This window comes from Leptosomus discolor, chromosome 5 (assembly GCF_034619465.1).
Source record: "Leptosomus discolor isolate bLepDis1 chromosome 5, bLepDis1.hap2, whole genome shotgun sequence".
Taxonomy (NCBI): Eukaryota; Metazoa; Chordata; class Aves; order Leptosomiformes; family Leptosomidae; genus Leptosomus; species Leptosomus discolor.
Window position 1 is genome coordinate 56,471,715 of NC_141395.1, and position 71,551 is coordinate 56,543,265.

Below are 71,551 nucleotides of genomic sequence, written 5' to 3' on the forward strand. Positions count from 1 at the left end.
CCTCCCTTCCGTCCAGGCGGAGGGAGCCGCGAGGCTCCCCGCGGACGCCGGGCCGACCTGCCCTCCCCCCCCCGCGGCGTGTCCCGGCAGGAGCGGGCGGCCCCGCCCGGCCCCGCTCCGCCGCCCCGTCGGTGGGGAACCGCGCCTTCCCGGGAAGCGCGCCCCGACGGCGGGAGGCGCAGCCCGGCAGGGTCCGGCCCGCCGCCGGTGCGCCTTGGGGCTCCAGAGGGGGCCCGGGGCGGCTCGGGACAGCTCGTCCGCCGCTGCCCACCCCCCCGCGCCCCGTGCTGTGCGCCCCGCCCGCAATCACGGACCCCTACTCCGCCAACCCCCGCCCCCGCGCTTGCCACGTCCCTGCGCGGCGGGGCCAATGGGCGGGCGGCGCCAGGTGTGTACTACCTGCACCACGTGGGGCGGGGGGTGGGCAGGTAGGGCCGCGGCCCCGCGCAGAAAAGCCCGCAGCCATTGCGCGCTTCCCAGGGGTGCAGCCGGCGTGGGAGCGGCCGCCGCCCGCCCCGGGAAGAAGCGGGGTGGGAAAGTGGGGGTAGCTGTGCGCCTCCCCCGCGCCGAGTCCTTGGGGAGTGAAGCTGCAGGTGGGGGCTCTGCCGTTTGGGTCTTGCTTGGAAGCGCCTCGGGCAGGGAAAGTTTCTGGCCTCTTCGCCTCTTCCCCCTCCCCCCCTTTCTTTCCCCCTGGTTTTTTTTTGTTGTTGTTGTTGTTGGGGGTTTTTCCCCCTCCCTTTTTTTAATCTTTTCCGCTGGCCCGGTGGCACTATGACGGCGTCTCCCGACTACCTGGTGATCCTCTTCGTAACCACGGCGGGCACCAACGGGGCAAGGCTGGGCTCGGATGAGCGAGAGTTGCTCCAGCTTCTGTGGAAAGTGGTCGACCTGAGGAGTAAGGAGGTATTTTCCCCCGAGGGGGGAGCGCCCCGACCTGCTGCTCCCCTTGGCCCCTGCTGTGCTGGGTACTGGCGGGGCGGCGCCAGCGCTGGGCTGTTGGTGGGTGCCCCAGGCTGGAGTAGGCTCTGGTGGAGGGCAGGGGCTGGTGGTGCAGGTGGGACCTCCAGCCCGGGGAGCTGACTCGCCCCTCCTCTGCTTTCTCTGGAGCTGGGGCACCTGCACGACGTGTTGGTCCGGCCTGACCGCCCGGAGCTGACGGCAGAGTGCCAGGAGATCACCCAGGTGGATGTGGAGAGCCTGGCACTGGCTCCACCGCTGGAGCAAGCATTGAGACAGGTGACACCCCGTAACCGGCTGCTGGGTGCCGGTTTCCTTTAGGGGCTCCCCTGTGGGGTAGAAGTGGTGTTATAATCCATTTATCCCCTCCACCACCACTACTGGGGGCAGTGGAGCCTGGCACAAGGGCACCACAGATGTGTGGGCCAGGCAGCCTGATCCATGGTGGGCTTTGTGGGGATTTCTCCCTTGCCTTTTGCTCATTCACCTTGGGAGGGGCTGAACCCCAAGAGAGCAAGGTCAGTGTCGGGTATGCCTCTACCCTGGTCTCCTGCCGTGCTGGACCCTGAGTCTCAGATGAGAGTGAGTCTCAATCAGTGTTGGAAGGGGCCATGTTTAGGTGCCTCCTGAAAAGGCTGGGTGGTGGCAGGCCCTGTTAAGACTTGCAGTGGTTCATCAGTCCTGGGAAGGAGACAGTACTGAGGCTTCTAGATAAACAGGGAGGTGTGTGTGATTCTCACTGAGGGTAGGGCTGAAAGCCCATCTCCTTTCCAACATGCTTGAGTGCCCTGTCTGGAAGGCTCTTCTGCCCCAGCACTTCCTCAGTTGTCTGCAACCAGCTCTACATCTCGCAATGCTCTTGAAAATGCTCCTGGAAAAGGGTGGGTTTTTTTCTGTGATGTGGACTCTGTGTGTGGCCACATCTTATTAGAGTGGGGGGAAAGGGGCAATTTCCTTGTGAAGGTAATTATTATGAAAGTTTTCGTGTGCTTATGTAGTAAGAAACAAATCTACAGAAGTGAAAGACGAGGCTCATACAAAAAGGAGGTTCAGACTCGTGTTCCTGCTGCCTAGGGATAACGTCTTACCAACTGATGACACTGACTAGTGCAGCCACTCTGATCTCATTTACATTTATGTGTTTTGTTGTTCCTGCTTTCAGTTTAATCAGTCCGTGAGCAATGAGCTGAGCATTGGTGTAGGTACTTCGTTCTGTTTCTGTACTGATGGACAGTTGCACATTAGGCAGGTTCTGCATCCTGAAGCTTCCAAAAAGGTATGTAGTTACAGCTTAAGTTTGACTTTGTGTGCTTTATATGATTTCTTGCAAAACTGATCAACTTCTCTTTAGTATGAGGGTCCCTCCACACAACTATAGTACAAACATCGCTTGTGTTAATATGCTTACCAGACTAAAGAGCCTGTCCATGTGGAAGGAATAGATAGTGCCCTCTGCTTATGTAGCCCTGCAATGTCTTTTTAAGCTAAATCAGAAGTGTTTGGGAAAGGAGCAATGCATTGTAGCTCCTACAGCTGTAGGAGGTACAGTGGGTTAACAAATGGGAATTTGAAAGTGTTGCCAAACAGTTAACCACCTTTGATTGTAAACTGTCTTTTGAAATTTTACATTCACGTTTAGCTTCAGCAACTTTCAATCTTTCTGTATGCAGCTGATTCTCCGAGGGTGGTGCTTGTATTTGTAAAGAGCAGAAGAGTAGTTTGAGGCAGGATGAGTGATGACTAGTTCCATAGTCTAGTCTTCTGTAACTTCAGTTGCCAAATCGCTAACAGTGTTATGAGGTCCTGCCTACTTTTCATTAGTGATGGGGTTGCAGCAATACGCCGAGTCACTAGTCCCGAAATAACTGCTTTAATATTAACATCTCATTTGGTGGTTTGCTATGAACATGCATTGCTTATAAGTGGGCTCCTCTGTTCCTCTCCTTGCAACTGATCTCTGTGCCTTTTGCTGCTGCATCTTTGAGGGTACACTGCCGCAAGTCTGTGCAGTTACAAACCTGATGTTTGGTTTTAATACTTGTTGGCGCTCTTAGCGTTCGTACCTTTGAAGGTTTAGAAGAGAAACAGTGAGCATACTTCATAGTGAAGGGGCAGTCCTACATATATGTAACTTGTCTTGGGGCACAATGTGAGAAAATGTGGAAACAGGTTTTTGACAGACTTTCTTCTCACTTGTAACAGCTATGTGCTTTATACAGTTAAACTTTGCGTGCAGTTAGATTATGTGGATAAATAATCGTAAGAGTTGCCCCTTCTTTTGTTTGGTGTCAAGGTAGACATCCTTTTCCTATATGATCACAGGGTCACTGATAGGAATCAAATCTTCATCAAAATCTTCTGTTGCCATTTGGTTAAGAATTATTAATTTGAAATCTGCTCTGTACTGCCTATAGGTTAAGTAAACCAGATGCCTGTAAGACCTGTAATAGTTCTTTGGTGAATACCCTAATCCTGAGGTTGAGGTGGGGGATCAATAAAATCCAGATAGGCAGAAATCATTAGGCTTTTGAGAATATATTTATTTCTTTTAAGATACTGAGTCTGAACCAGTCTAGCAGCTTATGGTATTCAGAGAATTAATTGGCATCAACTGTTCCAGCGGAATGTCAGTGAAGTACAGAACTCGATCCCTCATTGGGGAAGAAAAACTGACACACTAAAACTAGAGCAGGAAATCTTGGCAAGCGCACCTGCATTTCCTTAAGTTTGTCTTTAGAGAGTACTGTTTGCCTAATGCACCTGTCTGTATGTTAAGATAATCTCTGATGTTCTCAAAGCAGAACTTGTTTTAGAGCCTAAACTTCTTTGGGCTCCCTAAATATGCTTTCTCGTGTCTTGTTGTTCTGTTATAATGCCAGGATGGTAACTAGTCATTAAATCACTTACTTTTGGTCAAGAGAAGCATTGCAGATCACAAACAGCCAGGTGAAAGACAGAGTATTGTGCTTGTGGGGAAGCTCTGGGGAGAAGAGCGAACTGAAGCAGTAGGGGTTTGTGTTGGTTTAAACAGCTTCCTCCAAGTCTTCTCCATGTCTTTTTCCTTCCCACCCCCCCAAAAAATTAAAAGCATGAGGTGGATGTAGTGGTGGGGCAAAAATAGTTTTATTGACTTCCAGTGGGCTACATAACTTGCTCCTGGCTTCATATGCTGCAATTAAAGCAGTTACCACACACAGACCAACAACCTCTGCACTGTCTCAAACCCTCATGTGCACACAGGTGGGGTGGTTGGTGGTGGTGGTGTGTTTTTTGTTTTAAGGGAATAAGTATTCGAAGTGTGATTATTCTCTGACAACTCAGCCATGTCTATAAACCAAAATGTCTTTTGCTAGTCTTGCAAAATATGCTTGGCTCTATAAACTGAACTGAGTGCCCTCTGGCTTTTTACAGTTACAGTTGGAGTCAGGAATCGATGATAAATGTTGCAATAGCAGGCATTTGCTATTATATCCAAATATATTTGATTTGAGGCATTATTAGTAATAGCAAATGTTTCTCTGGCAGTGGAAAAGCACATTTCTCTTTTTAAACCATGTAGGGAGGAAGCTGCTTAAGCAAAAAAGTTTATAAATGTACTTATGTGGCTAAGAGCTGTGTGAGTTTCTCTGTAGCAAAGGCTGTTTGTGTTTCCTACCCATTATAAGGAAATTATCAGAAAGTTTGGTATCTAAAGACAAAGTAGATTAAGCTCACACTAGCTGACAGTTGTTACTTTGTCCTTTTACAGAATATCTTACTGCCTGAATGCTTCTACTCCTTTTTTGACTTGCGGAAAGAGTTCAAGAAGTGTTGCCCTGGCTCACCTGACCTTAGCAAACTCGATGTTGTGACCATGACAGACTGTATCCTTTTGACAGTGATGGTGTCTACTGCTCTTACAGCTTTGGCTGAATTTTAGGACAGAAATGTGTGAGTAATGCTTGCAACACATGTTAGGGGTGGTGTAACTTTAATGAGTGACTCGGAGCTGTACTGAGCTTTCTCACAAAGATAAAGATAAAAATAAAAGCATATGAGAATGCATGCTCCTGTGGGGGAAAAATCCTGTATTTCTTCTTGATTTCTGTACACTTTCTTTACTACCTTTATAGTTTTGTCTGTTTACGCTATACTGTGAAGTTTAACTGGTACGTTTGTTCAAATTGCTGATATGAATCTTAATATTGGAGTACTGAGGTTGCTTGTTGAATCAGGCTTTTACTTTATTTTTCGGTAAGAGTGAATGTTGGGAGACCATCTTAATTTTTAGGAGGGGGAATGGTTATTCTTGATGTGAACTTGTAGTGGATTTTTGATTCAAGAGTGAATGGAGGGCAGGGGTGTTGCTGGCACATGTGGTATTCAGTCTCCTGGAAGTTGGACATGTTACACCTAGCCAGGCTGGGCTGGCAATAAGATGCAGTCAGTAACATGTTTCCATTTTGAATGACAGGGATGTCTAAAATTACTGTCTGAATAGTCTTAAGTGGTCTGTAACCTAGTCCTGTCTGGCTCTGTACTAGTCTTCACTCCGTCATGTACAATTACCAGAGCTGAAACTAGGGCTGTGAATGATTTGGCTGTGCCTTCTTCCTTGCTTCCCTGCCAGTCTCCCCTCTTGCTGCAGGCTCCAGTCCTAATCTCAAATGTACTCTCAGACATGGCAAACACTGACTTCCCTACTGACTTTTTGAAGTGATGACTACAAAAGCTAGCTAGCAAGAAGGGATAATGGAATCTGAGAGGGCTTTTTAAAATGTTTTCTTACTGGTTTTTGTTGTTGGGTTTAGTAACTTTTTTCCACTGACTAGCTTATTGTGTCCATAGAGTGCTCTCCATTAAGGGCTGATATCTTTCAGACTCAGAAGTCTGTGACTTCTGAGTTATTTTGGCCTTTCACTGCAGGACTGGTATTTCATGGGCTTTGTACCTGTGAGGGGTATAAAATAGCTATGTATGTCTGGATTTTTTTTGTTTAACCATAAGGTTGAATACTGAAGGCTGTCTGCTCTGCTTTGCCGTCTGTGAATTAAGATAATCTCCCTTAGTGAAGGGGCAGAGATCTCTCCTCCCCCTACTCTGAAGCAAAGCTGTACATTTAGTCTAAGAGTGTGAGTGTTTATGGAGTAAAAGTGAAATAAATGCTTGAGTTGTATGGTCTAGAAGCTGGATAGTGGAGACTTCTTCAAGTTATGGTCAGAAACTTAGTACGTTGTTTAGGGATGCTTTGACATGAGCTGAAGCAGTTAATTAAAGGGAATGAGCTAATTCAGCTGTTTTGGAGAGATGCCTTTGCTTTCTCCTTGTCTGAATGTCTGGTGTATGTCTTGCCACTGTGGAAATAGTCATACAACTGTAGCCGCCTGGAGCGTCACTGGTCAGCTAAGGCACAGTGACAGACTGTGTGCTCCCTGCCTGCTGGGAGGGGAGCAGACCACCCTGTGTTACCAGACTGTCAGGAAGCCTCTAAAAAGTCAGGACCATCTGAGGGTGGTTTTGGCAGTTGCCAATAGTATTTCCTCCAAGTTCCTAGAGGCTCAATCAGTCTATCCAAATGCCCTCAGCTTGAGTCAGAGTTCTGGATATGTTACACTTGCTAAGATATATAAACCTAAAGAACTTCATTGTGGATTTTCTTGTGAGTGCTGATGCTCTTATTTGTAAACTTGCTATGTTTATGCAACATGGCTGAAATTAACTGTCTCTGCCCTCTATTGCTTCAGAGTGTTGGGGGTGGAAGATGCAGAGACCAAAAAGGTCAAATAATTTTTGTCTATCATATTTGTCAATAAAAGGAAATTTTCTTTCTCCTGACCTTGTTGAAATGTACCAGCTAATCTCCTCAGTGTCAGAAGCTGTGTAATTTAATTGCATTCAGGAGTCTGGACATGCATGTAATGCTTGGGATGGAAAAAAAAAAATGTTGAAGCAGGTGCTAAGTCTACCGACTAGTTCAAACAGTTTTGTGCAGATTTCTTTTTTTTTTTCCTTCTTTGTGTGACAGCTGCTTTCCTCCTGAGACAGTTATATAGCAAAGAAAAAAAAGTCTAGATGAAAAGTAACTTGGGTTTGAAGTGGATGTGCTGGGGTAGGGGACACAAAAACAAATGGAATAGGTTGAAATGAAGCTGCAGATTAATGCACAGAATCTGACCAAGCTCTTCTTATTTTAGAAAGTGCAGATCTTCTACCCCATAGCTAAAGGGGGGCTGCATGAGGGGAATCTTCCATGGTTTATGCCATACAAACTATACTGGGCTGGGTTCATTAGCATTTGGTGGGGATAGAAGGTTTTGGTTTAGAGGTAGGATACTGACTAGAGATGCAGAAGACCTGTGTTTACAAACTGGTAGGAGCCAGAGTAGAATGATTTTTGGGCACATCCCTTCATTTACCTACATCTCCATTTACCTGCATGTAAGATGGTTGTCATTGGTGAGAGGAAACTTGTATGATATGAAAGAGTTAGGGGAAAGCTGGGAATTATTGTACAGACATTTAAATTATTGGGAGTCTTCAAAAAGCTTTTATTTTGATGGGTAATATTTGATTAACAACAAGTAACAGGCAAATGGAGAATGTACCCTATTGCTCCCAACAGTCAGGGGAGATAACTTCCTTCTGCACAGTCATTCAAGGTATATATTCCAGTGTATAATGCACTGGATAGTTGGTGCTTGGCTATGTATTTCTTACAGACAAGGCAAAAGATTGAAAAAGAAAGCATATTGAAAAAGAGCATAGAGATACTAAACTGAATAATCGGCTGAGTTATTCTTCTTTTAGAAAGTACTTCTGGGACTCACTCTTTCAGCAAACTACTTGAAATTGTGTACAGCAATGAAATCATTCCAAATCCAAGAGCTCTGGTGAAAGCTTTGCATCTGTTCCTCCCCCTTCCCAAGAAATTATACATTTCATGTACAAACAGCCACTGATTTATCTTAATTCAGGATAAGGAAATGTTTAAAATGCCATGAAATTTGAGGGACTGAGGAAGAACTGGGACTAGTTGTTCTAACTGTTATCTCTGAGTGCTACTGCTGACTACCATACAGTCTCAAAACAGTTTTTGGTATAGGAACAGTCTTCTGGCAGACTTTCTTTAGTCAGTATTGTGTGTGAGAGTAGCGATGGCAGGACAATTATGAGAAATTTCAAGTAACAAAAAGAACTTGAGAGAAGTGATCATGTTCCCGCGGAGAAAGGAACCCAGGTCTGTCGATTTTTAAAACATGTGTAATTATACAAAAGGAGCAGGGTTGTTCTTGCACCCTCTGTACCTCCCATACTTGCTACACTTCTTGATTTGCAAAGCTTGCTGAGCCAGTTTTCACCGCTGTGAGTGCCTTCAGGGTGGAGTGAACAAAGCTTGCATGACTGTTCCTATTCGTCTGCAGAAGACTCATCCTTTGCCTCAAGATTGGGTGTGCAGAAGCCATTAAATGGCAAATAGCTCTTGCTTCCTCCAGTTCGTGGTTTCCTCCACTCACTTCTGAACTCGCTTTGAGGATAACTCCTTACTAGGAGTATCTGCTGGATGTTGTTAGTAGAAACAAAGGCATACTTCAGAACAGTCCGCTTAATGTTCTGCATACAATCTGGATACTGAAACTTGTTGGTTTTGACCCGGGTGTCTTGAAAACAATGACGTGGAGCACAGTTTGAACCAATAGTACTTAACTGCAATAAAGAGCCCATTATTGCGTATTACCAGAGAATCTGGCATATTGCTATTTGTATTTCCTGTGATAGTACCCAGGCACTGAGTAATACCAGATTACCTTTATGCAAAGTAGGATTTAAAAGATGCAATCTTCTGCCTGAAGAGACTTAAAAACAGAACAAAGGGGGAAGAGGATCAGTGCAGAACACAATTGCTGTACTAGTTCATGTCATGTCATCTCAGAGCTTAGTTGTTCAGTATTTCTTTTCCCATAGTTAAGAAAGGAGTTGAGATTGAGAAATGGAAGAAGTGGTGGGAAGGAAGAAGACTTGGAGAGCACTGGCAGTGGGTGAAGCTGTGGTGATGAATCTCAGGACATTATTTAGAAATTTCTGCCATGTTATATAGGCAACCCTGAGGTAGAATGTGCTGTGTCCCCCTGCCCCCTTTACTAACTTGCTGAGAGTTGCAGGAGGTGGTACCGCAGCTGTGCAGCAAGAGTATAAAAAGTTCCTTGTTTCCCATCCCGCCTTGTTATTTGGGAGTGTCTTTTGCCCATTACTTCATTTAGAATATATGCGTGCCTGCTATTGCACATAGTAGCTTTAGACAGCCAAGTCTGTTTTCTAACACATCTTTAAATGGGCACTTGGATTTATCCATTGCAATCAACTCTTTCCAATTGCCCAGGAGAGGCAGCCTTTAAATATCACTGTACACAAACACGTGTAGTCTCCTATCCCTTCACAAAACAAGGGGTGGGGTTTATGAAGACTATTCCATTAACAGCTTTTTCCCAAGCGTCTGTAACTTCTGATGCCTCTGTTCGCAGGAGTTCATCTGTATGCAGACTTGTTCATTAGTTTTAACTAAGTTAATATTATTATTACTGTGTTCCTTACATGTGCACAAAACTATCAATTTTCTTCTCCACTCTTGCCTAAAAGCCTTGCTTCTAGCTATTCAGAGGTGAAGGTGTGAGTGGTTTCTCACTCCTGCTAATGTTGATGGCTTTCTTCCTCCCCTCCTATTGTGTTTATATTAATCTAGAGTTCCTTGGCACAACTGACTCTCTGTGTCTGAACGCCTGGTACCAACTTCTGTTGGCACTAGGACGTTACTAGGAACTGTATCTTCTGTTGATCCATATTTTCAATGAAAATGTTTTCTGAAGAAAATGAATGGGGGTGGGAAAGTTGCTTGTCTTCCTTGTGTGATGGCCTTGCTTCAAATTCACAGCCCCTTCACACTGCTGCATTGCCCTCTCTGGCAGCTGATTGCTTGCACGGATCTCTGGCTCTGCAAAAAGGGAGTATTGAAGTGTCTCTTCAGTTTTGACAGCACAGTATGATAGCGAAGTGCATGTGTGTGCACATGGATAGGCCTGTCCTCTGCAGTATTAACTGTTGAAACTCCTGCCCAATTTTCTTGACTTTGACAGAGGAAAGATAACATTTCCCAAATCTTGATTAAAAAATGGTCAGGCAAGACCAGGGTTCCAGTACATGCATCTTCAGCAGCCTCTGGTTCCCTGGATGGGCAGCAAAGCTTGCACAAGCACAGCATGGAGCTGTTAGATGCTGCAGGGGGAAAGGTGTCAGGAAAAGGAGCAGCACTCCTCTGCTCTGAAACATGAGGTGCCCAGCAACATCTGTGTGGTGCTGATTGGGCACCCTTTCTGCAAGAGAGTCTATTTGTGGATTATTTTTCTTTTCAACCCTCCTTCCCCAGGGGGCAGGGGAGGAGATGAGCTTGAGTGTACAGTTTAGGGAGAGATACTGCAATGAAGAAGCTTCTTCTTGTCATAAATACTGATAGTCTCTTAAACTGTGCTTTGGAGTTGTTGCATGTGGCTTGTTCAGGATTTTTAGCTTGATTTTTAAGAAAACCATTTAATGTTCTCACTGCTTTACTCCAAAGAAGGTATTGGGAGGGAGGGTAATGGCAAAGGCTAGCAAACTGTATTTAGTCAAGCAGTTGGAGGGGAGGGATCACTGATTTAAGTTTTCTGTTTTTAACACTATGATAATTCTTTTCAACTTCAGATGTTCTTGTAAGACTAAGCACCATCCTCTTGCCTTCCATACTCCAATGCACTCTTGAAACCAAAACAAAGCCTCAAAATCAAATTAGCCTCAAAGTGTATAGTGTTTGCACAGCAGCTTTGCTTTCCTTGCTGTGGAAGAAGAGTTCATTAATTCAGTTGAAATTCTTTTTCATTTTGCAACAAGATAAGTTAAACTTCAAAAACAATTAAAAAAGACATCTGTTTTGTAAGAGTGACTTGCAGTCATCCCACAAATAATAGGGAAGACTGTATCTCACAATGAAATTTGTGCTGCCTCCCCTGTTGCTGAGATGGTATGACAAAGCCGGTATGTGGTGTCTGTTTTTAACAGAAGCTGTTCTTCTGTTCCCTGCCCTTCATCTGCCAACTCAGTGTGCTCAGTTCTAGGTGGAGAAAGCTTTTATTTTTTTACTTTTAAGAGGAACCTTGCTATTTTGGACTGAGAAGCAACTTTTGAGCACCAAAATGCAGACTCTTGAGCATTTGAAATGTGTCTAATGTAGTTTTTTGGAGGATGCAGGCAAATAATTGGTGTGTTTGACTGTTTCAAATGTCTTGTGTTACTGTACTGGCATGCCAGGATGGGTCTTGTTTAATAAACTTTCACTTTTGCTCCAAAGTCTTGATGCAAAGTGATAAGAGAAGTCAAAAAAGCAAGTCCTATTCCCAGACTGCTTTATATTTCACTTCTTGTTCTGTTCTTGTCTTTTTTTTTTACCTTACACTCATCTAAGGAGATGTGAGTGGAAAAGACCTCTTTTAAAAATTTGCCTTATAAATGATGGAGTAGAATTGCAAGCAGTCTTGTAGCTTGATGTTAGTGAGGGCCAAATATGACAGGAAGTGGGAGAGACACCATAGTAAACTCTGTTTAAAGTTGAGTGAAAAAAGATGGTATGTGCAACTTAAATCAGACTGCCTTTATGAAGGTGGCGTTTTTATCTGGCATTCTACAGCCTGTCTTTCCAGGACAGAACACTTCCGGCTCTCTGTGGGCAGGAGAGCTTATGCTTGCTGTAATCTTCCAAAATCCTTCAGATCAGCAAAGATACGGGTTGTGGGACTCTGTTTTGTCTCTTGGTTATCCGCAATGGTGCACTCTTATCGGATTCTCAAAATGCTTCTGTGTAACAGCACAAAATTCAAGTTGTAACTTCTAATAGGCAAGGTTTAGACAAGGTGCCATTTGTGAATTTTGTCAAAGTGGTAAAGTATTTATTCTAGTTTAGAATTTACTTGTTCAGAAAGTATGTGGTGTATCCTATTTCTGGAGCTTCTAGTTGATGTTTGCTTCTCCTTCTTCCCCAAATCTTCCCCTAGGAGTTAAAGAAGATGTTAATTAAAGAGGACAGGACTCCAGTCTCTTCCACATGCAAAAGTGTATCTGTCTGTCAAACATACATAATTTATGAATATATTAAATATATATGCCCTTATTATGGGGTCTCATGTCTCCAGACACTTTCTGGAGTGACCTCACAGTCCCGCAGGTGGCAGTAGTTAAAGGCCAAGGCAGAACAGCTAATGTATGCCAGCAGGAAAATGGATTAAATCTTCCTCTGAGAAGTAACTTACTATCAAGCATAATATGAAAGCTTGTTGCTCTAGCAGGAAGCCAATTAGAAATCTGTATGGTGGTGATTGACTTAACTCCAGCACGAAGATTTAAATCTTGACAAGAACAGTCCAGTGTTTCCCTATGGAGCCTCTCAAGTTGAAGATATGGGGAATATTATTTTAACACTAATATCTGAACCATACAGTAAGTGATTGTGATGAGTGACTTTTCTCTGTTGCTTGTTTGTTTCTCCTGTCTGTCCTGTATGCTGAGGAAAAAGAAAATAACTTGTGCTGTATTTCATAGATCATAGATTTTCAGATCCAGAAAGAGTGAGCTACAAGTTTGAAAGTGGGCCTTGGTAAGTACCTTCTCCCTCTTCTTGCTGTACCCCTCACCTTTTTTTTTTGAAGATACTGCTTGGATAAGCTGTACTTCTCTATATTCCTAATTTGCAAGTAGCTGTTACTGTTATTTTTATTTATCTTGCCGCTGCTGTGGGAATCCATTAGATGCTTTCAGTGTGAAAGGGAATGGATATTCTATGATCAGATGGAAGCCAGTTGTCTACCTAGGCTTCGGTATTGCCTGTTAGCTGCTGGTAGTTCTGGGTTCTGCTAATAAGTGCTTTTAATGGGTGTTAAGTGTGCTGTGCTATTAACAAAAACGTAAGCAGTTTTGCAGAAGTAACCCTGTTACTAACTCTTCCTGCAATTTGCTTCACAGTGACTGAATACACATAGTGATTTCTCTTTTTCTTTTTTATAGGGAAGAAACATTTCAGTAAAGATACTGTGCCAAAGATACTATGCTACCAGTAAATTGCTTTAAGCTATGATGATTGTAGTCTATCCAAATAGGTTTTAAACATAAAGCTTTATCTACTTTTGACTGTTTTGTTGTTTGTTTTTTTTTATGTAATCATGCTTTTCTATGTACAAATACAGATTTTCCTCAGTGGTTTACTGGATACTTCCTCTGCAGTATCACAAGAGACTGGTGTTAAACTGACCTTATTTATATTCCTGTCTTGCATGCATATGTATTTCGCCCTTTCAGATTGGGGAGCTGTCACAATAGTAGATGATGCTGGCACTTCTGAGCCAAAAGAAGCAAGAAAAGAATGCAACAATATTGTCAGAAAGTATCCAGTGAGATTAGCTCAGGGGTTATGTCTTAGCATTGTTCTAAACTTCTTCCCTTTCACTAAAAAAAAAATAAATCCTGGGATGAGGTGGAAGATTCCCATTTTATTTGTGATAGTGAGAAGTACAGAATTAGGAGGTGAGGGGGAACATTTTGGGACAGACACCTACAGAAGGGCCACCTGAGAAATTAAAATATGAGCGGGAAACATGACCCTTCTATACCAAGGCGTGCCACAGCCCTTTTGTAGGAGGGAGTCCTCCACTGCTGAATAATACTTCATCTGCTTAGTCACATAGTCCCTTCTGTGCAAAAGCTGGTACTTGCACTAGCCAGAAAGGCAGCCTTGGGTAGCAGTGAGTGTTTTGTTGTACATGGCACTTTTAGCAAGTAAGAGAACAAAAGAGGCTGTGGTAATGACCAATTAAACCTGGCTTTCTGTGGCTGAGCTATTCCTATGCTAAGCAGCCAATGTAGCCTTTAGCTATATTAGTCTCTAGTAGCACAGTGATGGCCTGAACAAGCTAAGGCTAAACTCCTTGGGCAGGAGTCCTACGTGTGCCCAGTATAGCCCTGAACAGATTTGGTCTTGGCTTGTGACTGGCTCTTGCACGTTGTCACAGTACAAATAACAAGCACTAACCTCAGTTACATAAAACTGCTTTGCTTCAATTTCCACCTAGCTAAGATCAGAATAGCAAGTGCTTCATTTTATACCAGTAGCCCTGTTCAGACAATGGAGGAGCACAAACCATTGGTATGTCAGGAGCAGGGAGTAAATTGGGAATGTGGTCAAAGACATGAGATCTCAAGGAACAAATGTAGTAAAGCAGGAAAGGGGGACTGGGAGAGGGGCAGCTTAACAGAGCAGACATTCTCTGAGGAGAGACACGTGCAGTGGCTTTGGATGGTCTGCATCCAGCAGACATGGAGCAGGGACAGAAGCCTGTCCCTGGAGCACAAGAGACAAGCAGGGAGGGTGGTGTGTGGCAGATAGTAGAGGCAGATGTCTCTGCATTACTCCCTCTCTGTGCTTGCAGCAGCAAGATGGAACTTGTGGACGACAATGCTGTTATCCGAGCAAGAGGATTGCCATGGCAGTCGTCTGACCAGGACATAGCAAGATTCTTCAAAGGCCTAAATATCGCCAAGTTAGTAGCTAAGAGTTTACTTTTACATTTGTAGTCCTTCATCTGCATCAGTCATGGATTTTTTTTTTTTCTCTCTTGATATAAATCTTTCAGGGGAGGTGCTGCACTCTGTCTCAATGCCCAAGGTAGGAGGAATGGGGAGGCTCTTGTGAGGTTCGTAAGCGAAGAGCATAGAGACCTAGCGCTACAAAGGCACAAGCATCACATGGGAAATCGGTACATTGAGGTGCGTGATGTGTGACGCTGCCCTTGAAATCCTCTTCTTAACAGTAGTGTGCCCATCACATGTTCTCTTTTCTTCCTTAGGTATACAAGGCAACAGGTGAAGACTTCCTTAAAATTGCAGGAGGTAATTTTTAGGGGGTAAGAAGGGAGGGTTTGTTCCATCATTATCTGTAACTTTTGGCTGTAACCTGCTCCTGTTGGATATGGCCTTTCATTTTCTTTCTTTGAACAAGTAGTTGGCTGGTGTGTTGATTACTATGTACACTGCTAGCAGCAGTTCAAGTTGTTCTGTGATTTATCTGTCCATCTTACTCTTCCACATTCTTGCCATTTTCAAGCAGCCTGTCAAATAAGGATTTGATCAGACAAGGTGATCTTGTATATGAACTTAATTTGTTAGGTCATCTTAACTGAAGGGACCTAAATGTTATTGACTGCTGAAAAGCAAAACCAGAGTAGTTTTTCAAAACAGTATGACTGCTGTTGCTGTGGAGACTTGTATGTAAAAGCAAATAGATACCACAGTGTAAGTAACAAGGGATTTATGGAACTGATTTTCTTTAAATCAAATCTTTGCCTCAAACTAAAGGGGGAATTTAGGGGGAAATGCTTATTTAAGGGGAGTAATGAAATATGTGCAGCCTTGAATTAAAAGGCTGCAAAAGTTGCTTTACAAACTCTCCTGTGGTCTCTTTTTCCTCCCCTTTATGACTGCAAGCATATAGAATTTGAGTTAAGATCCAATAAGCTGTTATGTATCTACAATACTACCTTAAGGTCCTTGTTGGTTTCTGACAGATTTGTTTGGGGGATTGTAAATGACTAATTAGTTGTATGAGCTTGAGGTTTTAGAGTGGGAGAGGCTATTAAGCTGTCAAATAGCTAATTGATAGGCTTAGTAATAGTTATACCATTCAAAATAAAGACATTGCATGCTGCCATTGGGGAAAAATGGTGTGTGTCTGGTACAACCAAACTTCTTTGCAGAGTGAGCTGGCTGTAAGTGAAAGGACCATATTAAGGTATGAAGTTGGTTCGCAGCTAGCTTTGGTTAGGGTAATGTTATAAGTATGAGCATCAGTGGTCTTCCAGAGATACTGAAAGTAGAATTGGCAGACTTTGACAGTTTTATCAGGATAGGATGAAATTCCTGAGCTGTTTTCAACATGCCCTTCTAACTTTCCCAGCACAATGGTCTGGGTACTTGGTTACTGTATACTATGGCTTCAGAGCATGCCAAAGGTCTTCATAAGTTAGAAAGGCGAAGTGCATGGTAGCACAGGTACTACTCATACAAGAGTTACAGACTATACTTTCCTTGGGCTCTGAACACTGTAAGTATTTTCTGTTTTCCTTTTCAATAAGGATGAATCTCTTCCAAATGATGGAGTAACATTAATAGACTTTGGGAAGTGTCCTATACAATATTCCTAGTTTATCAAAGAGGCACATCGTTCCTGACTTTGGAGGCAAATACTGTTCTACCAGCTCAAAAACTGTCTTGAGCAGGAGGTAGCTATGCCAGCTGTGCTTGGGATTTTTTGTGGCTGTCTAGGCTGAATTGCTTCTGTATTTCTTTTTTGTTAAAGGCACTTCCAATGAGGTTGCACAGTTCTTGTCAAAAGAAAACCAAGTGATTGTCAGGATGCGAGGTCTTCCTTTCAACGTAACAACAGAAGAAGTGCTGACGTTCTTTGGCCAACACTGCCCTGTAACAGGAGGAAAGGAGGGAGTCCTGTTTGTCACATACCCTGACAGCAGGCCAACAGGGGATGCCTTTGTGTTGTTTGCTTGTGAGGAATATGCACAAAATGCACTGAAAAAGCATAAGGACTTGTTGGGGAAGAGGTACATTGAACTCTTCAGGAGCACTGCAGCAGAAGTTCAGCAGGTGGGTGTAAACATTACAAATACTGGCTTCTTGTAGTCCAAACTCCTGCATTGGCATACAGCAGTGAAAGCAAATACTGCTTGGCTGTCACTTGGAAGCTGCTTTTCTCTCACTCTTAACTCTTCCTGGAAAGAGAACTGTCTGAATTTCCGTGAGGCTCTGCTCCGTCTAAATGTAAGATCTTATGGTATATGGATGTTCTCAATCATATATATATATATATATATATAAAAATAAAATCTAAATCTCCAAACCTTTGGGATTTTGGCTTCCAATAGCCTTGCAAACAGCAATTATAGCAGGAAGTTTATCTGGGTCTAGTGCTTTACACTACAGATACAGAATTTGTCCAAGTCCAATGGTGGTCTATTCAGGAGGAGCATTAGCAACAAATCTTTATCCAAAAGACTTATCTTTAGTCACTGGCATAGAAAAACAGTGCCTTTTGATGTAGTTTTTGTCTCCAGAGAGATGTGTCTGAAGGGTCTTACAAATTGCCTCTAAGGGCAGGTCTTGGCTATTTTCTGCCAGCACTGACTACCTAGCAGAGGGTGATAGGACTTTGTGAAACTGAGCCTGAAGAATGCCCCTTCTTGGGGCATTAACATGGCTTGATGGACCATTAGTGGCAGTTATGCTGTCAGGGAAAGGAAGTAGGGCTGTGAGGATTGTTTATGTGTGCTTCCAAAGATTTATAGAGCTTCAGTTGAAGTCACTGACTTCTAAACATGATTCTAAAAGGTATCATCTGTGATGCAAATTATGGCTAACCAACAGTCATGCCATTGTAACCAAGCAATGGTGCAGCCCTGTTGCCCCAAATATGTAGAGATTTCGGTGCCTTATTTGAAGAGTGACACTAATGATGAGGGTGACACATAGCTGCAGACTCACTCTTGTCACTGTGTTTTTTCTTAAGTGCTCTCATATGTTTGCTTAGCAAAACCTTCTGATAGCTGTATAAATGAATCTGAATCTTGCTCAGAGAAAGTTAAAGGGTAGTGATTGAATAGTCAGTGAACCCTTGACTGGGCAGGGTTTCTACTGTTAAAATTAGTAGTAAGAAATACCAAAGCATGACTGTTGCAGGTACTGTGAGTTGGTAATACCACCTATGTTACTTAATGGATGATTCCATCTCAAGTCGGGGCTGTTTAGTAGTGAAATACACTTCTAGTTCCCAGACTCTCCTAAAGTTTTGCAGGGGAGGTATTTTGCACAGAAGTGTCACCATGCCGCTGTAGATGGTAGAATGCTTTGGGATATTTTCTGAATAAAAATACTGTTGAAGTACAGGTTTCATGTTCTAAGACGTCTTCTGAGAGTTGCATAACAGTTCAAGTAAATTCTCCAAAACAAAATGATGTTTTTCAAGAAAAATATGCAAAATTACTTTACTAAGACTTACTTTAAAACATCTGAATTCTAAGCACTGCTGTTGTGGTTTAAGCCTAGAGTCTAGCTCGGTTGTTTCTTAAAATACTGGCCAGAGTGAAAACAGATGGCATTGATGTCACATTCAGTTCCTCTGGGTTGAAGAATGAGTAAGGAGGCTTTCTGTAACACCTGTTTTTCTGTTTTGCACAGGTGCTGAACAGGTACTCTTCCACACCTCTCGTTCCTCTGCCGACACCTCCTATTCTTCCAGTATTACCTCAACAATTTGTGCCTCCCACTAATGTCAGAGATTGTATACGTTTGCGTGGTCTTCCCTATGCTGCTACTATAGAGGACATCCTGGAGTTCTTGGGGGAGTTTTCTGCAGATATTCGGACCCATGGAGTTCACATGGTACTAAATCACCAGGTTGGTAGCCACCACGCTTCTGGCCACTCTGTGCCAGCTGCCTGTAGATGTGAACACAGCCCTTCTGATGATATCAGTAGGGAAGTACCTTTGGGAGTGACACTAAGGGCATTAATTGGCCTCTAGCTCTCCTCTAAAAGTGTAGTGGTGATAGATGTGTTTGCTTATTTGAACCCTGCTATGCTAGCTGCTGCGTTTGCTGTAGAGCGGTTCCTGTTACTGAGACCCATGTGCCTAAAGCTAAGTCATAGTCTTGGAGGCGTTGGTGCCCCCAGAGCAGCAGTGACCTTGCACTGCAGGAGGCTTGAACTGAAGTGTCCTGCTCAACGACGTGCATAATTGCTCCTGTACCAGGTGGGGAGTATCTTCAAAACAAAGTGTGGCCAATGTTAGCTCTCAAAGGAGTGGTTTGCCCCTGCCTTGCTGAACAGTGTGCCTCAGGTATATTTGAGGACAAATGTGACTGTGGCCTTTTAGAGACAGGATTTCCTATGGCATGTCAGCAGCTGAAGCTTTGGGTTTCCTGAGCTGTGTGTTACTTTCTTTTAACAGTCACAGCTAAGCACCGAGATTAACAGCTCATTGACATGTATAGTCACATCTTTGTCATTGTTTTCTGGAAGCAGTTTCTACCAAAACTTTTTAGACAAAGGATTGTGCATTGTGATCTTTATCTGCATGGTCTTGTGACTTTAGGGGGAGGAGATAGCAGCTCCTCTGACTCTATGGAGATGCCCTGAGTGGTTCCATTGCTTACACTGATTATTGTGGTATAAAAATTGTTCTTCTAAAATTGTTTTGGTTGACACTAAGCCTAAGCTGAAACTACAAAATACTTCCTTATCCTGCAGTAGGGCTTCTGTGTTCCAGGGGTGTGGGGAGAGAGAAGGGACTATAGTTATTCCAGTAGCTCTATATCCAAAGACATTCCTGTGTCCGTGGGGACTTGACCTAGCCAAGGCTGAAAAACTAAGGGATATGTGCAGGGCTGGGAGAGATAAGAAGAGATGCAGGTGTTAAAGCACAAGTGATGGTTTACAATAGTATCAGCCCTTGCCAGCAGTAATGAAAGAACCTGGAGGAAGAAGCTGGTGTGCGTATATAGTCCTGAGGGCTGTCTGCCACCATGCCCAAAGCTGTCAGATTTATTTTTTTCCCCAGATACTGTCTTTGCCTGACTGCTAGATTTTTATCTTTCTGCATGTTCCCACTGTTCCTGGTTTCAAGCCTCTAATCATGAACAAATGTGTAAAGGGTGGTGATAAAGTTGTTCTTCCCTCTTAAACTAGAAGAACTGGCCCAGAACTTAAGTTAGAGCTGGCTTCAGATCTCTACCTTTAATTTTGGTTACTTCAAGTCAGCAGCTGCATGTGGCTAAAATGACTCCTCCCAGTGGCATATCCCACTCATTTGCAGCTGTGTATAGTGATGGCTTTTTTCCTCTTCACAAGCTCATACCAAGCCTTAGGCTAGTACCCTTCTAAAACATCCCAGCCCATATTGGCCTTAACAAAATAAAATTTAAAATCATTTAACATTTGGCACTTGACTGTATTTATCCTTGAATTTTAAAAATCGCAGATAATAAATGTGGATTAGATCTTCCAATTCTGCATTCTTACTAAATTGGTAAAAGCAAGTCTTAAAGCACCTAAGTACCCCTGAATTGTAGTCTCCCCCATAGGTGTCCTTATTTTTTTTTAAACATAGAAGAAACATGGCTCGAGTTACGTTGTAACTTCGTTGAAACAGGTAAATACAATCAAGTTAGCACAAGTAGGAGGAACTTTTCTGAGGAGACCTTAAACATGCTGAGGGGTGCTTGGGTTCACTGCCTGTACTTGGCTCTTGCAATGAATTTATCTGTGGCTGAAGAGACTGCTTTTAACAGCACAGATTATTGTTGTGCTGCTGCTTCATGGGAACTCCAGAAACATTTCTTCTTGTATGCCTTGTTTGTAGGGACGTCCGTCGGGAGATGCTTTTATTCAGATGAAATCTGCAGACCGAGCATTTCTGGCTGCACAGAAGTGTCATAAGAAGACTATGAAGGACAGATATGTTGAAGTCTTTCAATGTTCTGCTGAGGAGATGAACTTTGTATTAATGGGGGGCACTTTAAATCGAAATGGCTTGTCCCCACCACCATGTAAGTTACCATGTAAGTTTTGCATGGGTCTTGCCAATACTCTACGCTATGTGCGGGTAGGTGTTGGAGCTGCTTTGTTGACTCTGATTCTGGTTCTTAGAAAGGAGTGTCAGATGAGGATATTAAAATAAGGTCTCATCTTAAATCAGCAGCAGCTTGCAATCATTATTTTTCCCCTTGGTTGTGAATTACTGTGACTGAAGAACTACTTGAAAATTACTCTTGCTTTTCCAGTAGCAAGCTTCCCCTCCCTGAAACTTAACTTGGCCAGGGTGAGCTGTGACTCAAAAGTAATTTGTAAGCCTTGCCTAGACCTTGAAGAACTGTTTTCCATTTAAACTGATTTGTATTTACATTTTTGATCATGGTGAGCATGTCAAGTAAAAGCCCTTCCCCTTTTGCTTCCAAATGTTAATTTATGAAACCATTGGTAATGCTCCCCTTTGGGACTTAACCACAAGTGTTCTGCCTATTGACCAACTACTGACTGGACTCTTCCTTTGCTTTGTTGTCTGTACAGAATTGAGGTTGCCTGTGTGGGAGTAAAATACACATAACTTTGGCCTCAGAATTGCAGAAACTATTTCATGTAAAATTGTGCTCCTCAGAGCTACTAGGATGAACATGGACTTCTAGACAAATGTTTTGGGGAAATGCTTTAAGAGCTTAAGGGCTAACTTACTAAGTGCCATGTAAATCTGAGCCTATGGGAAAAATAATACTTTGCTTCCAAGATCATAAATGGCAAGGTAGGCAAGCAGGAGCTTTCTGTCTTTATGCATATATTATTGTTGGTGGCTTTTCTAAGAGATGCCCTTTAAATCCTAGTCTGAACAGTCTAGAGCTGCTAATATGGCAGCAAACTTCTTGAGTGCGGTTCCTCTTGAGTGTGAGCAGACGTTCAGGTAATCCTTAGGAGATAAGCTTTTTGGATGACTAGCTTTTTTTTTTTTGCAATGCCAGTATCCTTCTGAGTAGGGATCTGCAGTATGTAGTCCTATGTGTGACAACTGTTCCAGACAGGGGTTGGAAGCTTCTCCTGAGAGATCCTAGGACAGATTCTTGGGCAGAGTCCCAAACTTTGGAGCTCTTAAGAGACAGTGTTCCCATTTCCAACAACAAATGCCAGTGATGTATTCCTTAGATAAGCCCTTTTGGCTCTCACAGTCCGCATCTCACAGTGAGATGCTGACTATCACTTTAAAGTAAGGCTCTATTTTTGCTATGCAGGGTTATATAAAGCTTTTATATGTTCACTTTTATGGCACTGAGGAGGGGAAGAAGGAAGAAAAGGAAAAGAGTGGCAAAGGAGGAGGGTGAAGTTTAGGGCTTTGTATCTTGTTGAAACACCACTAAGTATGCTACCTTTTTTTTTGAGAGCTCAGTGTTCGTTAACACCTGAGGCTGCAAGCCATGACTTTTCTCACTCTGCTGTTGGTTAATTTAAGATAGCTGTTTGGGGGATAGGGAGTGTCAGGATAAAAAGGTGCCCTCTACTCTGGGGAAGGTTAGGCAGATCTTTAGCACAAAAGTTTCCTTCCTACAGTGGAGAAGTCTCACACTTATTGATTGGAGACGTCATTAAAATCTAAGTCTGGACAAGGAAAACTGGCCTTCCCTTCAGAAAGAGATCTGATTTCCAGAGCAAGAGGTGGCTTTTTGTGTATTACTGACTTGCTTTACTGGTGAGGGTGGGGGGATGTGGACATAACACCTGTAAGTCAAGCTCACATTGGTGGCTCAGATGTATTCTTTTTGTGATGAGCAAGAGAATGAGAAGCTTGTGAAGGCTCTTTACTTCAGAGTTCTTCAGCTAATGAAGACCATATATATATGCTGGAATTCAAAATGTCCTCATCTATTTTCTGTTTGCTTTAGGCCTTTCACCCCCTTCCTACTCCTTTCCGGCTCCTGCTGCAGTTGTGCCAACAGAAGCTGCTCTGTATCAGCCATCCATGCTTCTGAACCCACGAACACTCCAGCCCTCCACGGCGTACTACCCTGCTGGGGCTCAGCTCTTCATGAACTACACAGCATACTACCCCAGGTAAAGCAGAGGAGAAACCAAGCAGGAACAAAGAAGTCTTTTTGCAGCAAATGCACAAAGCTCACAAAAGAACATTGTCTGCTGTGCTAAAGGCTTGTGCTACCAAGAACAGCTTGTTCACTATCTTGTTCAGGGAAACAATTTCAGGATATCTAGGGATTTCCCAAGTTTTAGAATATTTCAGGTAGTGATGATTATTTTTTTTAGAACTAAGTCACACAGTTACAGTGGGACTTTTTGTGGGTTTTGTCGGGTTTTTTTTCCACCTAACATACTTGTTAGTTTGCATTGTTGTGCCCTCAGTGGGAATTGGTGCGTGCAGTACTCCTTCCCATCTTCATAAAGAAGACCTCGGCTCCTCTCTAGAATGGGTGGAACGGGGTCTGCCCTAACAACTTGTGAAATTATGCCTCTTTGTTTTTGTAATAAAGTAACTTTTTGACCTTTATGGTGAAAACTCTGTTTACTTATTTATAAAAGTAATGCAGTGGAGCATATATGTATTGAATGCGTATGTAAAGCATATAGATGCATATATTCTTCCTGACTTCATAAACACCTCTCACAAAGGCCTTTTGGCTCTTCTGGATATATTGGCTATCTTCTACAGACCAAACTCTTGGTATCATTTACCCTTTGCAGTCATGAGGCCTTGGAAAGAGCCATATTCCTGATAAGCCTTAAACTATTCTTCATCTGTCAGGAAACAGAAATCGTCTTTTGTTAAATTCTGACTAGTGCTTTTTATCTCTGGAGAAGTGTCCAAATAGTTACTTATGAAGTTGTTGAGCAATATGGACTCTCTAGTACTTGTAAGATAACAAAGGTTTTCTTAATACTTTACACTAAACCAGTATGTCCGTGAGCTGCCTGTTTGTGGTTTTTCCATTAAAATGTTTTCTTCACTTACGAGTTAATTTCTATAATGCCTTCAATATTTGTCCTATGGCTCTGATAATGTTACTGAACTCAGCTTCTTTAATGTAAGATCAAGAAAAATAAAATTCCCAACTTGCACTGGCAATACAAAACAAATTTCTTGATAATAGTTCTATATGTCATGATAACACAGTATCAGTAATAGTTTGTAGTGACTTTGACATGTTGTACCTAAAGTAATAATAGACTGACCACTGCAGGCTAAGTGTCAGGCCCTACAGAGAGATCTCGCTGAATGGCATGCCACAAGTCCCATCACTGGCTGCTTGGGCTGTGGGCATGTGTTGGTTACAGACTGATCAATCCCAAGTCCCAAAATGATCCTTTTTATGTTCTTGTCTAACTGACAGTTGTATACTATTCTTACAAAACCATTCCTGTGGAACTTCTGTGCCAGTTACAAGTACATCCCTTTTTAAAAAAAAGTAAAATTTCTGGCGTCAACTTGGCTTCTTGCCACATTGAGATCTGGTGTTTGGATATTATTGCTTTCCTATCCAGAATAAATGTTTGATCTACAGACAAATTGTATATACTTTGATAGAAGTAGTGAACCTTTGTAGCTGGTATTTTGGTGGGTTTCTTTCTAAAAAAAAAGCTTTATTGCTTTTCAGACAAGTTCCCATACTTTGTAAGGGATGCAATAAGTAATTGGGTCCCTTTCAAGTAGCGATTGGAACTCTCATAAATGGAGTTTTCTGGTTCTGAAATCTAATTCCAAAAAATGTTAAGTATGTGCAGCAGGAAAGAATGGGGTATCATCTGTACTAAGTGGTGCCTTTAAATGCGTGTACATGGAAAAGCAGTACAGAGCTGGTGGCTAATGGTCAGACAATGGTTCATAAATCTCACTAGTGAATACTTATGGAAATAAGGAAAGCTTCTTTGACCAGTTGCCAAAAGGTTCTACCCCTTGTGTTTTGCAAGGTCAAGTTCTTTATAATAGCTAATTCTGTTCTCCACACAGTAATCAACCTAGATAGTGAGGGGGAGGGGGGCATTGCTTTGGTCTTCAGTGTCTATCAGAAATCTCTCAAACTCTGAGATTCTTCTTAGTGCTCTTATATCTTTAGTAGTGAAACCCAATGGTCTAAAGAAATGGATGCCTTCTATGCCATTTAAATAGCTTTAGTGAACTCCTAATGAAAAGGAAGGAAAGCAAGTTATTTGGGATCTGTCAGTCTCTGATAGCTCTGTTCAGCTTGTAATTATATCTGGCAACATGTTCTGACAGCAAATCGGTGGTCTCTGTCTCTGCCTAGTCCCCAGCTTTTGAAAAAAAGAACAATAGGATTCATGGGAGGGAGGAGTTTCTTTCCTTATCTAATCCTGGATAGATAGGTGTACTAGTTGCTGTACATATGTTGAAAGTGGCAACTGCTAACATGTTCTGTAGAAACTTTTACCATGTGCAAACTTCAAAGTTACTGCTACAGGATATGTAGCTTTAAAACAAAGTTAAATCTTATTGTATATATTCAGTTCTAATGCTATTTTGATCAGTAGTGATAAAGGCAATGCCTCTAAAACCTCGAAAGTTTCTGTCAACATCCATAATTGTAGGAACACACTTAACCTTTGTTCTTTTTTCAACAGTATTTTGAATAGTGAAGTGGAAAGAGGAGCTTCTTTCTTAGTGGGTAGTATGCTGGTGGGACTTGTAGCCAAAAAATTATGTGGAAGCTGAAAACTGATGTGGGTTCAAACAAACTGGATAAATTCAAGGGCAGGAAATTCATTGTGAGTTTATGAATACACAGAAACCACATCTGGCTCAGGAAATCCTTGAAACTCAGAATAACTGGAAGAGTGTTCTTATGCTCTGTGTCTTATGGTAAATTCTTGTGCTGTTGAACCAAGGTGGGTAGGTGAACTTGTTTGTTTGCATCTTTGAAGTAGTGCTTGTCTTGAGAGATATAGGTATCACTTGTGAGCGTGAGTCTTTACAATGTGTTTGTAGTTGTATTCAACTGCGCTAGTCTAATAGTGGCTAAGTTTGGGTTATCTCCCTGTTGCGTCAGTGTACATACAGCTCTCTATTGGAGTAATTTGAATTAAAAGGGTTTTTTTATGTGGTAGTTAAAGGGATGATTCTGACACTTGTTGCACAAGGAAATACAGGGTAATTTGTCAGTGTCCTAATCTGTCTGTATCTGCCTCTTCCTGCTATGGATTAGGTATGTTTTTTTCTCATTATACTCTAATCAACTTGTAAATGTATTTATATATATTATATACAGATGCAACATATATATAACACTAATATATATGTAGGCATACGTGCATTGAAAGTGTGTGTGTATAAAAATGGCTAAGGTTAGAAAAAAGCCTCACTTGTTCTGTGATGGATCGTATCCTCCATAATGACCATCATGGAGAACAAGTGAGGCTTTTTTCTAACCTTGGTCATTGCTTAGATCCATGTTGAAGCACAATTAAGTTACAGCAAGTTTAAACTGGCAAAACTAGGAACAAGTGGCCTGGATTAGGAGTGATACCATTCAGAGCTCCTGCCAGCAGCTTTATTTGCATATCTGTGTGTCTGGCTAACCAGCATCACTTCAGAGCTGGCTTAGGAAACAACCATATGTGTATTTAGCCTGGGAGATCTCTCACAGATGGAGAACAGCAGCAGCCAGAAACAAAACCTCTTCATCAGCTGAGTTGTACTCATAGCATCATAGCAACACTCTGGACCACAGCTCTTAGCCTACAGTATTCTTTTTCTCTTTTTTGTTTTATTTTTATTATATGTCAGCTTGAATTGCTTGAGATCCCATCTGCAGTGAACGGGCTCACTGCGCGTAAAAACCTACTGGTGGCTTTTAGTTGCTGTCCAGCAAATGGAGTCCATATATTTACATCAAGTGGCAGAATTTGAGACTCTTCATTACCTATCCTTGCTTATGGAAAGCTGGTCTCAATCATGGATTTGTCAGAATAACCTCAGCTCTTTAGTTAATGGCACAAACTTGTCACCAGAATGATTGTCTTTGGGGGAAGACTTAATGATTCACTTCTCAAAGTGAAGGTAGCTTGCCAAGGATTAGAACAGCAGGGATTTCCTTTAACTTATACTGTATTTCATTGGAGAAGGAGTGTGTTAGCAGGGAAGACTAATTGTTGCATGCCTCCATAGTCTGTCGTTGTATCTTTATTTGTAGGTTTTAATTAGTAAAACTACCACAGTTTCTGAAAAGCAGCAGAATGGTAATGCTCTGATCCATAGGCATCTGGGTATCAGGGCAGTGAAATTATTTGAATTAACCACCCCCCATGTTTCTTCAAAGCTGATAAGCCTGTAAAAATGTTGCTGGCAGCGGTGTCCAAGATTTACTCAACCCACCATACAAAATGCCACCATGGAAGCTGGTGGAGGTTCTTCTACTTACAGATCCCAGTTCCTTTTGTTAGCTTAATTTACTGAATGAGTTGATCAGTTAGCAGCTCTTGCTGTCACCTTCTCACTTTTCCTCTGCTATCTAGTAAAATATTTGGATTAGCATGAGGGATTAATTGATATTACAACACTGTGCAAACTAGCTGCAGAGATGAGTTTGAGTACAGTTTTTCCCTTTGCTTATTGACAAGACAGTTCAGTGGTGGGAGAGAAGATCCTCCTGTTGCACCTCAAAGCATGTGTCATCCATGCAGGTGGCTTTCTTAAATGTTTGTGGTGATGACTGGGTGATCTTGGGTATTCAGGGTGCAAAGATATGTTGCTGGATGCTTCTCTTCACTCTGCAGCAGCCCTCTACAGGGGTGTGTTGCAAGTCCCAACGCTACTCAGGGCAGATCATTGCAGTCTGCTGTGGCAGGAAGTGCTTCTGGCTTCTTGTCCTCCTACCTTTAACTTGCACAGATGGGAAGCTGATTGCAGCAGGCAGACTGGTTAGATACGCATTGAGTGGGCAGGAGGTTATCTGGTTAAGTGTGGGGATGGTACCTGTACTGAAGGAGCTCTTGGTGTTTCTAGAGGTAGAGTTGGGTTGATGTTGGAATAAGGCTCCCTAGAGCTGAAAATTTTTTTTTACAAAAAAAAAAGCCTTCCCTGTTGAGAACATGGTCTGTGATGTTTGTCTGTGATTAAACAACAGTCATGGGGACCTAAATGTTTCTATTTGATTAACAGATGACCTGATGATTTAACACTCATACTTCTGCTACTTGTCAAGTTATATGGCCTTTCTTTAAATATAGATAAACGTTCCACTCTTGGAAAAGGAAAGTTATTCTGGTTATGTAAATACTTTTTCTAGTAGCAGGTAGGTCTTGTTCATTTTTGTGAACAAAGTACCATGTTAAAACTTTCAACTTTAGTAATTATACCACAAAACTTACTAGCTTTGCTTCAAACTTTATATGAACCACTTCTAAAAGCTTTATACCGAAGCTGCATTTCCTTCTACCTTTGGGCTGCTTTCCAGCAATGAACATTATAGGCATTATGCTGCAAGCTTGTGTATATGTGCACATTATACCCATGACCTGTCCCGGCCCAAGGAGTAGTTGAAAATCCCTGTTGGTCTCTGGAAGAAAAAATCTGCTGTTCATTGAATGCCGGGGTGATCTGTCAGATTTCCTTGAAGTTTTCTGAACGCTGATTTGTGATGTGCACAGTCTGCTTTTTGCTGTTTCTCCTGCTGGCTTCAGTCAGAGAATCTGGCTTTGGGGTGCTGCAGAGCTCCTCAGGGTCTGCTGGGCTTCCTAGAGCTGCCAAAGGGGGAGGCTAATTTAATCTTGAAACACTAATGGATGAGTCTGACAAGCTGTTCTTCCCTGCCCTCTCCCATGACTTTCCCTACTAGCATTCCTCTGAGTAGTACAGTGAGCGATATGTAGTAAGAATAACCTGCAATACAGGACCTGTCCTACAGTCCTGAAATTAATAGAAGCTGTCAATCAGTAGCCTGATAAAAGGTTATCTTCAGTATCTGTTGTCACAGAGCAGAAAAAAGTTAATACTTAAATACTTTTCTTCAGGAATACAAAGTCATAGGAAAAATAAGGATAGAAAATCTGCAGGGAAGGAGCTGAAACATGTAGATGGTGTCTATGTGCAAATAACGCTGGGTATGTCTGTGGTTCTCTTGACTGACCTGCAGGATGCTTGGCAGAGATCTGAAAACCTGCTTGGTTATGTATGCTGACTGCTCCCAACTCACACCCATGTTTAATGTAAACCACGCCTTCCTTCTGGATATTGGTATCTGTTAAGTAAATGTATAATGACACAAAAAAAAAAAAATTGGAAATTAAACAGGAGGGACAGTGATCCTCAATGTTTCTATGTAATATTTTAGTGATGAATGTTTGGGATCCCTTGAGGTGCATAGATGCTGTTTGAATGCCATCATCAACCTTTAGAACATGTGAAAACTTGTTCTTGTATCTAATACTGATTTCTGAAACTTAATTGTGTTTTATTTTGAGAGTCTTAGGAGAATACCACAATCTCAGAAGTATTGATTGGAAAAAAAAATCCAATCTGGCTGTTGATTAGATCCAAGAAGGATCAGTTCATGAGGAAAAAAGTCTTGCACTGGGAAAAGCTTCGTATCATGTTTGATTTCAAGAACTAAATTGATATAAAAAGAGGTAAGGTCTTGCACTGCATCACTATATAGTGATATGCAACTACTACAGGCGGCTGTAGAAATCCTCTCTGACCCAATGTAAAGCATGCAAGTAAGTGTTCCTGGGGTTTAACTAGAGAAGATAGGCTGGAACAGCTATTTGCCTTGTATCCCTTCCTGGACACTGTTCATTACCTGAGTACTCTCTCTACTGCTTTTCCATCTGGAGACATGACCACTCTAAGTCACTTGCTGCTGCTCCTCTAGGAGGCTGTCACCCCTCAGTTTGGGGGAATGCAGAAATAGTTGGGGGCAGTCCATTTGTTATCTTGTATTAGGGAATTAGAGCAGGTAACGCCCTTAGCCTAACCTGTTGCTGAAGCTGTCTGTTACCTTTATCTCCAAGGTGGTGTAGTGAATTAGCAAGTGTTTGTAGCATCTTGGTGCAAAGCCAGCAGGCTTAGCCTGAATAGCTGGAGTTTTAAACAGAGGTGTCTGACTTTCTTAGAACAGATAAGGACCCTGTAGAAGTAATAACAAAAATAGAGGAGTACAGGGGGAAGAGGACTGAAGAGGAAGCACTTTTGCCCTACTGAACACTGCCCTGCAAAAGCTGAGGGGGAGGTATGGAGGCACAGCAGCAGGGTCAAGTGGCCAGGATGGTGGGAAAGCTGTTCTCTAGGACACCCAGCTAAAGCTCTTACGGCCCAGCACCGCAAGTTCTTGTGGCCTGTCTCTCAACAAGGGCCAGGGAGGAGAGGAACTTCAGTTTAGCAGTGATACCTTCCAAAGACAAGGGCTGTAGCCTTGCTTAAAAATGAAAGCTAGATTGCCCAAAGTGTTTCTCGTGTGTGTCTGTTTTCTGGCTGTTTCTTGTTTGTTTGTTTGTTTTTTCCAACGGTGACAAAAGCTAACTCTACCTTGCCTTCCTAAATTAGTTTACTTTAGAAAGCTGCATTATGGTCTGGTTTGGGGGTTAGGCTTTTTATCCCCCCCTAATAAGAATCAACTCTGCAAAGAAAACTGGGAAACGGTCTCTTTCCTTGCTCTTCAGATGAGTTTTGAAAGTAATGGAGTTGTTTTCATAAGGATTCTAGAAAAAATTTAAACTATTCTATAGCTTAAGCTCTCTTATGGCTTTGTTTTCATCTCTGATGGACAAATTACCCTCTTCAAGTAGCTTCAGCTGGCTGGCCAAAAGGATTAATGTTAAGGACACTTTCCACAAAGCTATGCAGCTGCAAATAGCCTGGGGGGTGCATCTTGTTCAATGAAACAGAATATTTTTTTAATTAAATATTATATATGTGTGTCTAGCAGTAGCTAGAAACTCATATGGATTACCTGATATTTAGCAAAAAGAGGATATTTGCTGGAAATGTCGAATCAAAACAAAACAAGAGTCTGTTAACTAGCTAAGATTTTGTGGCAATTTGAATAAGGCTGTGGAAGACCTGACAAGGAATATTGGAGCTTCTAACATTTTGGGTGTTAGAGAAGAGTACTTTTTTATTACACCTGAATAAATTGTATTATTTATTGAGGCATTAATATTGCTTTAAAGCAAGACAAGCACGTCCCCCTGTGGCACTAACCTTTAACCTGTGGCAGTTGGCATTGACCACTAAAGATGCTGTGTCTAAAGAGTCCATGAAATATAAGTAAATAAAAGCAAATACTGCCTTGCTAGTGTTGCTGGTAGCTGTGGAGAGCTCCTTCCTGAGATGTATTTGGCAGGTAGCTAATGGAGAGCACTGACCTGGAGCTTGCATCCAAACAGTGGATGGGGATATCTGCCATGGATTCATCTCCTTACTCTTTAGCTACATTTAAAACTTTGGGGTTGTAGACAGCATGATGTCAATAAGGTCCAAAGCTGAATGGTGCACTTGGAGGACACTTATGTTCAGCCTCCTTAGTGTCATACGGTGACCCTTGGATCCTCTGTTTGAGAAGTTGAGGAGTACGTGGGTGTATTGACTGTGGTAGTATTTTATTAGAGATTAGCAAGGTTATTAATATTGTGGAAAAGTCAGGCAGGGAACCATTAGTGGGAAATCATTTATTGTGTTAAACTTCTAATGAAGATGCTACTCCAGCATAAAATCTTAACTTCCCATAGCTGTTTTTCTGATAATAGGTTCAAAATGTCTATCAATGATTGCAAGTGTCATCTTTGGCATTGGATCATCTCTGGTATCTAGTGGAGCCACCAGTGAATAATTATTTACAGAGGTACCCAGGAGCACAATATTGTGGGCATAAACAAGAATTATAAGAAGCTCCTGTAGGGGAAAAAAAACAGCTCTCCTTTGAGATATCTATTCACTGAAGAAGTAGTAGTGTTAGACCTCAGTCAATTGCATTTGCTTAGTGAAACCCCATGAAGACTTCTGTGTGAAGGGAAACCATAAACATCAGTATGTTGTGTCCAGGAATGGCTTGTCTGCTGGATTCGCTTGTTCCTGCTGTGGCGGAGCTATCCCCTTCCATACTGTGCTATGTGAGGATGACCCAGGGCTTTGCAAATAATGGGAACTGGGGAAGGGCAAGACTGAAAACAGTGTTGAGAACACATGCTTGGAGGCAAATGCACCTACTGGACATAAAAGTTGTAGAGGAACTCAAGAAGATGAGCTTTAATTTAGAAAGATTGAGTATAGACTAACACTGTAGGCCTCGTGGGGAGGGAACACTCCTCCACAAGGCAGCTTGGGACAGCGGCCTTTGGTCTAAACTTAGTCTTCATGAATATCATTTTAGCTAGGGATTTAAACACAGGTGTAAGCAAGCAAAGGAAAGACTGGTAGTCTCCGGCAGAAACTTTCCCATGGTATTTTTATAGCCATGAGTCGGAGAACAGAAGCGGAGGCAGTCTGGGAACTGCCTTTCTAATGTGGTTTGCGGAGGTGATCCTAGGGCTAAGGAATAGCATAAAAATGGTGATGGAAATGGTAGGTGCTTGAAGCCATGCTCAGGAGATAAAACAAAATTATCAAGGTGGCTTTGAGCAAGAAGTAGGGGCTTTGGGGGGCATTCATTTGCCGCATTTACTTTTACCTTAAAATTGTACAAACAGAAGCCAGTGGCATCCCTCAGTATTAGGACAAATTCAGGGGTAAATGGCCTGTGCAGATCTACCTAGTAGTAAACTTGTCAACTTTTCCTGTAGAGGCTTTGAGAGTATGTGTGGCTCTGTCTGTACAGGCAGTGTGTTTGAAGTCCAGAGACGCTCTTTTGAGACCAGCCAGTTGTGACTGCCAGAGTCTGGAGACAGTTGTCTTCAATGAGATACCGTATGTACCCATGTGTTGCGCTGTTAGGGGAGGCTGATTACCCCAGTGTAGTTTCTGTTGTTGAATTGCACTTGATGCCATGGTGATAGGAGCATTACAAATGTCTAATTATGTAGCAGGAACTTTGCTAGCCGCCCAGGGCTTTAAGAAGGGTTAAGGTCACACAGCCAGCTGCTGGTTCTCTTCTGTGCTAGTTTGGCTTCTGACTGCTTCTGTCTTAACTTGTGTTTGTAGTATGCAGCAGAGGATGGACTTGTACACACAAATGATCCGCCCAGGACAGTGTCCAAAGAATGGATTTGCATTTAAAGGTCCCAGCAGTTAGACATCCTTAGACAAGGTAAGGATAGGATAATGAACCCCAGGAGATGGGTTTTGGGGTATCATAGTGTTTGCTTCAGATAATCACCATACTCAACTTTTCATTTGCTGCCCTGGGAACATGGCTACTTTTTGTGATGTCCAGAATGTCATACTGTAGTATATAAGACCTTGACTACTAAAGCTAACATTTAAAGGATTTCTAACTATTCTGGTCTCATTATGGGCTGCTGCTTTGCATACTTCCCAGGACTCCAAATGCATGCTACTTCAAGCTTTAATATCAGTATTGAGAGCCTCCAGAAAGCTCTGAGGAGCAAACTGCAGAAATGGTGTTACTTTCCTAGCAATGCACTAGGCTATAGTGTTGGTTAGGCAGAATGAGCTACTTTCTTAAGTAACTGCAGAATCTGATTTCTAAACCGTGTGCTGATGTAAAATTGCAGCAATAAAGTAGACTGTGTTTGTGTAACTGGCAGCTACTCTCTTGCTTTTGTGAGCTTTCTGATCAGTCCACTTCAGCCTTTCAAGCTTGGTTTACGTGATCCTTTTGTATAGGAACAGTCAAAGGGTGAAGTCACCCAGAAAGCATTTGTGCAGAAAAATGCAAGTTGAACTGAAAAGCAGTGTATTGATGACTGTACTATGTGCTTTACCATGTGCAGTAATGTCAGAGGAAGATGTAGAAATATATTTATGAAAAATGTTTCTGTAATCTCTAGTCTTTTAAAAATACTTAGCTGAAGAAGAGATTTCTGTTATGCCCTTTTCTTTCCTCTATTCCTTCCTTCACTTTCCCTTCTGAAAAACAACCCAAAAAAAATGCCCTCTTTAATTCTTCCTCTTCTCTGACAGAAAAGCAACTTAGCCCAGTTTTTTTTTCTGGGCAAAATCTTCACCTGCAGCATCACCTCACTGTCATCTGCTCTAAGAGTCCTGCTAAGTGAAGTACAGCACGTCTAAAACCAAAAGTGACCATCTCTGCTAGTTGGCCAACGAGCTGACTTTTGGCTGGGTTGATAAAGCTAAACCCCATCCCTATAACAGGCTGAGGTTATAGTGAAGTGCTCAGTAGCATCTTGGCTTAAACTAGACTACATGGTTTCCCATCCATCCGCAGCTGCTTGTCTATGGTGAGCATTGCCACGCAGTGACTGAGGTTGGGGAAGCTGATCCAACTGGAAGAACCCATGGGCTTTGTCTTTCAGTCTGATTTCACCCAATCCAGTTTATAGCTTAGCTGTGCTAGTACCTGTGTCAGCTCAGAGATGGGAAGGTAGAGGCGAGCAAAGCAGGCACTGAGGGGTAGTTATGGCATTGATATGTTGGAGTTGATTGTAAAACTTCACCTTGAAAGCCAGAAGGTTGTGTGATACTGAATAAGTTCTGGCATACTCAGTGAAATACTGTTCTAACAGAAAATGTCATTGAAATCACCTGTGTGTAAGGTGAAAACTAAAGCCTTTGATCCTTCAGTAAAGATTTGATATTTTGGAAAATGAGAAATTAAGATTTTCTGTTATCATGGTGCTCAGTGACCTGCACAACTCTTTCATGCAGATTCCTCCACCTTTTCTGATGTTTTGAACAAACACAGGCGAGCCTAGAAGGAGGTTTTGATTTCCCAGTTTTACTACTCCTCAAGCCAGTTGTGCTCAAGAAAAATCATCAGAACTCTGAAAATCAGCAAATGGACCTCTAACTGTTGTAAAGTTAATGCACAATTTTCAGACACGCACACACAGACCACTAAGCCCTTCACTGAAATCACAGGTGCTGAAATCGCACAAGTCCTCGAGGGTTTCTTCTTGATGAAGAAAGTATTAAGCTGCTCTTAACACAGAAATAGTTTAGCCTCAACCTACAAAGTCTGATCTACTACATTCTTTGGGAATAGCAAAAAAAAGTCTTTTTTTACCTAATTTTGCACACAGTTTAAAGTTGTTCTTTTTTAATAAAAATGTATTTTAAGACCACTAATTGTCCATTTGACATTTTTATTAAAAACTTGTTTTCTTGTAAATATCTATGCAAAAGAAACTTCTATAAACTTCTATAAACTTTATATACAGGTGTATTTTACACAGTGCAAAAATAATTAGGAATGTAAAATGGATTATCTGAGGAAAAAATGCTGTAACTCTAAAAAATTTAAGTGTGGGATGTAAATGCTTTTATCTTATATGCTCTCCATGTGTACTCAGGTACTTAAATTTTAAATGGCTTACGGGAGTAGGCATTTTCAAATGCTGATCATGCTGCTTAGTCAGAAAATGAGAAAGCAGTTCGCCTCTTTCCTGTGATACTATTTTTATTTTTCAACTTCCTCCTCTACCCACCCTGCCTGCTCTTTAACAATCTCATATTTGAGAGAAGGAATTGTGATTTGTTGTAAGACCCAGCACCTTGTCTGCTTTAAGGCACGGTCAGGCAGGGACAGTTGTTTTGAGTTTGGCCTCTCTGAACTACAGTGAGTATACTTCAACCGTAACCCAGCACCACAACTGTCACTCTTAAAGAAATTGGCTGATGTACGTGCTCTTACTTAAATAACTGCTGTCTTTTAGCAGTCTCTGCTTTCCCTGCCTGCCTTGGGACTGGACTTCAGGTGGGAGTTAGAGCACAGCATCTTTCTATGACAATTATTTGTGCTGGAGAAAGCGGGGTGGAGGAAAAGAAACACTGAAATAAATTTGTGAGGCTAAAAGTTGCAAATGGGATAGTTTCTAACTTGCAGCAAAGAAGAATTGTATCTGGCCCATTTTAAGAACAGATCAGCTTGTGATCTGCAGTTCTGTAATATTTATTTTGAATGTGCCAGAGAACCCATCTTACAAGTGAGAAAGTTACTGCCAAACAAGATAAGGTTTTTGGCAAAAAGACCTGTCTCATTATTTTAAAAACACACAAATCCACAGAAATGCTCTTTGTTATACTTCTGGAGGTTGACGTGGGAAAACATTTATCCTACACACTATTCCTTGCTCATCCAGCTGCTTCTGGAAAGTGCAGCTGGGCTGCTACCCTCCCAAAGGTAATTCCCCTCCCTGAGACAGACACTCAGAGCTGTGTTAGTTACTGTGAGATCAAATCCACAACAGTGCCTTGGTATTTCTGAAAGTAGGTACAAGAGAAGAAGAAAAACAAAACAAAACAAAAAAAACTAAAGGGGGGGGCTGGGGTGGCAAAGTAGAACAGCTCTTCCAGACAAGGCAAGTGATAATGAAAATGAGGCTATCTAATTAAAAAAAAAAAAGTCCCCCTTTCATTTTTTTTCCATTATTTATTTGCTCTTCTCTTTCCTGTGTGCCACCCTCCTGTGATTACTACAGCCATAGTAATCTAAACTTTTATTTTCTTCTGGCAAACTTTACATTGTTACAGTCTGAAGTATTTGACAGGGTGTTCTTTTAAATTGCTGTTCTGTAAACATGAGTATATTAAACAGGATTAAAATTCATGCAAAATATTTTTACATGGTATTTCCAACTTTTCTTTCTGAGAAGATGGTTCTGCCTTTAATTTTGGAGCACAATTATAAATTAATAGTTATGCAGAGAGAAAATTAGCCTATATTAGCCACTTGGGGAGTGATGGTGGAATAGAGTCTTTGCATATTAACTGCACAGGAACATCCCAACTGTGCAAATACAGAAACAGATTGAGTGGATGGGAAGCAGTAGGGCAGAAAAGGTTTGGAAAAATCACAAGCTGAATGCAACAATAACTAAATGCTTTTTGAAAACAAAGGCAAACCTCATGTTGGGTTGCACAAATGTTATTTGGGATGCCCTTGAAGTTTTCAAAGTCTTCTATGCAGTGCTGGTAAAGCTTTAGCAAAATGTTATGGCCAAAATTGGCACAAAAATTGCAGAAAGATGTGGACCAATGGCAGAGTGAACAGACAGGATGTGAAAACAGCTCCCAAGGGCCTGCTGAAGGCATTGGGATTGCTTAGTTTGGTGCAAAGGAGGCTGAGGAGAAGTATGAAAACAGTATATTAAAAAATATGGCTGTGAAGAGAGAAGGAATAAACTCTTCCCATTGTGGATGGGACCAGGAGAGAGGGATGGAGTTACAGACAGGGCTTAAGGGAGGTGTCAGAACAAAACTTCTCATACCAGTGGTAATTAAGTACTGATCTGGACTGCCTGGGGAGGCTGCTCAGTCTCCCCTGCTCGGTCTCCCCGGTATTTTGGGACTAGTTGGCCAAGCACCCATCAGAGATAGCACTGGTATAGCTGATCCTGCTGTTGGGCGCAGAGTGGACAAGATGTCCTCTTTGGGTCCACAGCAACCTTGTTTTCTATGATAACACCACTTTTTTTTCTTAGGACCCTGGCCTTGGATTTTGTGGAGTCAGATGCACATCCTAATATATGTGATCTGAGTTGGGTTTTGTGTTATTTTTCACAAGCTCTCTCATGTTTCGGATTCTTTGGTTTCTATTTATTAAGTTCAGAATGGAATCCTTTGTATTATTTTTCAATAAATCTGTCTGTTTTAATTGATTGCAACATTAAATTTCACTTAACCTAAAGCTGAGTAGTATACCATTCCCCCACTATAGTGATTCTGTGTTTTAGAAATCAAACAAACTAGAAATGAGGCGATTCCTACAAAAGGGGAAAATGTGCATTTATTTGGTTTTCTTTTTGCAAGATTAATTGGGAAATCTCACAGCTTTGATATCTCTGACTATCTCAGTTACCTCAGTTAGGCAGGTTCTCAGCTAGAGACAATTTTATTTATTTAAGCAGGAAACCCTGAGACTCTATCAGTAAAGGTGAAAATCCAGTTCCACAATGTAACTTTCTCTGAGGTTAAGATTATTGGTTGAACTTGAGATGTGAATCTGTCACTCATGTATTCAGATATGTAAGTAATATGTATTATGAAAGTAATAACTGGAATTAAGCTGAAAAAAAGGTTGTGAAAATATATATTATACTTTCATAAAGACTGTACTTCAAATTATTGTGTTACATGGAGGAAATTCACTTTCTGACCTACAATCTTAGTAAAATCTGGTTTTAAATCTAATGGTTTTATATGTTTTAAAAAAAATAATATCTAAACTGTAGAAGCATATTATACCCTCCATGAACCTGGATAACCTGGGGGATTACAAACCTGGTTACCCTGATGATGAAAGTATGTCCAGTATTCACACTGCTGTATCTTCATTGTTTCTCTCTCTTTTTTTTTTTTTTTTTTTTAAATTAGGTCTCAGTAATCATGTTGTCTTGTACTTTAAAATTCTCAAAAATCTAAGACTGAATAATTATGTACTTTATGTAGTTTTTATAAGACCTTAATAATAAGGATTTTTTAAAATAAGCTTTTGTCTCACACTGAAGTACTTTCTGTGGTCAGTATGCCAGCCTGCATAGCATGATGTTACACTGTGTAACTAGAAACATTGCAATCTTTTTCTTGGTTTAAAACCATTTAAAATGTAATAACACTTCTATCATAATTTGTTTACTATGAAAATAATGCCCCACATGTAGGGTAGACGTTTTTTAAGCCTAAAGGAGTTTCTAAAAATTCCTCCCTTAAATTTTTATCTTTCTGTTTGCACTTTCCCAAGATGAGGGATAATCTCACTGTAACATCTCGCAATGGCAAAAGCTGTGAGCGGCTGTTGGGAAAGGCTGGTTTCTACACTCCCCAGGGGCAGCTATAGCGATCTCGGTGCTCTCTTATTTTGCCAGGTCTGAAATTTGTCATCCCAAATTTCCTACCATGCACCCTGAGCTGTCAAAACCAAACAATTTCTAAACTATCAAATACTTTAAATCTTTAATTATATTTTAATCTGTGGAGTTTGATTTTTTTTTTCTTTTCAAAGATTGCAAGCTGAAAATAAATATACATTGGTTAAAGTAACTTGCATACGAATACCCCAAGTCTGAACACAAAGTGGTTTTAACCCATAATTAGTAACTTGCCAACCAAAGCCGTGTCTGTTCTGGTGTCTGAATTGCAGCAGGACCGTTCTCTAAGGAGACGTCGTTTTTTGGGATGTGTTCATGCACTGCTGACAGACTGGAATGGTGGAACTTCGGGATCTTACAAGTGGCAAGATCCTAAAAGCAATGCTGTAGAAAGCAGCACGTTGCAATGAAAAATGCAATGCCTGCACTGCCTTTTTTTTTTTTTTTTTTTTTTAAATAGTTCAACACTTTCAGCAAGGGACCTTGTTAAAACGCAGAGCTGGTAGAAACTGGCCAAAATAATGACAAGAGAGAAGATGCTAACCCCCACCGTAACGAAGTGCTCCAGCGTGGGTTGAGGTTGAGGATGCCCTTTCCCCTTCTGCAGCCCCCTTCCCCGAGGATGTGCTTTCTGCCTCTTTTCATGCTCCAAACTATCTCTGTCCTGTCCTACTCTTTCTCCAAGGTCACCTCCTTGGCCTCTCTGGAGCTGGGGAGAGGGCAGAGTTGGGCTGTGCCCCTCGCAGGGGGAGAAGGGCTGGCCGGGGGGCAGTGCTGGAGGGGTGGGAAGGGGGCGAAAGGCACAGTGCGGAGACCCAAAGCGCTGGGCGTCCCACGTGACTGCCACAGCGCTGCCCCAGAAGAGAGGGCAGCGAGGGGCAGGCACGGTCTGCTCCCCAACATTCCCCATTCAGCCCCTGTCCTGCTCTGCTCCCACACCTCAGGGAAGGAGCCCATGTTTTTGCTGGGCTTGCTGCCACCTCAGAGCATCCAGTTATTTCAGTGTGTTCTCAGACGGGCGCATTCAGCTCGTGGATCCACACGGACTACTTTTTTGTTGTTGTTTAATCATTAGTCACTTGAATGGAGATGTAAACAGCCGCTCTTGCCTGCATCCTTGCCCACAAAGAGAGCCAAGTGATCCTTTTACACGCCACAGGTCAAAGATAGGCTATTTAGCAAACAAGCCTGGGCAGTTGGAGCGAGCGCAAACAAGATGAGCTTGCTTTCGTCCACCTTCGCCACCTCTGCCCTGCTTGGTTTGACACGCTGATGGAAGGTCATGCTGTGCTACATTGGAAACAAATGAAAAAAACTTGTTTTCATGGTGTAAATGGAGTGTGGTGATAAAAAATGTCCTTATGTGTCTCTTGCATGTCACATGGCAGTTACTTGGCTTAGTACCTACATCCCCCCAGGGGATCTGTAATCCTGCTTTGCTATAGGAGCTCCTGCAATGAGACACTCCAGTAAAAGAGTTGGTGCAAACCCTGCTGAAAGGACACACAGCCAAAGCACTGGCTGCAGAACTGAGCTGGGAAACAGCTAAAAAAAATTGTTAAATACCAACCCCACCACTTCAATTACTTCTGTGAAAGATGTGGCTGCACATGTCAGCCTGGCTGAGCTCAAGGGAAAGGACTGATTTGGTGGCTTTAGATGAGCAAGGAGCCCACAGGAACTCCTGTGAACCATACCCTGACTGGCTCTGCTTGCCTATGAGATGCCTGAAACACAGAAATATCATACCCAAAGAAGGTCCTGAAGACCAAAACTTTGGGGTTTTTTTCAACTTTATCACTCCAGTTAATGAAAGATACCACCTCTGCCTACAAGGTATGCCCCCATTCATATCCTGGGGCCATGATTTCATAGTATGAGAGCAACCCCATCTAAAAATCCCTTCTTCCTCCCTGAATGTGCTTGCACCCAGCCCTGTGCCACCGCATACTGCCTTAGATCCTGGGCACAGCTCAAGGTCCAAGGGTACTCTTGGGCACAGTGAAGCAATGGAGATCTTTAACCACTGGAACAATTCCCTGTACTGATCACAGTTTGGAGCTGGATCAACAATGGTGGCCACGCAGCCAAGGGGAGCCCCAGTGCAGAGCCAGGAATGAGCACCAGGGAGTCGAAGTAGCACCACTGTCAACACTGGGCTGTCACGAGATCATCACAGGTTCCTGAGCAATGAAACAGGCTGAAAAGACCCAGGTGAAACGTAGGGAAGGCTAGCTGGGCGCACGGTGCTTTCCTCTCACCCTGATGGTAGCACTAGCACATGAAACATTAATTCAACCAAGTCTTCCCACTGTCATGGTTTAACCCCAGCCAGCAGCTAAGCACCATGCAGCTGCTCACACCTACCCCCTGGTAGGGTGGGGAGGAGAACTGAAAACATGTAAAACTTGTGGGTTGAGGTAAGAACATTTAATAATTGAAACAAAATAATAATATAATAATAATAACAATAATAATTATAATGAAAAGGGAGATAACAAAAACAGAGTGAAATAAAACACAAGAAAGACAAGTGATGCATAGTGCAATAGCTCACCACCTGCTGACTGATGCTTAGCCTGTCCCTGAGCAGCGATCTGCACCTCCTGACCAACTCTCCCCCAGTTTACATACTGGGTATGATGCCCTATGGTATGGAATATCCCTTCAGCTAGTTCTGCTCATCTGTCCTGGCTGTGTCCGCTCCCAGTTTCTTGTGCACCTCCAGCCTTCTCACTGGAAGGGCATGAGAAGCTGAAAAATCCTTGACTTAGTATAAATACTAATTAACAAATAAAAACATCAGTGTGTTATCAACATTATTCTCATGCTAAATTCAAAACACAGCACTGTACCACTTACTAGGAAGAAAATTAACTCTATCCCAGCTGAAACCAGGACACCCACGATGGGCGAATGGGTGGCAAAAGAGTATCCCACCCAGTCTTGTTGCACTGCAGAAGAGAAACCAGACACAGGAGTGGTTTGGACCACAAAGCCTGTGAGCCTTGTCTACCCCAGCAATCGACAACTCTTCTCATACTGATTTTTGAGCCTGATTGGTGACAGAAGAGCAATCCCGGGCTCACTACACTCCTGGAGCTCTGGGGTGGGAATGCTGAGGCCCTGCTGTGAATCACTGCTGGAGTCTGGGGGGTCAGGCAGGGGCTGAGGCTGTGCCAGCCCCGCTGCAGCCAGATCCCCAGTTGGGAGGGAGGGGATGCCTCTCGCACAGCTGCAGTTGCATTTAGCCATGAAAGCCCTCCATGGTAGCACAGGAATGAAATAAGAACGCATAGAAATGAGTGCAGAGAAAATTAAAGATGGCCTAGATTAATCAGCAAGCCTGGTTTGCTTTTTAGAGAGCTGTTACACATTGCTGCCTGTAGAGAGAATCTATCCTTCACTGTAAAAAGAAACATCAGCAGCAAAAATGGGATTTTGTGAGCTTGCTCTGAGATCTCTAACATCGAACACCTTGTCCTGTGTCCACCCATGCAGATGGGCAGTTGCATGGGTTGCTGCAATCTGGGGGCTGCTGATTCTGGCCATGCTGCCTGTGTGTCCCTCTGCCTGCTCCTCTGGCTGCCAGGAACCAAGGGATCACCCCTGGCACTGCTTTGCTTCCAGTCTCAGCCCCTGCATCAAAGCTGGTGTGAGGTTATAGAGGAAGGTGCCTGCTCCGCAAGCTCCCCAGCAGTGCCAGCTTTAGGCAGGCAGCAGCAGGGTCTGGCACATGCACCCCACCTGAAATGGCACAGCAGCACTTTGCCTCCATTTGTTAGGAGACTGGTGTGTAACTTGGCGTGCAAGATACACGCCAAACGGAGAACAAAGAAGCCCATTTATTAAGAAGTTTCAGCCCGTGCAAATCTGCCCGCAGGTGGAGAGGGAAGGGATGTTACATGGAATAAATGTCGTGTAAGTGATCATATGCAAGCACGAAGTTATGGAGAGACAGCACTTCTAGAGCACCCCGCTGCTCGGGAGCTGTTCCTGGTTAAAAGACCCTTGTCACTACTCTAATACAAATCGTAGATGAGCTATGTTTACTAACCAACATCTCAGATGGAAAAATATGGTTACAACCAGATGGACAAAGCTAGTAAGATAGAGCTGATAGATGGGTTTTAACACTTGATTCTTTTTCAGACAGCAACTGCAAAAATAGTGTGATGGAATCACACATTCATTTTTTCTCTCTGACTTCAGATAAAAAAAGCATCCTGTGTTGGAGGAGACTGCACCCAAAGTTTCAAACCCAGCCTGGTCTCAAAGTCTCAGGCAGTCTGGGTCTCCTTTCCATGTCTGGTCACCAACTGTGGTTGCTCTGCAGGTTCAATAATGCCCTCACCAGTGCCTGCTGAAGGCTTCTGACTGTGCGGGTACCCTGGGGTGCAGCTGTGCAACCCCGGGAGCTACAAGGGCCCATGGTCAGCATATTTGAGGTCATTACTCGGATCTTCATTCTTTGTGACAAGGGGAAAACAGTGTTTGGAAGAGCTGGGGGGCTCTGGCATGGCTACCCCATCTCCATGGGCAGCAGCCTGCAGGGCAGAGCCGAGTCACCCACCCAGCACTGAGTGGCAAGTGGAAAAAACTACTTGGAAACAAGCTCTTGGCCACAACAGGTTTGGAAGTAAAAGCTGCTTCTGGCCCACTGTGCAGGTGATTTTTCTCCCCCTCCCAACTTGTTAGAAAACCTGTGAGCTGTGACCAGTTTTCTGGATGCTACAGGCAAGTAATTCTCCTGTTGAAACATTCTGGCTGCAGTGTGGCGAGACCTGGTGTCGCCTCTGCCAGCTGAGGCCATGGCCACAGAGCATGCTTTCCAGCCCAGGAAGATGGAGGCTGGTAGGTGGAAATAAAAAAAGGCAGCATCTTCCAAATCTGTCTCTATATGTGCTCTGGGATAAATGTATAGCGGCTGAACCAACTGGAGGGAAGGAAATTTCTGGTGTAATTAAATGAACAGACTGAGGAACCAGGTGCTTGAATAAAGAACAAAGAAGAGCTGCTACTTGTCCAGGAGAGAACTTTGGTACTGGGGGCTGGTTTGTGGATGGGCCACTTTCTCCTGCTCCTGCTCTTGGGGAAAGCACTGTATTGTCCCTTGGCACGTAGGTGACTTGGACTGACACCAGTGGTGATCATACACTTGCACAGGAGGGGAAACCGAGCTCCCCTTGATGGCAGACACTGGCTCTCCCCGCAGTGCACACCAGGATCACCTGACAAATCCCGTACGAGTAATGCACAACATGCTTTGGGTACTGACAGATTTACAGAAAGCTGCTTAAGGTGGAAGGCAGCTGCACGGTGGCTGTACGAGGCACTTGCACATCCTTATTTCTCTGTGTTCAACTCAACCGAACTAATAAGACGAAAGGCAATTTAAAAGCGCCTTGCAGATTACCTTGTCCAAGAGCTTCTTAAAAGCTCACACAAGGAAAGTGTATTTGAGGTAAAAATATGGCATCAGTCATGACAGTATATAATAGCTATAACGTTCAACCCAGGAGGAATCAGCTTTGTTAAGCGTATCACTTTACAACTACTGGCACCTGGGAATAGTGTCTGTGTTTCTGGGTCGGTCTTTCAGATCCCAGTTTGTCAGATTAGAAGGGACTGAACCTCTTCTACCTAAAATGTTAACAGCCCTCCGTATTGTGCACTGTAGTAAATCTAAAGGCCAGCAACGGTGCAACAATAATCATGTGGGCAGCTGGTGAGGGAGTTGATGCATGTGATTTAATCCATCCCGAAATCGGTCTCAGGCACCCAATTTCAATGCAATTTATGTGCTATGGAAGTGTTTCTGCCACTGAATTATTTCTGTTGGTTCAAGCCTGATGGTGGGCACAGCCCCCCCACCCCATCCTACAGATCTTCCCCCAGTCCCACTCTCTGGAGGTTCCAGGTGAGCAGAGTCTGAGCAAGCCCTGAGCTCAGGGGATCTGAGTTTCACCTTATGCTTTACTAGCCAAGTTGTCTGACTTCTCTTGGTTTCATCACAAGGTGGTTAATGAGCGCTATCTGTAAGGAAAGGAAAGGAAAGTACAAACAGCTTTTATCTCCTTGAAGCCACGCGGTGTGTCCCCCCACCAGCTTGGAGTCAACTGCATCTATCTACGTGGTTAAAAACTACCAGCCTCTTATCTGCAAAACCTCTTGCAACAGAGAGACCTGAGATATCTTGTTTTCTGGCTCTCAAGACAAAGACCGAGGCTTAGGTCCACACTTTAAAGTTTCATTTTGCCAATCAGGAGTTTGCAGGGCTTGGTGTGTGCCATCCCCAGCCAAACAGCCACACCAGCGGGACTGCTGTTATCACAAAAGTGAAACCTATTTAAACTGCCGTACTGCTATCGAGTATCCCAGGCCAAATACAGCCAAGGAGAGGCAGGTAGTCAGTTCAAGTGCTAGTGCTGTTTGCTTGATAAATATTGATGGTGTGGAGCAAGGAGTACTGCAACATTGCAAAAGGTCCTTAAAAATGTTCAAGGATGAAAATTGCTGGCACTGTTGTGATTTTGAAGCTCAAATAATAAATGATTCAACAACTGTACAGTTACCATGGGGATGAATTCTCATTGAGCCTAAAATTACCAAGCTGCTGACAAGGACCTATTTTTAGTATCAGCAGATGTGTATCTTTAAAAACATCAGCACAAACCTACTACTGTGTGTTTGTGTATGCATGCCTGCCTGCCTGTAATTGAGTTTTCTGATGGTAATAACAAAAGCAAAAATAACTAAATGTCTGATCACTGCAAAAGACGAAGCACCAATTTAGGCTGGGGGTGATAAGTGGACGTTGCAATTAGTACCTGATAAATAAAGCATGCAAAGTGGCCAGATTGCCAGTATGTAACTGAACTAGTAAGCAGAGCCCTATCATTACCGTCAGCTAACATGCTATGGTAATGGAGTGTCTATTTTCGGTGTCTGTGAGTATCTAATGGGAAGCGCCCGTCTGCATTGTTACAGCCCCATGACACGGGAAGACGGAGGCTCAAAGCTGACATGAGCTGCTGGCACAGAACCTGAATGTCTGCACTCAAAGACTGAGTTTGTCAGCGCTCTCCCTCTATTTCACACTTGAGGGAGGTGCAAGGATACCCCCCCCCCCCCCCCGAAAGCACACAGATTAGGCAAGGTGTTAATACATCCCCAGCAATGACATAACAGCAGCCAGTGTCGGTGCCAAGCCGTGGATGCTTGCTAACCACCAACCAACTCATCCCATCCATGCTGACTCACGACACCGTCAGCAATGCAAATTGTGCCGCCAATTTAAGAAAGGTTAAGGCCCCTGCGCTGCTGACTTTGCTTTGTTTTTTCTTGTTAACACTAATAGGACAGGCTGGAGACCTGCTTTTTTTTTTTTTTTTGTAGACTAATTTTGCTGAGGGAGAGGCCAGAGGGTGGCTATAATGACATCTCATTTGGTGATAAAAGGATTGGTTTGTTTTTGCCAAACACGTAGCCAGATAGACATATCTCTGCTCGCCTCTTGGCATGCCAGTGCAGTACATATACATGCAAACGGGGTTTGCTAGCAAAACAGCCAAGCAAAAATCAAAAGCAGTACATTACAGCTGGGTACAATAATAGGGCATCACAGGAGACAGTTCAGCAGTTCTGTTCAAAAACCAAACAAGCTCTTCAAGTTTCTGAAAGGCAGGGATGGAGACAACAGAAAGGACTGCAGTGGTTCATAGCAGGCAGTAGTGCTCCCTGCCTGCACTGCCGTGTGAGGCACCAGCCATGCCTCCCACAGAGAGCAATGGGAAAATCATGGCATTTTGGTTAAAAGAGAGAAGAAGAATTAAGGATCAAGAAAAGCCCTTGGTCGACACACATTTGAAAAAAAACTGCGATCTTCTATCCCAGAGAAAATGATGTAAAGGGGCCTGATTAAACTATCCATCATTTCCCATTTTTGATACTTAATTAGGAAAGAACAGTTAGTTCCTCAGAGTTGGCTCTTTGAGATGTGTTGGCCATATATGCTCTGCTTTGGAGTGTACGTGCCTCTGTTACAAATGTATGACTGCTAAGAAATGCCACAGTGTTCTGCCCCTGTAGAACACTCTTTTTTTTTTCTTTCTTTTTTTTTTTTTTTTTTTTTTTTTTTAAATAATTGATCTTGTATAATTGGGGCTTGGGGAGTTTTGATGACTTCAAAGAAGCTGGCCCTGTGGAAGCCAGCCAAACGATATTCAGGTGAGTTTAGAGATGCTCGTATTCAGAAAGACTGTCTGAACAACTTGGCCGCGCTACTAAAGGGTGAACTGAGAGCTTCAGGAGATCTGGATAGCGGAACTGCCTCGGCTGGCCCTGCTCTGTTAAGGTCATACATGTGGGCTCTCATCAGAATTTCCTAATGCCCTTGCTAAAAGAATAGGATGGTATGCACTTGAGCCAGTGCCCGTACGGAGCACAAAGACAGGTCTGAGGGGCTGTCTCAGGCCTGTGGCTTATCTGAAGCAAAGGATGTGAATTTAATTCTGTAGCAAACAGAAACTTGACCTCACATTCAATTTTCAGTTTGAACAATCAAAATTGGAGGGTTTTTGTTATCCAGGCACAGTGATCTGAAACCCCCAACACAGGCACTGGACTAGAAAGTTTCCTGAGAAGTCGCTGATTCACAGCAAACTGCTTCCTGATATGGAGGGTGTTGTCAGCTCTTGTTAAGTCCCAGGGCACTAAGTTTACTGAGACAAGAGCCGCAGCTATCAATACAATCCTAAGAGGACAAGGGATGGGGTCCTCAAACGTGGGAAAAGGTCTTTTTCTTGCTTTCTTAAGAATAACTCCTACCCTTGGGCACACATTGAAATTGCACTGGTTTGTTCCCTCTTAAGTCCAAACGTAACACCAGATGATCCAGATGTGAGCCGTGTGGGGAAAGTAAGAATGCCTGAACCACGAGGATGACATCTGGTCCTTTCTGTTTGCCTTTTTCAGTGCTGGAGGGAAAGTTCACATGTCTGCCTGAGCAGTATCAGCTGAGCAGTGGATGTCCTCCCTGTGGTAGATGAGCAATTGGTGGCTGGGCAAAGGCTGTTACTGCTTTTGAGCCCACAGAGCTCAGTGAGAAAGAGCAGAATCTAGATCTAGAAGAAACTAAGGGGAACGGTCTTGCCAACTATAGGACCTTAAATGAGAGTAGTACTCAAGGTGAATCAGGGTGAATGAAGCTCCAGCAGGAAAATGTCTCGAAATTACATGCTTGCTAAAGGCCCACATTCACGTAGCCTGGAATCCTTATTCTTAGCTGAGATTTAGGGAAACACTGGGTGAATGCCATGCACTGCATTAGAATGGCGTATTTTGTTGCAAGTAGATGTGCCAGCTTCATAGGATCATGAGATAATTCAGGTCAGAAGGATCTCAAGAGGTCTCCAGTCCAACTGCCTGTCCAAAGCAGGGACAGCTCTGAGGTCAGACCACGTTGCTCAGCATTTTATCTTAAAAACCAAGGATGGAAATTGCAGCTGCTGGGCAACCTGTTCCAATGCCTGACTCTTCTCACGGGGAAGAGGTTTGTCCTTACATCCAGGACATAAGGATGTGGTAAATCATTTAATCATCTTCTCTATGCCTCAGAAACATCATCAAACAGCGAGAGTGTTAACAACTGAGTAACAGCAGTTATTCAAGGCAAGCTGTTGATGCCAGGATCACCCAAGGCCGTGAATCTCAGCTTTGAGATTCTCAGCACCACGTGCAGAACTGCAAAGGTAGCTCATGCTGACAACATAAGCGCTGAGTTCTTTGGCATTGACTAAAGTTTTGTCATCATTGCTGCATGTACAACCAGAAGAACAGCAAGACAATGATACCATTTGTACTTAATTTTGCGCACTGTGATATGGGTTAAAGCACGGCAGCAACTAAACAAACAAAAGGTAACTCAAAGAGGAAGGTGTAACTGCTACAACTCCACTGCTTTCAAAATCACAAGCTTTGCAATAACCAAGGAGTCAATAACCAGGCAGGTTCTGTTTTATAGCCACAACTATGGAAACAAGATTGGGCAGTGCTATATCTCCCCATCTCTCTAGGGCAGATGGAGGAACCTGAGGCTTCTTTGTGCAGCATTAGACAAAAGATTCAGATCTCAGGTGCTGGGGTGTTGAGGAGTACTGATGCAGAGATAAACATGGTCAAGCCCCCAAATTATGTCTGGCCTGCCAGTGCAGACCCATAGTCCTGGAGGCAATTTGTGACAGGAAAAGGGCAAAATCCCAGCAAGACTCAGGCAGCTGCCAAAGTCGAGAGTGCACCAGAGCAGAAGGAAGAGCAGGATCAGTGCCGTCCATGGTCAGTGTCCACATGCCAGCACCCTTTTGTAGAGAGTCAAGGGAAGCTGCTTGAGCCTGTCTCAGTTTTCTCTGCCATGTTACTGGTTTTTGTCATCAGGAAGCTTGTTTCTACCTACAGTTCTCCAGATGGGTCTCTAACAGTCTTCCCTCTGTCGTGGTTTAAACACGGCCAGCACCCAAACACCATGCAGCCGCTTGCTCACCCTTCCCCGCCCAGGGAACAGGGGAGAGTATTGGAGGGTAAAGGTAAGGAGACTCGTAGGTTGAGATAAAAACAAACGAATGATTGAAATAAGATAAAATGAAAATAATAATGATAATAATAGTAATAATAGAATATACAAATGAGTAATGCGCAATGCAATTACTCACCCCACCACAAGACAAAGGCCCAGCCTGTTCCTGGCTAGCAATCTTAGAGGAGATAATCCCAAAATTGCAATCCTGGAAGGGAGAGAGCAAGTTTCCTGGGCACCCCTCATTTATATACTAGGCATGACATTGTATGATATGGAATATTCCATTGTCCAATTTGGGTCTGTTGCTCTGGCTCTGCTCCCTCCCAGCTTCTGGTGCACCTGCACACTAGCAAGACATGGGAAGCTGAGAAGTCCTTGATTTCTCAGCAACAGCTAAAAACATCAGCATATTACCAGCATTCTTCTCATATCAAATCCCACACTGAATCCAAAACACAGCACTATTCTAGCCACTAAGAAGAAAAAATTAGCTCTATCCCAGCCAAAACCAGGACTCCCTCTCATGATGGGGCTCCATAATCTGCTCTCAAATCTTTAGTAATCGCCCTCTCTCGGAGTTAGTAAGAGGAGTGGAGGCTTATTCACACTTCTGGGTTTCAGTGTAGGTCCTTTGGTGTAGTGTCTGAAACCACATTTTCCCGAGTTCTTCACATCCTTGTGTTAGTTCAAATCTCACCTCTTTGGGGAGTGTTTTCTCTTGCTTATCTTCTGTTTCTCTTCCTGGTCAGCTCCAATGTTTCCTGAGGAGTCTCTTCTTATGGACCCCGGCTTCCAGTCCCACACCCTCTCCAGAAGCAGCTTCCACAGGCAACATCCATCCCTGCTGTTTCATCATCAGCCCTCAGCATTACACGCAAAAGCCGAGGCAGCCATCAGGCATGTCTGACAGGCTGCCCAGGCTCTCTGCTTCTCATAGGGGGAACCTTGCTCCCCTGACCACCCCGACCACCCTCCCAACACCCTCTGCAGAATCTAGCTTTGCATCCAAGTGTACACAGGCCAACTGACCACAGGAGGTGAGGTCTTCTAGCTCTGAAAGCACTGGACCACCCATACCATCATGCACATCTAGCAAGAAAATCAACTGTAACCATGACTAACACTCCAAACCCCAACAGTATGAAAGGGCTAGTAAGCTATGTAAACAAGAGGAAGTCAAACTGCCAGACATCAGGACGAGGACTGCTGGGGCTTTTCCACCATGCAACAGCTGGTATGAAGCAGCTGACCAGCATCCAAGATATTGAGCTACCTAGAGCTCAGGTCTTACCCGGTATGACAATCCCTAGAGTTTTAAAGATTTAATTATGTGGGACTGACACTTACGAAAGATCACCTTTGGTGTCAATCCATTAGTATCCTCTGCTGAGTCACAGGAGCTCAAATAAATTGGACTGGACTACCTGCAAAGTTGAAATCGCCCACTGAAAATCTTTGCTCTTTCTATTTCATTTTAACATTCAAGCTAACTTCCCCTCTCCAATTTAAAACTTTCTCAAGTTTATGGACTTAAAAGTAGTCCCTCCTGGATAACACAATTTCAACTTCTAGGTGTCTGTGCTTGTTGTACTCAAAGATGAAGATCAGTTTGTAATATAATTTCCCCAAGCAGGTAGAATCTGAAACCATTAAATGTTTTTCACAATTAGATTTTGAGCTGAAATTTTCTCTTTTTTTTCCTTCTCAACCTGAATGAAAAGTTTTCTGGCTCTAGAAAATGTAAGAAAAATCTCCACTCTTACAAATAAGAAAAAACGTTGCAACCACATTTAAAAATACTGAAGCCAAAAGAATTAAGACTTTTAATAATAGATAAGTTAAAGCCATTGTAATCATAAGGCAGATCTGTATCGTGCTGGCTGCAAAATTCAAGTCACTCCTGCATGAAAACATCCTTGAAAGAGTTATTCAGCATTGATATATAGCTGACAATACGGATTTCTGTTTTGTTTAGGAAGACACAGGTGAATCAAAACTAATTTGAGATTCTTTTTCTTACCATAGTTGGTAGTTCTGATAGGGTCTGATCTGCTTTTACTACGATAACACCTGTTCAGGAGCAGCTATCAAGGCAATACAAGCACAGCACATATGCAGTATTGCACTAAAAATACATTTGCCTTAACTTTGACGAGATAAAAAGCACAATGGTATCCTTCCATAATTTTTTCTGTATACAAAATTTTTTCCTAAAAATTTATAATTTTAAAGCTAATTAAAGCACGTGCCCTTTGTGCAGGACTATCTTTTATTCTTAGCGTCAATAAAACATCTGCACATTTGACCCTGTGCACAAGTACCGTTCCAGCAACTCACGTTTGACTCCATGCTTGTGTGTGCACAGAACAGCACCCACACCATGCATGTTTGCTCTTTAGCTCCAGAGCATCTCTGTCTTACCACGGGCTAGAGAACAGGATCAACACAGACTGTGCTGTGAAAGGTCTCCAGCAAAATAATGGGAAAAGTGAAAAATGGGGCTGGGGATCACTTCCAAATCCATACTGGTGCAGGCAGTTTGACTTTCAGAGGCGCTTGACATCTGTAGCCTCTCTTAGAAAAAAAAAAAAAAAAAAAAAAAAAAAAGGGAGAAGAACAGATCTTTAGAGACGCAGAGCTGGGGATTTCTCTTATTTCCATTCTGCTACCAGTCTGGCACACTCCAGGTTGACATATTCCTTTTTTATGGGAATAAGATTTCTGTGTCCTGTGATCCAGGATCCAGCCACTGCTCAGGACAGAGCTGAAAGCCACCGAGGAAGTTTGCATTGGAGGCCTTGGAGGAAAGCAGCTGTCAAAGCAGCCTGGTGGAAGCTAACAGACAAGAAGTGCAGTAAGACAAAAAATATAAATACCTGCATTTTTACCTTCCAAAACGATGTGCAGATGAGATATCACATTGGAGGGGCATACCTGTGCTCTGACTGACAGCTAGATATTGCCAATGCTGCCTGCTAACAACAGGAGAGGATTAGATAGCCCCTTCATTTTCCATCTTTCAGGAGAAGCTGGGGATGTATGTACACACATTCAGTCACCCACTTCAGCACCGCTTGGTTTCCTACGGAAAACTATTCAGTCTTGCAAAAAATGAAAAGGTATTGCAACGTGGATTTAAAAACACTAATAACCCAAATTTGCACCTTAACTTAGAGCCCATGCTTCTGTAGATTTAAGCCTTGAAACTAGGACAATTGTGATACAGGTAGAATAAGCCCTGACCTCTTGTGGTAAAATGCTTAGAGTAGCAAAGATTTAGTATTAAGCCAGCCAGGATCCATTTCCTCTAATTAAAACATTTTCATCCTGGTGCCATTTCATCACATACCACCAAATTAATAACGTATTTCTTTAATTCAGTGCTGCTCCTAAAAGTGATCCCATTGAGCTGGAAGACTACAACCTCTCTGGACTGTAAAACCAATCAGAGACGGCCTTCTAAGGGGCATCTGATGGCACAAGACTCGTAGAGCCGGTGAGCTGCGAAGTTCCTCGGATGAGGACTGACAGTACTTACATGGGGGGAAAATGAAAGCAGGTCTATTTATTCTCTAACTTACCACTTGGCTTCCAAGCATAAAAGCTCCAGCAGGATTTTTTTTCCTAGTTTTACAGTTGTGGCTGCTATAAAACCTGTACTTGGGGTTGGAATTGAACGTATTAAACTTCTTCTTATAGCTCAGGAGCTTACAGCCTTTCTTTAGCACCTCTTCATGAAAGTCCTGCCAAGTCAGTGATTACCAGGGGGACAGAGAGACAAGGTGTTTTTACAATTTCTTTTGATTGCTGATGTCCTAGTGCCTACAGCAATGAAGAGCACCCTTAGCTGGCTGTATTACTCTACCAGACACCACCAGATTAGATCATGGGAAGCAAAAATAATGTTAGATACAGGATATTGCATAAGGAACAGCTAATGCTGCATGCCTCTGAATTTATGGCGCCTGATTTCCTGTAGCTTCCTCTGTTGTGGAGTCTACAGTGTCTACCCCTGCAGCCTTCCTCTCTAAGGGCACCAATTCCTTCTTCTCTAGCAGCTGCATTTTGCCATGGAAGTCAGAAAATGGCAGTTCTGCAGCTTTGACAAAGGTGGCCGAGGTTAGTCATGCAGCTAAAGCATCATTTTTGGAAGAGAAAAAGCAAACCAACCTCATTGACTCAGGAAATGAGTTTGCCAATGTCATTTTTGTGTTGCTGCAAAGGCATTTATGTAGTTATTGTAGCACTGTAAGTGGTATTTTCCAGATACTTCTAAAAAAACCCACAGGAGAAAATTCCCATAGAAGTTGAGGTGAATTTTTCTGTTAAATTCTGTTCATTTCATTGCAGCTAGTATTTCACCTCTGATTTCTGTCCTATGTTGTATGAACTGAAGATGAAAGACAGTTGTAACTTTCCCTCCAACTCACACACTGCAAGGTTTATAAGAAGTAAAACAGATTTCGACTGTTCTTCCCCAAGAAGTGACTGAGCTACAGTATTTGAAGCCAAATGAACAAGCAAGTCTAAAGTACCTATCAAAAAGCAACTGAGGAGAACAAAGACACTTAATATTTGGGAAGAGAAATACGACATGGACAAAAGAGATGTAAAAGTGAAAAATTACAACCAGAAGCTGAAAATAATGGCCTGGGTAAGGGAGGAATGCAGGGTAAGGAGAGGAAAATCATGAGGCCAGGGACTAGAAGGGAATGAGGGATGCTCTTTAGATGGAGATAGTGATGGAGATGATGGAGATGGAGATTGAGATGCAGGAAGAGATGATGGAGATGGGAGATGGGAGATGATGGAGATGGAGAAGTCTCCAACACTGGGACTGTCCCTGGCTGGCCAGAACTTAAGCTGTGCATTAACCAGCCTACAGCCTTCTCCCTTATACCTTCCATGAGATGCACTTGCTATTTTCTTTAAAATCTTCTTTAAAAGTCGATTTTAAGGACTCAGGGCAGAGTCCCGACTTTCCTACCATGTTTCTTTTGCCAAGTACTATACCAACATAATTTTTACAGGAGTCTCCAAGTGCTGGCGCAATACACAATGGTAAGCTAAAAGGGAGACAGGAGACATGAAGGGAATAGCAGACAAAAATCATTCTACCTGCCAGACTTCTGGCTAAACTGAGTTACTTCCAAGAGTTCAGGGAACGTGAGAGTAGAAAGAGCAAGACATACCAAGGGTGCAAAGCTGAGTTTTGAGCAAGGGGTCAGGAAAACACTGTTTCAGTCACATAGAGAAAACTCTGGAGGAGTTAAGCTGCAATGTAGACTAGAATGAAAAAGCTGTGGCAGCCTCATGCCATGCTAATGCACCACCACAGAGAGGCGCATTGAAAGATGAGATTGTGAGTCTTTCCTGCACGTTTACACAATTATTTAAAATCAAGTTTACCCCCAAAATACATCCTCCCATAAACATAATGTAAATAAACTTATTCCCCAATGCATTGCAATATTACTTGTTACACACATCTAAATAGCTTATTTTTGATCCCACAGGTCACGTGATCTACTGCAAAATCTTGTGCTTCGAATAATTTTTTTCCTCACAAGATCGAAAAAAAAACCCACCTAGGTAAATGCCTATTATGAAAATATAATTTTATTCCAAATTCAAAGCTGATGCAAACTGTATTTTCACTTACAAATAAGATAGTCTAAGCATATCGTGAAGACCAAATATAGCACATACCCGGATCTGCTTTTTGCTCCTCTAGAAACCAACAACTTGTATCTGAGGACCAGCACAGGCTAAATGTATTAAAGAAACCCTACCTCTAAATCGCAGATATCTAAAGCTTATAAAAATGTTCACTGTTCAACATTGTTATCCTGTTTGGGAAACAAAGCAGATGGTGACTTTTGTATCAAAGTTCCTTTCTGTTTGCATGCCTGCACAGCATAGCACAAGGCAGTATTTTAAAAAACAAAATTTGCAATGAATCAATGGAAACCTTCCGGCAATATTTCAGTCCAACATCTTGCAAAAGTTGGCTTCCAAAACCAAAATAAGCCACGTTCAGTCCATTCCCTTACGAAGTGCTGTATGTACTCTATTTTGAAGAAGATAATGTTAAAGACTTATAAGGAAGATGTGACGATGAAGGTTGCTGGCATGAGCTTAGGACGTTCACGTTACAAGTGACAAAGACGCATCGGTGAGTTATGCAAGTTATCTGAAACAAGTGCCAAAAATCCTTTTACCAAATCATCACACACTCTACATAACACTTAACTCACTATAACCCTTTTCATATATACATCTCCCAGCCTTGCACAAAGGAGAAAGTAAAAAGCTATTTTAGAAGTAATTTAGGAAGCTTAAAAACCAACCAGTCACTGTGAAATTTATTAGCATCTTTTCTAAGCCTCACTTCAACTGCCAGTTTATTGAAAAGTAAAATCCTTAAAAGGAATGTCTCGAGGCTTTCAATGACTACAAAGGACACTTGTAAAGTTAGCTGTTCTCATTAGTATACAGAGGCTAGGATTTGGGGAGAGGGGAAAGGGGGAGGAAAGGGGGATGCAGAATTGATGCATAATTATCAGTGGCAAAAAATTCAAGTCAACCACGCCAGCTTTCAGGATTTCAGCTGACAGCCACACATATACTTTTGACCGCAGTTGTGTAACAACTCGGGCTCCATCAGCTACGCTCAGTTTTTAGCCTGTTTCTTTCAGGTCTTTTAGTAATTAAACTACTCATCCTAGGGGTCAAATTCAGCACTGACACAGCAAATACCTATCCGCCCGACAATCTAAAGGACAAATATGAGAAAACCTAGGTTTTTAGTTGCTGGCTAGTGGTTATATTTGAAGTAGATTTCTTTTGAAATCGAACTTTTTTTTCCCCTTAAGAAAGAAACAACAAAATTTCAAACAAAAAATCCTTTGAAGTAAGGACAACTTACATGCTATATTATTGTATTAGAGGATAAGAACTCATGGTAGATCCAAATCCTTTCCAAATTGTGCAAAATGCCACAAAAGCAGCATAAGTTATGAGAAAAAGGACTTCAGATGTTAGTAATTAAGGACGTTCTAAAATGCACTGAAGTTCTTCCTTTGCATTTTATATGCTTTGATATGGAAAAACTGCATTCTACTTATAAATTAATCAAGATAAAGCTAATAATAACATCACATACTGTTCCTAGCACACGAGGAATTCAGTGAGGCATTATAAAAACCTTCAGCATCAGTTTCTATCAGTAACTGGCAGCAGAGAAAGAAATCTAAAATATTTTGTGGATTTAATGTATTCTTGAAAGAACTAATCACACAAGTAAATGTAGCTGCTCAAATTGCTCTCTCGGACAAAGGCAAACATCTTCCATTTTCTTTCATGTGGGATTGCTACCTTCTTCAAAGGAGAAGCTTTTACCTCAAATTGAGTGGGGGTTGGGAGATTGTTATGCTCCAGTCTGTCTGATGTGCTCAGTTGTGATCTTGAAGCTCATTCTTTGACTCCTAAAAACCTAACATAGGATTTTACCAAGGAAGCTATTCAGAATAGATACTGGAACTTAATAATCATCAGCAACAAATTCTGTTTTACAGATTTTTTTTTAAAAAATTGCCACCCAGACTTCTCTACCCTCCTTTCTAGTCTTTTTATTTTTCCTTTCTCCCTGGAGCAAATAAAAAACCCAAAGAAGAAACCAACACAAGCTCTGTTCCTTCCCCAATACAAGATACCCAATTTTGGTTTCAGTATGATTTGACTTATAAATTCCAACAGCCACATTCGCGGCTGCTCGAAGGGGCGTCTCACAGCTTTCGAATGAACGCTGCTGGCAAACAAAGGGGCTCAGTTGCATCTCCGTGCATTAATAACCGGTGTCCCACTGCATCAGACTATGCGGATTGTTGTGGGTTTTTTTTTTTTGTGTCTGCAAAATGGAGATCTCACAACTGAAAGAAGATAAAGGGGAACGTGCCTACTGGAGCATCATTCACGTAGTTTTGTTCTCATGAACCAAAATTCACTTCCCCTTAACAATGAAACACAGACCCAAAATAAAAACAAGACCACGTTTATTCAATACAGACAGGTTAATTAAGACAGTAAGTCCTGTAAATCAGGAACACGTTTCAAACACTCCGGTACGAAGTGCATATATTTAAAATCAACAGCTGCATCTTGTATTTGAGCCATTGAGTTTGCTGGGGAAGGATGGATTCAAGGGCTTTTTCTTTTTCTTTTTGGTAGAAAAAACTTGTTTCAGCTACCGTATGTGAACAATGCATCTCAGGCTCCATTCACGCATCAGGCTTTACAATTGTAAGTCCAGCTGCCTTCCAGCTTTGATATTCACATTTTTAAAAACTGCTTCATACAGTCACAACAGGAAAAAATAATAAAGGTTAAAATAATAATAATTAAAAAACCCAAAACAACAAACAAAAAACCCAAACCAGCCCGGGAGGGGAAGGGAAACACCTCCCGCCGGGGTCAGCGGGAATTATTGCAAATGGCTCCTGGGAGACGGAGCAGCCGGCGGCGGCCGGGGACCGGCGGCGGGGGACGGAGGGGGGGGGGTCCGCGGCCCCGGCCGGGCTGCCCCAGCGGGGGGGGAGGAGGAGGAGGAGCTCCCGGGGAAGGCGGGGGGGGGAGCATAACAACAACTCGGGGCGGGCGGCGTGCTTGGCCTCCGCCGGTCGGAGAGCGGCGGGGCTCGGTGACCTTGGGGCGGGGTGCACCCCGCCTCACCCCGACCGACACCGGCCCCGCCGCGCCCGGCCCGGCCCCGCCCGGCAGAAGGAGGGGGGGCCCCGCCGCCGCCGCCCCGGGGGGAGACTTACATCGCGGCGGAGCCAGCACCGCGCTCCCGCAGTCCGCTCCGCGGGGGGCCCCGCCGCTAGCGGCCGCCCCAGCCGCGGTCCGCCGCCCCGACCGCCGCCGCTCGTCCCCGCCGGCTACTGCAGGGGCTGCACCGCCGCCGCCTCGCCGTCCGCGCCGCTGCTCCCCGCCGAGGCGCTGCCGCTGGAAGCCGTAGAGGCCGCCGCCGCTGCCGCCGCCGCCGCTAGCTGCAGCCGCCGGACGGCTTCTTTGATGAGGTTGCCGGAAAGGATGAGCTGCTGCAGGAGCCGGTGGGGGTCCTCCTCGTCCGCCGGCCCGTCGCCCGGCCCCGGCGGCGGTTGCTTCCTCCGGCGGGCGGCGCTCCGCAGCCAGCCCCGGCCGCACAGCTGCTTGGTCACCCGCTGCTGCCCGCTTCTGTCCGGCCGCGGGGGCTCGGCGTGCTGCTGGGGGGCTTGCGGCGGGGCCGGCCCCCGCGGCGCCAGCAGGCTGCCGCCGCTGCAGCGCGGCGAGTAGGGGGCGGCGCGGTCGCGGGCGCTGCCCGGCCCCAGGTGCTTGGGGGCGCGGGGCGGCGGCGGCGCCCGCTGGGCGCTCAGCTGCAGCACCTCGCCCAGCTTGGCCACCAGCGCGTCCACCTCCTTGGAGCCCGCCTGCCCCACGGCGACCGAGCGCTCCAGCAGCAGGAAGCGCTCGCCCGGGCGGCACGGCATCTCGGCCGGCGCCCTGCCGTGCCGCAGACGCAGCGGGACCGGGGCCGCCGCCCGCCCGCCCGCCGCCCCGCGCGCACGCGAGCACACGCGGCTCCGGCGGCTGCGGTTGAAGCTGGAGCTCAGCCCGCTGGGGTTGGTTTGTAAACAATGGGTGACGCGAGAGCCCGGGCGCCTCCCACTGCGCCGGGCGGGGGGGGAAGACCCCGCCACCGACCGACCGCCGACCGCTTCCGCCGCCAGCACCCCGCGCGGCGGGCGGGGGCGACTCACCCGACGGCGCGGCGGGGGCTCCCGCGCCCGGAGACCGTCGGTCGAGCGAGGCCGCCCCGCGCCCACCGGCCACGCCGCTCCCTCTGCCCCCCCGTCTGCGCGCCGCGTGGACCGGCCCGCTTTCAAACCCCGCACCTCGGGTCTGGGAGGCGGGGCCGGGGTGATTGGCAGGAGGGGTGTGAGGGGGCGGGGCTGAGGAGGTGCCGAGGGGCCTTCGGGCGCTGCGTTGGAGGGAGGGACGGACGGGCGGGCGGGCGTGTCCTGCGCCATCCTGTCGTCTCTGGAGAAGCGCCCACAGGAGAGGAGGGGCGCACCGAGGGAAGGGTGGCCGCCTGCCTGCCGCCCCCCGAAGGGGCTTCCTCCAGGCACCCGGCCCGCCTGCCCCCCGGCCGGAGCCGTGCCTGCCCCAGCCTCGCCGGCGTGGCAGATGGTGCCCCAGGAAGCCGGACGTGGTGCGAAGGTTCCGTGTGGGACCGTACGCCGGTGCCTGCCCGGCGGCGGTGGTACGTGTGTCTGCCTTCCCGCGGCGCTGCCCGTGGGAGCGGGGCTCGCCAGCGCTGCGCGCCGGTGCCCTGCGGAGCGGGCCGCTGCCGGGCCCTTCCCGTTACAGTCAGGCTCCTGCAAGATCCGCGTTTGAGACGGCGACGCGTTCGCACCGCAGCGCCCGGTTGTAGATGGCAGCGCGCTGCCGCGCCGCCCGCGGGTCCCCGGCCCGCCGCGTCCTCCCGCCCGGCAGCGCCCGGCTGCGGGCCAGCGCCCTGGGGGCTTGTTGGCACCGCCGGGAGGAGCAGCTTTGCAACAAACCCGTGCGGGCATCCTCTCGGGTTTTCTGCCCGCCTGCGGTTCACTTCGTCACCCGGACCAAGGCTCGGCCCTGCCTCTTCCTGCCCCAGTCCCACTCCTTCCCTTGAATCCAGCATCGCGTCCTTTAAGTGAGCGCGGAAGTTTCTACGAGGAGCCTTGAATAACGCTTTCTGGATGTCAAAACTGGGGGGGCATAGTCCAGAACACACTCGCTCACGTAGCTGGGCATGCGGTTGCCACTGCCGGGGAACCGCTAGTAAAATGGAAGTTGCTCACATGCGTAACTGCTATCAGCACTGTGCCCTTGGTTAATCAGTAAGCGGTTGGCAAAGGAGAGGGCATGTCCTTCGGTCCGTTTGCCCATGTTTTCCTGAGCTACTTTCACTTGCTGTACAACACAACACTGTGTGTATGTGCATGTGCTCGTGAACATGCCTGTCACCTCAACATGTTACTCATCGCTCCAGCCTGGGTGTCCGAGTCCGTTAGTACATCTGCAGGCTGGATTTATATGAGCTAGGCATAAAGCACGCTACATATTTGCATATTATTTATTCATACATATATTTAATGTACTGATACTTTCATGTTTTCAGCACCCTTGTGGTAACCAGCAATTAAAACTCAGATTGCATTGTTCTACAGATGATGAAAAAGTGAGACCTTGTTTCCCCACACCAAAATATTTTTAAGAAAAAACGTTGACCCTTATTCCCTAATTATGCAGTATCTTTTCAAGTGAAATAAAGGCAGGCCTACATAGATGCAGTGGATGGATCTACTTTAACTCCAAGGGAGATCTATATTTGGAGCACTTCTGAGTAGGTAATCTGGTATTCCGTACAAGCAAAACTGCAATAAACCAGTATGGCTTATTCCAGCCTTTTCTTCTCCTCCCACAAAAGCAAAATAAGCTATACCAGCAAAAGCTCAGTGCTGCTTGTGATTACATCTACACCTGGGGCTTTCATGAGCCCAGCAATGATAATCGCAAATTGCGCTTCATTGCATCCCTAACCAACAGCAGCGCTGGGAAAAGTTTGCAGGATAGAGCAGATCAGTGCCACAGATAGCGAGCTCAGAGCGCAGCCCTTAGCAGAATCCTGATGTCCCCAGATCTTTTTTAATGCAAAACTTCAGTGATGACTGATTGACAATCAACTGAGTATCTGCTGAGGATTTTAGGACTAAACCCACTGAAAATACTTACACTGAATGTGACTAATCAGGGTTAGAGTTTTACCACCTCAACAGAGTGAGTGTCGTAGATCTGTGTACCTTAGGGAGTTATCTGAAGGGCGTTTCAGATCATGCTCTCCTAGAGGAATTGGGAACCTCAGCCATTGCTTTGGTGCTCTAACTGCTCTCTTCACAGTAACAGTGAAAGACAAGAAAAGCTGAAATGCTGGGGAAGACAGTATATTCTGTGTCAGATCTGAAGTTCCCTCTCAAAGATTTGTTTATGTGGCAAAACTATGCCAAAGAGGGCTCAGTATGAATTTACATCATGCTCACGTCTGTGGAGTGGATCTCAGCATGTCAGCACCCAGAGACCTTTCTGGCATCAAACCCCAATCCGTGCTGGGACCAGGTCTAAGCTGTCTGCAGCCACCATTGGATCTTCCTGGCAGAAATCACTCCAGCAGTTATGAACTGCTAGCTCTTTGCTCGTGCCTCTCCGTAGAAATGAGAACAACTCCAGCAGCGGGTTTTGCAATGAAGAGGCTCTTGTACATACAGGTGTATGTAGGGTAATACCTGATGCAGGGTTTGTGAGCGTAAGTGACAGGGTTGGCTGCCAGGTCAGCCCTGAAGAAGCTGGGGCTTCTTGTAGCCATCAGGTCGTTTGGCTGCATCCCAAGTTAGCTATAGCAAGGTATGATCATTTAGACTGGGAGAACCACAGCCTGGTTATCATACTTTGTCTTCTACTGCTGGTGATGAGTCCTGTAGCACTGTTTTTACTTCAGCAGTTTGCCACAATAATTTCAATTAAAAAACCCTCAAACCCAAAACATTAAGGATAGTGGCAGGTTCTTTTAAAAATACAAGGATGAAAAGAGTTGCGGAACTGTTGACAAGGTTTTTCTGAGCCCCAACAACGTTTTTCTGAGCAGTAGTTTGACAATGAGCGTTGCCGTGATTCTTTTTTTTCCACATACATTTCTCTGTGTGGTCTGTTTCTGTTCTGGGATTGCCAAAATTCCTACTGCAGATTGTTGTCTAAATCATTCTATTACCAAGATCTTACAGTTGCAAACAACAATTGGCTCTTTTATATTATTACTGTTCATCTGCATTCTCACTTTATTATTTACTGTTCACATTACCAGAAAACAGTCTTTAAGATATTTTTAGTAATACTTGACTTTCAGTTATCCCTAGTAGAGGACAAAGTCTGAGTCTCATAAACAAGTACTAATTGTACTAATTATGTGGCCATCTATAAAATTTTGATGTAATTTTATAGTGTTTCCTGAGGATACATTTTATTTTCAGAATATAAAGGTCAGTTTATGTATCTTAACTTTTCTACTGACCCTGACAAGGTGGACAACTGGATGTGAATTCTGAGCTTTAAACCTATTAAGGACAAAGAAAAAAAAAAACCTTAAAGTGTTTGAAGTCCACAGTCCAGTGTAATCTCAGTTCTTCCACTACATGTGTGTGTGTGTGTTCGGGGTTGTGCACATGTTCTAACCTGTTATAGAAACCCAGTAACCCAATCAATGTGAAATGAGAAATAATATTTAATTTGCTCAGGTGTTTACATTTCAAACCCTTACACTGGAGCGATCTGTGATGTCAGACTTCGGCATTGTGTATAGAAATAAACCAGGTCGATAAGTTCGTGACAAACTATGCAGTGTTGCATCGCAGTGGTAAAGTATAGTCTTGTTTACAAAACAGTAAGAGGTCTTTGAACTGGGTGAACCCAGTGACTAGGAGGTCCTTTCTAGTCCTTTCTTTCTCCAGGCATTTCTCAACGTATTTTATTTTCGACAGAAACTTCTGTCATATCTATTAAATATGCAGAGCTTCTCTTCATAACAGTAGTGTCAATGAAGGATGCTTGTGCAAAGTAAATTAATTTCCTGTGGACACTCCAGTTGCAGAATGGGGAGAGGCCGGAACACCATCCAAATAAGATGAGTTTAGATTCCCCAATAATAGTTTTGTAACCTGCATTTATAATAGATTTCCAAGAACAAAAGACATTCCTTTAGAAACAGCTGAGGTTGCTAAGTGACACAAATGTATTTACTGTGTAATAACTTGCAAAAGCCAAACACATTAAAACAGAGGAATTAATAAGCAGAAATGTTGTGAGTCTCACCCTGACTCCCAGGGTAAATATAAAGCTGTTGGCCAACAGCTTTATGTGGTTTTGGATGCCCAGTCTGAGACCTTAACGGAAACAGGAAACATTAGTTGCTTTTGAAAAGACAGGCTTTCATTCTCAAGAAATTTGGATATGTGTATTTTGTCCCATACAAGAACCTTAATTCAGATGTATGGGATTTGTTTCTTTCATGTGTTGTTTCTGTTTGTCCCCAGTCAATTACCTAGTAATTTGCATACAGGGATACTGCTTCCTGGCAAGGCTGGGAACACTGTCAGTTGCGAGGCTGTTACTTCTTTTTGCTGAAGTTATCACTGTTTCTTACCTCTTCTAGACACAAAACCAGGGTCTTTTGGGGAGAAGCCAAAGCTGGCACCTTCTTCTATCTTCTCACCCTCTTCCAGTGTCTGACACACCGAACGGCTGTATCCCAGCTTGTCTGTGCAATTAGGACACATGTCCCCTTTGGAAGGACCACAAGAACCTTCCTTTGGCCTGATAAGCTGATTCTTCCCTTTCCCTAAGCTGCAAAACCTCTTTTCTCTCCTCTGATATGCACAAGATACTGTTGATTCCCTATGCTGGCTCCAAATGTGCAAAGGTGTCCAGTGTGCAGGGATTGCTTCAGAAGGGTGCATTAAGCTACCTGTTTGTTAGGAGTTGTCAGGTTGCCTTGCACAACAGCCTCTGCTAGTTTAGGAATGAGACAGCAGGCGTGGGAAAGAAGCCTGCAGACGTCTCAGGGATGCACTAAACTACGGGGCAACCAGGTCTTTGTTTGTTTATTCAAATAATTGACTCACTTCCAGCTTTCCTAATAACCAGCATACATTGTAATGGCAACATTACGTTATAAGCCAGTGTAATCCATTGGGTGGGCTCTTACAGATGTTCCATATATGCAATTCCTGTGAATGGCTTCCATTTGTCTGATCTTTTCAAATATTAAAATATAGGAAGCAGAGATGAAAACAAAACATTGACACCCCCCCCCCCAATCCCATTACATAGACTTTTGTGACATCTCTTGAAAAATACCAGAGAATTGAAAGAAAATCCCATTCACCTTTTGTTAAAATTCCCTGCACTTTTCTGTATGTCCCGACAAAATCCCCGTGCTTGTTGTTATACCTTCAATTGGTAACTGTTTGTTAACCAGACACATCTCGACAATTCTGTTAAAACAAGCCTGTCTACACTGAATACTGAAAAGCCACAATCAATAAACGAGTATATAATGACTACAAGTAACGTGTCTCACTCAGCATATAGACCAAAAAAGAAAAAAAAAAGCCTCTTGTCTAATTGTGTTTGAAGTAGACTTGTCTAAAATTAAGGAAGCACTTGTCCCACAAGGGCCAGAGCCAATTCCTCTGAATCAGTGGAACCTGGGCACGACTGCCAGCTTTCTGCATTGAAAGCCCTCCTTCAAGCATACTTTTGACATTAAGACATTAGAAAAAGAAGACTTTTACTAATGGCTTTTACTTAAAAAGAAAACAGGCACCACTTGAGATCTGATAACCCCTTCTTGTTTTGAATCTGAACTGCCATGTTTGCGTAATTTAGGGCCCGGACTTGCTCCTCACCGAAGCAGGATCACTCCTCGGATGAGAAACATCTTGGGGCAGGTGCTATGGTTATAGATGCAGTTACATTTTGTCCTTTCTGCCTCCTGACCACAGCTCATCCATTTTTTAATTTTCTTCAAGTTGTTACTCATCATGAATTCCTCAGTTTTCCTGCGTATTCTAGTCCTGCACAGTACCATGATGTCCATTAGTGGTACTTAGTAAGTCTGAAGTTTGATCCCTGGTATTTTTGTCTGCAAGACTCTCTGATTAGCAAAAGATTTTAAACCGAACAAACTTTATACCTGTTTTTCTGAAGTCTTAGCCCGTTAGAGCAAGACAGGTAGGTCTAGCTTCTTGAAACATCTTCCCTTCTTCTTTCTGAAAAAATTATGCTTGTGACAGCCTGATTCCACTGCCCCCCCCCCCCCCTTTTTACCTAATAGAGCCCTTTTGATCTGCTTGCAATCTTTTTTTTTCGTGTTTTTTTTCCCATCAGCCTTTAAGAATCCATATGCATTTGTGAAGAAATGGCGTATTTCAAGCTTTTATTTTTCACTATGTCTGCTTATTTTTTCTTCCAGCCACCTATTAGGTCAGGCTGGTTTTCCCTTATTAAATCAAGCCAATATATTTAGACAGTGAATTTCCCAATAGCAAAGTCAACAAACAAGATCCATAAATTACTACACAGTAATAATTTCCATCACATTAGCAGCTGTGTTTTCCTGTGTATTTTGTTTAGAGCTGAATTCACCCTCAGTGGATAATGAAAAACAGCCCTTTAGGTTGCAAACCTTTCAGCATACAATGTCCAACATAATAGATTTCATGAGATCCTTGGGTGCTATTATAAATGCGTAATTTAGAGTAAGTATCACAGGTCACGTCACTTACCTCCTTCTAATGTGGGGCTCTCAAGACTTTGGGATTTAAAAAAAAAAGCCCTGGCTTACAGTAGGAGACATGGAGAGGTTCCTGCCTCAGTCACTTTTCCTCTCTTCAGGGTCCTGCTGAACTGCCATGGTTCACAGCCAAGGCCACCCACGTAAATCGGCCGTGATTTTAATTTTCCTTTATAGCAAGACTTGGATTTGTGGCAATTCTGTAGCTGCAGAGAAGTGGGCTGAGCTGCCCCTGAAGTGGGAAGGGCAGGCATTGGGGAAGTGGGTGGGAGAAGCTATTGCAGCCATCCCAGTGTGAGCATTGCCTTCCCGCTGGATCAGAGCATTGTGCTTGGGTTGAATGGAGACCTCGAGAATGAAGCTTTACAGGTGAAGCTTTTATGGGAGCCACAGCTTTTTATGTGATCTGAATTGTTCTTGCTGGACTCTCACTGTTGCTATTGATAAATGTGCTCTCCTCTCTTTGAAGACTTGCAGCATTTTTGAATAATTACTCCCTAATTTCCCCCTCTTCCCTCTCAATAGCATCATTTAAATTAGGAGCAGCAAAACAAAATTCCTGCTGATTATGAAGAAACTTTTCAATCCTTTAAAGCCAAATAGCAATAACTTTCCTGCCTCACTGTGTGTTTCCTCTTCCCATCAGTGACTGCTACAACACAACGTTCATTGCTACTGGACATTTGGGTTCCAAATTTACATCCTTTTTTGCTGAAAGACATGACTATTTCAGAGGGGCAAGTCATGGGTATTCAAGTGCTTCTTTTGTCAGGAAAATTACAGTTATCCCTCCCCAATACTCCCTGAGCACTGGCTGCATTTTGTTGGGATTTACAAGTGATCTATGTGTTCCTGTGGTAGCTGCTTCAAGCCCCTTGCTAATGTATAAAGGGATCTTGCAGCCTCTGCCCCCAAGAGCGTGTCTTTGTACCCTCACTTCTGCGCAGTAGAAGGCAGTAGCCACAGCCTCACAATGCAAAATGTTTAGTAATGATATTGCTTTAAGCTTTCTAACACCACACGCCTGCTGCCATGCCCATGTTTTAGCCCTCACCGTTTTGCTAGCAGAGCTGTCTGTTAAGCCATGCTGGGAGCCAGTGAGCTGTTCTTTAAAAATATTTGTATTTTCAGGACTCTAAAAATGCTGGATCAGCAGAAATGAGCAATGCTAGGACAGAGCAGGGCAGGGCTGAGGAAGGATGAAAGTGGGTTTTACCCATAGAAAGTTCACACCATAAAACCATGGACTGAGATTTCTGCCAACCTTAATGGTTCTTAGGACCATGAGCTGGCTCTGCTATTAATTCTGTCCCAGGTGTAAGCAGGAGCCCTCCAGCAATGAGGAAGGAGGAATGGGAAGGCAACAGCATTCAAATGGTGCAAAACTGTGCTCACAGTACAGAGTAGCTGACAAGATAGACACTTTAATATCAGCCTATATCTTTCTGTTAAACTCACTGCCTCAAATCAAAAGCAGCCGCAGGCCCAGACTTCATCTTTTTTATGTAGAAAGGATTCCAGTTATAGCTGGAGTAAGTTATAACTCAGGTTAGCTTTGTAGTGAAATTAAGCCCAAAGAGCTTAAAACCAGAAAACTTGATTGCAAAATTGATTTAAAACTGTGTAAAGTAGATCCGCTGGCACAATTCTGTTTTAGCAATGAAGACAGGACCCTGAAGGTCAACATTTCTAAGGCAATTTGTCCAAGGAAGAAACACCCCTTTTCAGTTGATGAATCATTTTATAAAGCACTTAATATTATTAACTTTCATTATAAGTTTCCTATAAAATACACATTAGATCACCACCCTCAGCTAGGAAGTCATCACTCCAGTTATGTGCCATCAGCATTATGAGTTCATGTATTTCAGAAGTTCCCTCCTTTGCTCTTTTCACAAATTTACCTAGATGATCCATTTTAAAATGGTCCCTACTTTAAGTTTGTGTTTCTTATTATTATGGTGCAAGAGGAAAACACCACCATGTTTGCTGAAATTCATTGTTATTGCAGCCTGGTGGGTTTTACTGTTTTCATTTAACGTTCAGTTGAATAAGATTGTAAATTGGGCAAAACAGTGCTAAAACCAGAAATTGCAGCATGGTTTGTAAAGATGCAAACTTATAAATGAACAACAAAGCTAGGAACCAGGAAAGCTAGACATGAGATGTCTATATGCTTGAGACTACCTTTCTTCTACCTCAAAATCATACCTGACCTGAAACGTAGCCACACAGCAGAACAAAAATAATTTTGAAATATCAAAAGGAAAAACTCTCGTGGCACTTCCAGCTTTGTGATGACTTCCTTCCTCACGGCTTTCCTACTCTTCATATTTATGCAGATTCTTATCAGCATTGGGCACTGCATAGTCTGCTACAGCAAACTGTGTTACATCAGAGTAGGGATTGCACTGCACAAAATAAAATGTTAATGATGATGATAAAGGTTTTCCTGGGATTCCCATATGCACTCTTATTATCACTGCTGCCATCATTCAGCTGCTGGACTCTGCATGCTGTGCTCATTGATGTCTCTGCAACTGAAGTAGGTAGGGTATTGAACTGAAGAATTTCTTGAAGAGAGTGTGTATCTAAATTGCTCTTCCTTCATAAAATCATTCTGAAAGAACTGTGCAGTCCCAAAATCCCAAAAGAAAAGCTCTTCTAAGATACCAAAAGAGGAAGACAGTTGCATTGCTTAGTAAGAAACCCCTTGACAATGGACAAACAGAAGGGAGTGACCACATGAATATTTCCTGTGCGGTGATACCCCACCTTTCACAGGGGTGTTGTAAGGTGATTTGTGTAATTTGTGGGTAATCTGGCTGTCACCTCATCATGGAGATGCCATTTGACAATAGCCTAACCTGGCTAAGCCAACCTAATGGCAAGTTGCCTTTGGAAGCCCTTCCTCACCTGTACCCCTCTCTGTTTCTAACACATCCCTTGTGCTGGCCGTGAAGCTACAGCTGGTCAGATCAGAGGGCTCAGACAGTGGAAAACTAAGCCTGAAAAAAAAAGCAATGAGTTTATCTCAGTTCAGCTTTCTGCACTGGATTATTTACAGTTTGATGTACATCCCTGGGAAGGAGCTTGCAGAAAGCACGGCTGGCAGGCAGGAAGGGGAGTGGGACTTCTCCTTTGGCTTAACTGAATCATAAACCTGTGGGTGGAGATTCCCCAAGACACTGACTTTGGCAGTGGAGCTCTTTTAAGAGGTGCCTGCCCTGCTCTGTGCCCAGATGATTGCTCCTGCCCTGATGCTGAAGTTCACAGCCTCTTCAGATGGGCCCGTGCAACCATCCTCTATAGGGCTAGACTGTAAACTGGGCTGTGGCTCAAGGTATGTAACTTCCCATGCAACAGCAGGGGTGATGAGCTGTGGTGTAAGACCAGGAGGGAGGAACTGGAGGTCATAGGGCAGGACCTTCTTTAATCAATGTTGCTGGAGCCAGTCTCTCATGAAACTACAGTTGGAGAGATCTCAGTGGATCATATTCCTTGAACTCATCAGTACCTGCAGTTCCTCTGTACTTACTAATTAAAGAAAATGCTCTGTGTGTCAGCCGCGGTACTGGATTCAGTTTTCTCCACAGAAAATGTTCTGCTGAGGGAACAAATTAACACATAGCTGTTAGGGCAAAGCATTGTGGGCTTGTATGTGACAACATGGTTGTACATCATTCAGTCCTGCAGCGTAGACGGGCATTGCAGAGAGGACCCAAATACAATGGTAGTACAGTTACTAGGGCTTACTACTGCCACACATCTCCTTTGCAGGATGGAGCCATGCAGATTTGCTCAATATAGATTTACTAGCTCATGTTACAGCCCTTCAAAATCCATTGCTTTAATCACGATATAGGAATAAACAAAAAGCCATTTTCTTCCATGCTGACAATAAAACATAGTTTATGCTGGGGAAAAAAAAAAACCTTAAGAGTGCCTATATTTAGAATTAGGCCAAAGTGCCTGCAGGTGTGGTCTTCACAGGCAATCTCAGTGTTTCAGTGGGAGTTTGTGTGCAGACAAACCTCTGAAAGAGGTGTGATTCTGATGCAACCATATGACTTGCAGGACTGGTGTCTGAAGCAAGGACCAGCCACCATAAAGAGCTATCTCCGTTGAGGCTGCTGTAAGGGACGAGTGAACTTTTTGGACCTCTCCTGCTGAGAAAACTTCATAAAATATTTTACTTATAAAACAATTTCTTCTTGGAGAGTGTGGCCAAGTTCAAACTAATTATTCACTATTTTGAGTGAACTGGTTCTCCCATCCTTAGATGTTCAATTGCCCAGCTCACAATGAATGCCTTCTCTTACTACAGCTGTGACAAAATGTGTAATGGATTTTGGCAGATCCCCTCCCACCCCTGCCAATATAAACAGCAGACTAATACTGCTGGTAAAAAAATTATGAAGAACCTCATGCACATAGTTTCTCATTCTGATAATAAGGCAAACGTGAGTATGATGGAAAGCATTTTCTTTCTGAATTGATTTGTTTATATATATTGCTGTTTGGAGCAACAAAGAAGCCATTGTAATGTAAAAATGTCAGTCCTCAAGTTGCATTTGTAGTTGCAGTTATCTGATTATATAAAATAAAATGCTGAAGAACTGTAAAACTCTCAAATACTTATTCAGCAAAAAGGCTGAATCCCATACACACTTTCCTAGTCATGCATATGTGCAAGTTTCTTGTATGTCATTTAATGTGTGCTGCATTTTATATCACAGTTTGTGTAATTTGTAACTTTGATTTACTCTATGATTTCCTGAGTATGTTACGATCCCAAAATAAGTGCCATTTTGTGGGCAGCAAAGTATTTGAGTGCGGCTGACCACCTCCAACGTGTCAGTTAGATCTATTGCACCACTATTAATGGCATATTCAGGAGAACTCTTACTCTACTATTGAAATTCTTCTATGACTGTATTTAGCTTTGTCAAATGTTTCCCATGTGTCTTTGAGTGGCAGTCCATCTTTTGATGTTTATATTTGCCATCTGGAGATGTCAGCTTTGTTCTACAGAAGAACTATGAAATGGTGTAAGTAAATCTGAGGAAGTGGAAAAGAACATTTTTTTAAAGGTTTACAAACAAATGTACCCATATATAGTATAGAAAAATGAAAGTTTTATTCATGTATAATGGTATGGACATACTTTTTTGGCAAGCCACTCTACTATCTGAAATTTTTTTAGATCCTGTTGCTACAGATAACCCAAAAGGAATTGTAAGCAAATTCTATAAGAAAAAGAATATATACTGTAGCTTTTAGCTTGTTCATTTTACGCATGTGATCATCTATGTTCAGTATGATCAGGCTCACAGTTCTTCCAGTATTCCTTATAATGAGGCAGATTTCCTGATTTTCATGGATTTTCCACACAAGAAATTTTGTGGAAAACAACAAAGAATGATCTACATGTAAATATAAAAAACTCTTGGGTTCCTTGGACAGGCAGATGCAAGAGTTATGCATTATTCTTATGGCTGTTGCCATTAATATGCATACTTGGAGCGATTTGAATGCAGAATCTGTATTTCCTTGTACTCAGCTAGAACTCAGATAAGCATCAGAAGAGATTAAATATAACCGTGTAAAAGATGTAACCTCCTGTTATGCTGCAGTAGGTTTGTTTTGCCACCAGCTACTGCAGGATAACCACTAACGTAAAATTCAGATCTTGGCAGGTAAAACGCTTCCAGTTGAACTTCATAATTTCCATAATGTGGAATATTTGAAGCTATAGACACCTTAAATAGAATTAGATGCCACTGATGGTTGTAAAACACAGAGCAATTAGAACTCAATCCCTAGAAATGTGTTAATGTTCTTTCCAGTTATTTATGCTGTTGAGACAGTCAGGGCCATATACAGTACTCAGAAACGACACACATTCATCTGTGTTTATATCACCGGGAAAGGCACTGCCATCTGCCCTTAGCAATTCTCTCTCTACTCTTTGCTCTTTGTAAGATGAGCCCAGCTTCAATGTCATGTTAAGATTTATTGCTAGCGATGTGCTTCGAG

General features: G+C 43.4%; 2 protein-coding genes across 2 annotated transcripts; one reads left to right on the forward strand and one right to left on the reverse strand.

The window, feature by feature from the left end:
* Window positions 1–771: 771 nt before the first annotated feature.
* Window positions 772–32,800, forward strand: ESRP1 (epithelial splicing regulatory protein 1). Its single transcript, XM_086465106.1, has 14 exons — window positions 772–903; window positions 1,108–1,236; window positions 2,120–2,233; window positions 4,706–4,820; window positions 12,355–12,453; window positions 12,556–12,610; window positions 14,436–14,546; window positions 14,640–14,772; window positions 14,853–14,895; window positions 16,361–16,662; window positions 18,250–18,468; window positions 20,431–20,629; window positions 22,496–22,664; window positions 32,710–32,800. Exons 1-14 carry the CDS (start codon window positions 772–774, stop codon window positions 32,798–32,800), a joined length of 1,911 nt encoding a protein of 636 aa, XP_086321232.1.
* A 25,228-nt stretch (window positions 32,801–58,028) lies between these two features.
* LOC147415553 (GSK-3-binding protein-like) lies at window positions 58,029–58,619 on the reverse strand. Its single transcript, XM_086466083.1, has one exon. It carries the CDS (start codon window positions 58,617–58,619, stop codon window positions 58,029–58,031), a length of 591 nt encoding a protein of 196 aa, XP_086322209.1.
* Between the last annotated feature and the right edge of the window lie 12,932 nt (window positions 58,620–71,551).

Excerpts from the sequence above, each read along its gene's own strand:
- ESRP1 (XM_086465106.1), top strand. The coding sequence starts at position 772 with ATGACGGCGTCTCCCGACTACCTGGTGATCCTCTTCGTAACCACGGCG. Across the intron at positions 14,896-16,360 it reads CTTCCTTAAAATTGCAGGAG|GCACTTCCAATGAGGTTGCA; the intron begins GTAATTTTTAGG and ends TTTTTGTTAAAG. Across the intron at positions 22,665-32,709 it reads TACACAGCATACTACCCCAG|TATGCAGCAGAGGATGGACT; the intron begins GTAAAGCAGAGG and ends TTGTGTTTGTAG.
- LOC147415553 (XM_086466083.1), bottom strand. The coding sequence starts at position 58,619 with ATGCCGTGCCGCCCGGGCGAGCGCTTCCTGCTGCTGGAGCGCTCGGTC.